Source organism: Oryza glaberrima, chromosome 9 (assembly GCF_000147395.1).
Source record: "Oryza glaberrima chromosome 9, OglaRS2, whole genome shotgun sequence".
Taxonomy (NCBI): Eukaryota; Viridiplantae; Streptophyta; class Magnoliopsida; order Poales; family Poaceae; genus Oryza; species Oryza glaberrima.
The window spans coordinates 3,102,808-3,173,592 of NC_068334.1; the positions used below are offsets into that span (position 1 = coordinate 3,102,808).

Sequence of the window (70,785 nt, forward strand, 5' to 3'; positions counted from 1 at the left end):
AAGTCTAAATTTGAAAATTTTAAGTTACGGATTAAAAATTTCAAGTCATGATTTGATTTAAAAACTTTTAACACAAAATATTTGAAAACACGTGTGCTGAAAATTTTTAAAAAAGTAATCAGAAAAAAAGAGCAAAAAGAAAATAACAAAATTGCGAAAAAAAAGGGAAAACACACGGAAAAATCGCTAAAAAAAAAGACGCATGGCGCGGTGGAGGGTGCGCGCCAGATAGCAATCTCTCTATATCTCTATAGGTGTTAGTTGGATGTTATAACCAGCACCTACAAATTAAATTAGAATAGGCGTCGGTTTCTGTTTAACCGACATCTATGAGCCGATACCTATAAGAAGTTCTGTAATAGTGAATGTATCAGCAGTCATGATGGCGAGCACTTTGTATATTTTTCTGAAATATTTTATCTTAAATCACTCGTGTGTGAAACAAAACAATCGAACCGTTACTTGTACGCAGATCTTTAATGGGTGATCGGACCAACTGTTAGAGATGTTGTTCATCGACCAAATGGCACTATCCATTCACTAAGCCGTTGGCGACAGCATTTTTCAACCGTTGCGGATGGCATGCCCTAAGCTAGTCCAAAAGTACATAGTATATATAGCTGAAGATGAAAGTCCCTGGCTAGTTGCTTGTATATATGCTGAAGTAAGAAGTGAACTGTCGGTTTGCCCTCCACATAAATCTAGCTAGCACACCTCGAGATTCCCAATTAAGTCAATCAGTAATAATAAATAATTATGAACCCCTAATTAAGACCAATAAGAAAAACCAAACACAGGAGGAAGGAACGGAGCAATTAAATATAAGAGTGAAAGCGACAGGGCACCGGAGCGTGGCAGTTGCGTAAATTACTCCAACCCTTTCTCTCCATGCATCTCACCTCCACAGCGACCCACCACCCTTCTTCCCGCCATGCCTTACATTTACATACATACCCCTCCTCTCAGGCTCTCACTCACTCGCGCTGCATGCCACACTGCTTCTTCTTCTCTCTCTCTCTAGCTAGCTAGCTAGCTTCTCTGTAGGCTGTAGCTGCGGTGGCAATGGCGGCGGCGAGGTTGTGGGTGGTTGCGGTGGCGGTGGCGGTGGCGGTGATGGCGGCGGCGGTGGAGGGGAAGAGCTACAACATCACGAAGATCCTGGCGGCGCACCCGGAGTTCTCCAAGTTCAACGAGATGCTGAGCAAGACGAGGCTGGCGTACGACATTAACCGGCGGCAGACGATCACGGTGCTGGCGGTGGACAACTCGGCGATGGCGTCGCTGGACCACTTCACCCTCCCCACCATCCGCCACATCCTCTCCCTCCACATCCTCGTCGACTACTACGGCTCCAAGAAGCTCCACGCCCTCTCCCATGGCGCCACCGCCTCCTCCTCCATGTTCCAGGTAAACTAATGGCACTTCACCTAATTAATCACATGTATTTTTACATAATTAACGAGAGTATAATTACCTAGCTATCATTATTAGTTTTTTAATTGTTTGATTAATTAATTATAGCTAGGTACGTACTAGTACTACCACAGTACCCACGTGTTATCGAACATGCAAGCTAGCTGATCACGTACATACAGCTAATTATTTATTTTCTTGGTTACTACTGTACTGTATTATAAATCCACCTTCTGATAGGGCCGGTGCTGTTATTTTCATAGACAGGGTTCTTTAATTTCTCTTGTCATTGGGGGAAAATGTTAAGCGAGATCTTATTGCCATCTTGAACAAAGTATTTCTGATTAAGATTTTATTTTTTAAAAAATATCAATTAATTTGAAATACTCCCGTTTCAACAAGTTTAGAATAAATTTAAAGAAATTCAAGTGGACCCGAAATTTTCGCCATGGTACTAAATTAATCGAGAGGTTCAACGTTTAGTTGAGAGATAACACAGTACATGGCAGAGTTAATTGTTGTGCAACTACATGCTCACTATACTTATATGGTTTTTCTCCATGCAAGTGGGCTAATTGTACATTTAAACTTAGTTAAGCCCACATGTCAATATAGCTTCGTGATTACAAAAACTGGTTAGCCAGATATTGACCTTTTAATTTGGTCACGAAATCCAAGACGAGGAGTATACGTGTGAATCAAGTCTATATTGTTATAGATTTAATTAATGTAAGTTCAGATCATATATATGTGTGGGTTTAGACACTCATCATCTAAAAAATAGGTGGATTTATGCACTAGTTAACTTAAAGTATTACTCATGGGTTATTCAAGTAACTAAGCTCAGCTTTCATTTTGTTTGGAAGTGTAATCTCGAAAGTTTACATCATTATGCAATGCAAGCATGCCGGTTCAGAATCATTTTGTAATATTTTTTGTAAAAAAAATTGTTAGCGGTTTCCATCGTATACTACCTCCCTTTTTTAATATATGATGTCGTTAACTTTTTGATAAACATTTGGCCATTCGTTTTTTTAACATTTTTGTTTAAACATAAAAAAATATAAGTCACACTTAAAGAACATTTGGAGGTAAATCAAGTCGCAGTGGTAGGAATGTTCTTGATTTCATAATTTTTTTTAAGATAAGACCAATGGTAAAACATCTCTTAAAAAAATCAACAGCCTCGTATATTAAGAAATTGGGGGAGTATATATTTCACCGTATTAATTATAGTAGGGATGTTCTTAATTCAATTAAGTGGAATTAATGGAGCTGTTTGAATGGCACCATCAAGTTGCCATAAAACTTTTTGACAAAGTTTTGTCATGCGCGCGATGCATATACAACTAGAAATTCCAAAATCCACACATGCATGCCGTTGGGTGCCAGGTCACTGAAGAACAGCTAAGCCCAGTGGTGGGCCCAAGATGACTAAGAAAACACGTGGTACCCATTCCACCGACAAGGTTGGTTGGTTAGCTAGGATTGGAATTTCATGCATCCAGTTGCTCTCAACATTATCAAGCTCACTCCCTATTTTTCCCATACCTAATTGCATGATTGATTTTGTGGGCCCTTGCATACGCACTTATCAGTCATCACTCATCATGAACACAAATCACAGAGGATCCATCATCCACGATTAGGTTCCCCATCCTTCTCTGGAAAAAAAAATATGATACTCATTAATTAATTGAGCCATCCTGGACAGATCATATTATTTGTCAATGGAGACTCAACGTCTATTTTGTCATATGGACAGATCATATTTCACAATTACAAGAATACCACCTTAGTCTGAACACAAAAATGCATGCCCTCAGTATTATTTGCTTTCGGATTTCGGTGTTGATGAAGTTCAAAGATAATTAATCCAATTTTCTACTACTCTTTAATTTGTGCTTTTGAACCAATTAATGAAGTTTACAGCCAGTGTTTACAAATTTTGTTATTTTCATGCTCCACGTGATCCGTCCATTTGTAATACAATTAAATAATAATCACGATGATTAATTAAATAATAACCGCGATGATGAATTAATTGAAATGAATGAAAATAAAATTGCATGCAGGCGACGGGGTCGGCGCCGGGGACGACGGGGTACGTGAACATCACGTCGCACAAGGGCGGGAAGATCGACTTCATCTCGGAGGACGCGGACGAGAGCGCGAAGCCGTCGAGGTACGTGAAGTCGGTGAAGGAGATCCCCTACGACATCTCCGTGCTCCAGGTGAGCTCCGTGCTGTCCTCCTCCGAGGCCGAGGCGCCCGTCCCGCCGCCGGCGCCGGTGAACCTCACCGAGCTCCTCTCCAAGAAGTACTGCAAGTCCTTCGCCGGCCTCCTCGCCGCCAACGCCGACGTCTTCCGCGCCGTCAACGAGACCAAGGACAACGGCCTCACCCTCTTCTGCCCCATCGACGCCGCCGTCGCCGCCTTCATGCCCTCCTACAAGAACCTCACCGCCAAGGCCAAGACCGCCATCCTCCTCTACCACGCCGTCCCGGACTACTTCTCGCTGCAGCTCCTCAAGTCCAACAATGGCATGGTCACCACGCTCGCCACCGCCAGCGAGTCCAAGAAGGACTACAGCTACGACGTCCAGAACAAGGGCGAGACCGTCACGCTCGACACCAGGGTCGTCAACTCCGCCGTCACCGCCACCGTCGGCGACGCCGAGCCGCTCGCCGTCTACGCCGTCACCAAGTTCCTCAAGCCCAAGGAGCTCTACAAGGTCGTCGAGGCCCCCGCGCCCGCGCCCGAGCCGTCCAAGAAGCACAAGTCGGCGGCCGACGACAGCAGCGACGACTCGTCGGACGATTCCGGCGACGTCAAAGCCCACAAGGGCGCCGCCGCTCCGGCGCCGCTCGCCCGGTGGGTGACCGCCGCCGCGGCCGCCGCCGTAGCAGCATTGATGCTAATGGCTTGATGCATGAGTCAGTCAATCTACACTCTACAGAGCAGAGTGTGTCGAATTTGTTTTTTTTTTCCTTTTTGGTATGGCTGGTCAATTACAAATAAGAAACATAGATGTGTGAATGATTTGTAGTTCTTTGAGTTTTTTCTTTCTTTCTGTTGGTGGTTTGATGTAATTACTTTGTAATTAATATAGTTGTCCATAATCCACGGAAAAAGCTAAGAATGATTTCATCATAATTAAGAACAGCGTCAAATTTAGTTAAAAAAAAGATTCTTTTTTCTATTCTTTGAAGAGGAAACAGAACGGTTGGAACCACACTTTTATTATACTTATCTTAGGATTTCCCCCTCTGGATAAGCTATATAGAATTATGTATTTCTTTGTTTCTTCGTGACAACATTAGTTGCGAAAACTTTATATATATATATATAGATGTCTTAGTCAATTTTCGTTTATTTGCCTTTTCTTTAAGGGGTATAATTGGCAATTGATTTCAACATGGTATATTTGCTCAGTATCTTAATGTTCTATGTTCTTCGTGCTATATCACATCCCATCACATAGGGTGCGTTTGCTTCAAAGCCATACATGGATAATATATGGTCATCCATGCTCTGTTGGATACAATGATCCAACTTTTATTTGGTTTGTATGGATAGGATGATTCCAATTTCTTATTTGTTTAGAGAGATATAGCATGAATGGGATAAGCCACAATTTAGTATGGCACATTTGTTTTTTTTATCAAAATATAACTAGAGATTTAATTGTAATTAGTATAATAGTATAATCGGATTACAAATTAGAAAAATAGTTCAGGAGGAAAAAACATTTGAAGCTTGTTAACAGAAAATTAAACCAACCACATCTAATTGGAATAGGCCACGTCACCCAAACTAAAACATGGATGGCTTTATTCAGCCAAATTAGCCGGATCTACTCATCCAACATATTAAGAGAATATTTTCTTTTTTGGGTTGCCCCATCCACCCTGCTCTTTATCCAAACATAACAAAAAAAAATCAGACGGTCTATCTCCCATCCAACATCATTCACCAAACCAAACACACTCTAACATGCGACACCCTCTGTGGTAAATGTACTCCTTCTGTCCAGGACTTGTGCACTTCCCTTTTTTTATGTACTCCCTCTGTCCTATACTGTAGAGACTTATGCACTTTCTTTTTAAGAAATTAAAGAATGGGTGATTTTAAATTAGAGGATTGTGATTAGCTTAGAATGTGAAGTAATATTGGACATGCTTCTGCACTTCTTTTTCAAGAAATTAAGGAATGAGGGTGATTTTAAATTAGAGAGTTGCGAATTTGTGATTGGTTAAGATGAAAAAGTAGATGTGGAAGTAGTTATTATATTATAGGACAAAATTTAAATGCTAGCAGTATCTATATGATACTGGACGAAGGTAGTACTACCATGTATCATCCATTGGAGCCTAATCTATCAGGCTTATATAGGCTAAAATTTTGGCATTATGGCCCTTTCAAGAACCTTATTTCTGGGAAAAAAAAACTAATTGTAGAAATGAGGGTGGGGTTCAAATCTATAGTTGGGAGCCAAAACCATCTAACGCTAAGCTATACTTTGCTTAATGCAAGTAAACCCTGGTTTTAGAAAGAACGAAGATCAGCACCAATCTAAATGATACTGAGCTCCAATGACAAAGCAAATAAGCAAATTCGTGCCACCCCAAATAAGAATTCAACGGCTCAACGCCAATGTTTGGCAGAGTTGTACAGAACAAAAAAAATAAAGGAATTAAATGACATGATTGGTGAGATAGTACTATACTATCCAGGGGTCATCTGATATTCTACCATGATTAATTTTCTGTATTTGATTAGTAACCTCAATATGAACTAACAGTTACTTATTTGAGTCGATTGGACTCCAGGCACACTCATTGAAATAGTAGATCCAATGCTTTGCAGTTGAACTCGTAAAATACAAAAATCTACCATCATCAAATAAAAAGATTTGGGACAACAATTTTGTTTCAAGTGCAACAGAAAGGAATTAGTGGATAATTCCACCAAGCAGAGCACATAATTCCAGCATTCTGCAGTACTGGGACTATCTCAACTCCAACATATATATGCCATAGGCTATATATTAAACAAAAGCAAATTATTTTAACTAGACATTAGAAGTAAATTATGTCATAAGTCGTGAGGGAAATTAACAGATTTTCACACTGGCCACTCAGCACACACAAGAGTGGTCGAACTAATTTAAGCTAGGCAGTCTAGCTAGTGGATTGATACAACTACAGCACATAGTAGCAGCAGGTTAAAAGCTAGTACATAGTTAGGAAAGAGCACATTACGCTCTCTCCATCAGTGGATATATGGTACCTGGTACTGAACCTGATAGCCATTACCATAATATGTTGTGTGGGCAGGTGAGATGCCATAGGGAGCTGAGCTTATCATTGTGGGATGGTGATGGGCCTCAGCACCATACACATACTGCCTCTCATAAGGGTAGGAATGCCTCTGCGGCGGAGCAGCCTGGTAGAAGCTTTTGTCAGGAAAGCTAGTATGTGGCGCATATACGGATCCATTGGCACGAGGCCTCTTAGACTGTGGCTTTGCAGCTTCAACAGCCCTCCTCTTGTCTGCCTTAGCTTTCTCTAGCTGGATAACTCTTTTCTGAAGCAGGTCAATCGGATATTTCTCATCAAGTTTGTGCTCCTCGATACACTTAATAGCAGCTTTCAAGGCAGACAGCTCTCGTTCATTCATTTCATTCTGAATAATATGGTAATTCATCAGATATACTACAATCACAATTAATTAGGAATGCACGCAGATATGCTAAAAAAATGTACAGACCAGCAAGAAGAGAAAATATTTGTTACCCACACAAGAAAGAAAAGGTAGCAAGCAACTATAGCTGAATAGTATCTTGCAAGCTAAAGTAGCTCTTTATTATTCAAGTTCTTCAGAACAGCACTGCAGCTTCTACATTGAAGCTGATTGGTGGCTAAATGATTTGCTAACTTTATGATATGATCAAACCCCGTACTTTAACTATTCCAGGATAAATAAATCAAATAAGTATACTGAGTGAACAATTACAGTATATGACTTGACAGCCATAGAACCTAATGAATCAAAGTAGCTGAATTCAATTGCTGAAAGGGCCAAATGTCTCATTACCATTTATATCAGGAAATTTTCAAACACGATCAGCTGGAGTGCTGGATCACACAACATAATTAGAAAGTTCAAACAGTTGCACAGGTGAAACTAGCTTAGAGTTAAAAACAGAGCAAGTACTAAATAATCTCCTAAAAGACTGTTAAGCTATCCTGTTGTTAGAAAAAAGAACTGGAACTTTGTTTATGGTGGCAAAGGGCCACGAGCTGAAAAAAATAAACTTTCATGTGGTTCAGAGCTTCTTAACAGAGTTGGTGTAACTAGTAGTTCTACACGGGATTCACTTTCATGGATCTAAGAAAAATCCCATCCAAACTAGTCAATCCAAGGAAATTCTGGAACAATCTCTATACTAGGTATGAAGCATGAGGAGCCCTTTGTGGATTGTAGTGACAGGATGTCATGGTGCCACATGAAAGAATACTAGAGAACAAGTTGCTTTCAGTCCAAATACTCCAGCACAATATTGTCGCAATTTTCACGAAAAAAGAACTTTTATCGTATTCAATTAGAGAATGAATGCATGTGTCACCAACTGGCAACCGATCCATCGAACAGAATTGCTACAATCTACAAGCAATCCTGTTCATTTCGACTCCATTTTCACTCAGCCTTTACAGGCGTATATTGATTTTTTTTAAGGGAAGACTTGCAATGATTTAGTGTTTGGTTTTGAAATTCTTAGTGATAATTTTCGCAACTAAATTCCCTCCTGCGTGTTCGAGGGAAAAAATGGAACTAAATTAAACCATGCCTTTTTTAAAAAAAAGAAAATCAGAGCAGACCAGGATTACTATGTTTCCCACTTCAATCTTGAACCCTGGTTCTGTGAAAGAAAATTTACAGGGTATCATACAGTTTAAAATTGAAATGAAAAAAGTGCACCTGTACTTGCAGAGATATCTTTCCAGTCTTGAAATGTGGCACACTCTTGACCTCCTGTAGATAGGCTTTCAGTAATTCCACCGGTTCAAACTGATTAGTCAGCTCAAATGCATAAGCCAAATTAATTGCATCAATAGTTCTCCCATTTTCAACCAGAACTCCAATGACACCTAACATCAAGAAAATATCTCATGAGAAAATGTGCTGACCTGTAAAAACGAAAAGAACATGCAGCAGCAGAAAGGCAGAAAAGAAGAAAGGCAAAATTAAAAGTATGGAGCAAAGGGACCTCGGTGACTAGTCACTAGTCAGCAACAATCCACCTAGGTCAGGGGGTAAAAGGTGAATGAGTTGGTTAAAATCGGTCTAGTACGTTCAAGTTGATCAATATTAGTCAAGTGACTAGTCGGTTAAACAGGTCAACTAGGAAACAGAAAAGTGGCATGGACTGAAAATTTGGGCTAAACGGGTGGGATAAGAGGGGTGGGAAAGGTCCTATGGTTATTCCCTCCCATGACAGGTCTGGAGCAGTCAAGAGCCGCCACGTGCTCTCTCGCCTTCACCTCATGCAGCTTATCAAATTGTCAGTCTTATACTTCTCAATAATCAATAGTCAGTACTTGATCTGAAAATATGCTATAAAACATGTTAAATGGCTAGCTACTTTTGAGCAATATTTTATTTTTGGACATATTGGAACCACCGACTAGTTACTAACTAGTCAACAGCCGCTAGTCATTGACCGACCACTGACTAGCGTCTAGGTTAATACTGTTTCAAAACCATGCGGGTGGCAAATCTTTCAATGGTTATCTTTTTTTGTTTAATGCATATTTGCCTCCTAATAATATTAACCATATTTCTTAGATATTCGTATTATTCTTTTTCTAAAATAGATGCACAAAAGCACATCCCAGTATGTAATCAAGCTCAAGGGCAAGGTCGGCGAATTGAATGACGTCCTCTTAGCTTGTTATGCTCCAGAATATATGATCACATATGTTATTTATAAGTTAGTAAATACATTCAGTTAAATTAAGACCTCAACTGAGTATATAACATAGCTTAGAAGCTGTGGAAACTTTGCTGCCACTAAGTACAATACAGATACTAGATAGTGAGGTTCGGTGTGCGGCTGCCAAATTATAAGTAGCAGCCTGCAGATTTTCCATACAAATTATCTAAACAGCAATGCTACAATTCTGATTACTTGTAGGCATCTCTTGCTGCAGCCACTAACTAGAAAATAAATCCCATGGTATAGATATATAGATATATGAACAATTATTGAAGTGGTCAGAATGTTCTCTAAACATCTGAGTGACAAAGAGAAATAGAAAATTCCATTTATTATTGATGCTCAATGGAACAAGCTGCATTATTAATCGATGATAGCACTGACCTGGCATGTTCTGGGACAATCCCAGTATTCTACAAAGCTCAGGTGTCTGACGACGACGACTGACTGAGGGAAGTAGCTTACACAGCTCATCTTGTGCAAATTCAGCAAATATACCAAAGGTAGCCAGGAGTTGAAGAAACGCATGTGCTTCCAGGCAGTTCCCATTGCTAGCATCAAAGTCAAGGCTATCCAACTTGGATTTCCACTCAAGAGCAATCTTTTTTGCACGCTCCTTGATACTTGCAGTAAGCACTTGACCTTCCGATATGAAACCAGTAGTAGCATCAGTTTGCAGCTGAGCAAGTGATTCCATCAACATGAGGCATGTCCTCCGTACACCCAGAAGGTTTCCATCCTTTTTGCCATCCAATATAAGATTGTCTCCAAAATAGAAGTCTTCTAGAGAAGCTAACACCAAGCCATATGGATCAGTTGCTCCCCTAAGTGCAACGGGGATTTCCTCACGGATGGATGTTAAGTCTTTGCGATTGTCTGATATGAACTTATGAAGCCCGTTAACATTCATCTCTTCACAGAGGACAACAAGTTGAGAACGAGGCTTCACAGCAGTGTTTTCATCTTGCAGGTATGCACCATGCGCAGTTGCAGGTTTGGGCCACTTAACAGAAAGACTACCAACGATGTTTCCATTTAACACAGCATTGTTATTCACGGATTTGCTGATTGGGTTGATAAGAGGCGTAGACAAGTTCAGCTTGGACTTGCCAAAGATCACAGCCAACGCGGCATCCCTTTTCTGCTGCAGTTTTTCAAGAGAAGTCAGTTCCTTTGCCACGACAACAGCCTCTTGTTGCTCCAGCATCTGCTCTGACTTTGCAACCGTCTCCTCGAACTCCTCTTCCTGCCTTTTCAGATCATCAAACTTTTTCTTGAGCGACTGCTCAAGCCCATGGAAATGGTCCTCCAGTTGCTTCCACTTTAAGTTCAAGGAAACAGCGCTCTGGCTCTCGAGCTCTGCAAATGCACGCTGAAGCTGCTGCAGCTTGGAGCCTGTGGACTCCATAAGTGTAGCCATGGACTCCATGTCGGACATGGTGGCAGATTTCTGCAAAAGGTGAAAACAACGAAAGCTGTTGGTACCCATACCACAAACAACAATACCGCACATAAAACCAGGGGCGGATCTAACGTGGGACATGGGGATTCATCCCAAACTTTTTTTGGGGAACAAACGAAACTGTTATTCGTATTAAGAATAGAAAATTGAAAGAAAAGCAGCAGCTTTCAGATCTAGAAGAGAAGCTAGGGTTGACGCGAATTCGAGGGGAAAAAGTGGGTGGGTAGAGAGGGATGAGAAAGAGGATATGCGAAACGGATGGATGCTCACCAGGAAGCAGCAGTGACGATGTGCGTTGACGGACGGATGCTCGCTCCCCGGCCCCCGCCACCACTTATGGCGGCTCGGTGAGGAGATCGAGGGGGGTCGGCGGCGGCGGCCGGAGGAGCGGCGGAACCCTAGACGTGGTGGTGGGTTGTGGGCGTCTGTCTGCTTTTCGCGGGAGGGATGGGGAAAGTGACGGATTGGAGAAGCTGCGGTGCAGAGGGGAGAGAGTGAGAGACAATGGTTGGTGGGTCCCATCTGTCAGTGATAGTCTTTTTACTCCTCGGTCTGCAGAAAAGCGGTTTGCCATGTGCTCTAAAAACAGTGTTTTTACATCTTAGTAATTTTTTATTTAAACATTAGAAGGAAAATGTGCACAAGAGATACACAATTGTCTTTCCAAGGAGCAGCTTGCATAAGTTGCTTTGTAGGACAAGTATTATTATTACAAGCATGACTAATATTTTAGCAATTTAGAGCTGCTAACTCATATTTGGATTCTTTGGCTTTTTTAGACTAGTAGTCAACCATTTGATACCCTTTTATTTATATCTCTGGGGATCCATTTGACGTTGAAAGAAGCTCCACCTGAAAAGTTATGTAATTGTGCAAGCAAAGGCAAAAGGCTCTAGTGATGGTTATGATTGATATTATTAGAGTTTTGAAGTAAGAGCACCAGTTCTTGATTGTCTTGAAAAAATAGGGAGGATTTGTAATTTGAAGGAAATCACAAATGAAGGTATCAAGCTTAAAAGCTGCAAGTTCCGCCTGAATTGGCGACACAAAGAGTTGATTTGGCATGCACAAAGATGAAATGATGATTTATAGAGTCATGTAGAAAAAAGACCAAACCTTGTTATATTATCCTTCCCATAAGCGTCAAGGAAATATCCAGTTACTGGCAACAAATTAACAGAAACAGTAGAATTCATCTATGATTGGAATAGTTTCATTATCATTCTCATTAGACAAGGCTGAAATATAATTCTTTGACATAGCGCTTGCTACATTACAAACTTGCAAAGGCTCCCATTCTTTTTTCTTGAAATAATGATCATTTCTAGCTTTCCAAATAAACCAAAGAAGGATTGGAACTTTTTGAAGGCTGTTTTCAGAATTATTAGTTGCAAGCAAATATGCTATAATATTAGAAACATTTTGCATTGAGTCAATAATGAGATTGTGAAAAGAGAGTTCTTAAAGTTTCCAAGTAAGTCTTGCAAAAGCACAGCGGAAGAAAAGATGAACTTCATTTTCAGCATCATTGCAACGGGAGCAAAAATCAGGAATATCCAAAATTTTTGAGTGAAGATTTGCAGCCGTTGGAAGAGCTTGTCTAATTAGTCTCCAAATGAAAGTTTTAACTTTAGAAGGAATGTATTTAGTGGACCAAGTTTTCAAAAGGAGATTACGCTGTAAAGAGGTGATGTTAGAGGAGACAAGATAAAGATTAAGTGCTTCACACAAAACAAGGTGGTAATAACGTGTGATTAATTGAGTTTTAATTATTACAAACTTGAAAATAGATTAATCTGATATTTTAGAACAACTTTCATATAGAAAATTTTCGCATGAAACGCACTGTTTAGTAGTTTGAAAAGCGTGCCGAGAATATCCAAAATTTTATCCGCTCCTTGTAGTGGAAACGAACTGGAAGTGAGAAATATTAGAAACCTGCTTATAATTGCTTTTTGAAGTAATGCTCTTGAAGAAGTAGGAATCCAATAGAGTTTGTCCTCATTATCCTGAGGAACAATCTGAACCTTTGATATGATTTGCACCATTTCCTAGTCAAAAATTTGATTGAGCTTGTTTTTAGACCAAGATCTAAAACAGTTTGTAACACATGATTTCCGGACAAAAAACCCATCATTCTACTCACGGATAACACATCAGCTTCTTTACCAGCTAATCATGACACTTACGGGCTTAGAGCATTCCCAGCAGCTTGCTTATCTATTTCGTCCCTCATCAATAGCAATAACATCAGCAGCTAATCTAGTAGATGCACCAACCCTATCTTTAAATTTAGCATGTGTGCTATCTTGGAAAGAGAAACGACAACTTTGGTGTTGCTCTCTTCTTACCGAGCTCCCGCCCCATCCAGATCGACCGAGCAATGCCTCGTCCATCATTGTCATCATTACTAGCCGGCGTAGGTGAGTCCCTATATTCCCTTTACTTTTTTTTCAGCGATGGTGGTAGTGGCAGGGCTTCAAAGGGTAGAGCCATGGCAGAATGAGGGTGGAGCCATGGCGGAATGGTGGTAGTGGAGAGGAAGGGTGCACCGATCTAGAGGTGGCGATGGATTCTAGGGTGGTGAATGTGGTCATCGACCTGCTACGTATGCAAAAGCACTGCTCGCATTGATGGCTCTCTTAATTAATATTTGATAGATTCACAATGTAATATATTTGTATCCTTCAACATGTTTTACCACTTGTATGCTGCTATGATTTTTCTTGCTAGATGAATTGATGGACACCTACGTTGGTTTGTTGGGTTCAGACATTGATGTAGCAAATTAGAATCTAAATCAAAAAAATTCCCCAAAATGGAGCCGCCACAACCACCGTTTTTTTTAACAAATTGGTCCTTTTCAAAAACTTATTTCGAAACTAGTCCCTGCAAAAAACTTCAACCAAAAATAGGCCGTGAACTCAGCGCCATGGACCTTGGCGCTCTCAGCGCCAACAACGTTGGCGCTAAGCTCAAATCTGAGGTGGCATGAATTTGCTGAGTCATCATATTTGGCGCTGAGGTCCTGATGATTTAAATTGCTGTGGAGGCATTCAGCTTCATCAACTCAACAAGCATAGTGGTAGCAGGATTCTACTCTAACCCTATGGTGCACGGTTTGATCCTCCATCTCCCCCATTTTTTTTTCTTTTCTTCTTCTTTTCTTCGTTTTTTCTTCTTTCGACCCCCCATCTCTCCCTTTTTTTTTTCTGTTTCTTCTTCTTTTTTTCTTCTTTTTCTTCTCTCTCTCACTCTTTAAATTTATAAACGAAACTGTCATTTTGTAAAGAATAAGAGTGAGTAGTCGAGAGAAAAAAAACCCATTTTTTTCTTTTTCTTCTTCTTTTTCTTCTCTCTCTCACTCTTTATTTTTTCTCTTCTGTTTGTCTCGTGATACTATCTTCAAAAGATATGTTTAAATTGCAATTTTTTTGAATTTGGAAAAAATATTCAAGTGGTATATTATATGGCAATTGAGAACTTAAACTGAAATTTGAAATCAAATTCAAAATAAAACAAATTTACAAACGAAACTGTCATTTTGTAAAGAATAAGAGTGAGTAGTCGAGAGAACAAAAAAGAGAAAAGGAAAAAACCCAAAATAAAAAAAAAATGTTAAGGTGGGATACCAGGATTCGAACCTGGAGCCCTATGCCTCACAGCTTGAGACATCAACCACTAGGCTATAACTGTTTTGCTACACTATGATGCTTGCGCTTCTATTTAAATCGTCAGGACCTCTGACTCAGCAAATTCATGCCACCTTGCATTAGAGCGGCGCTGAGACGTTATAACTCAGCGCCAAGGTCTATGGCGCTGAGACTACGGCCTATTTTTTGTTGAAGTTTTTTATAGGGACTAGTTTCGAAATAAGTTTTTGAAAATGACCAATTTGTTAAAAAAAAAAAGGGCCACAACCAAGTCCTCAGGCTAGAGAGCAGCAAAACACAACAGAAATTGGGGTGTCCTCTAGACCAAACAACAAGAGATCAAAGAATTTCACCATTACAGAAGACATAATGTTGGTGTCGGCATGGCTCAATACCACTCTGAATGCTGCGATCGCAGGTGCTAAGCAACATTGTGACTCATATTAAGCAACGATTCACCATTACTTGCATAAAAACAAGAAATCCCCCACAAATCGTAACCAAAATTCTTTTATCAAACATTGTGGGTGCCACTCAATACTAAGTTAACAAATACAATTTGAAATGTTGCTATATTTTCTAAAAAGTTTGACTAGAAAAAGTTAAAACTACTTATTATAATATGAAATAGAGAGCATAGGTGATATGGTGTAGTTCGGACATAGTCGCTAATAGCAAGCTCGTATCCATGTCAGCTAGGCAAAAATTAATATACAAAAATATTTAGTTGATGGTGATTTTTATCCAATTAAGAGTGAAACACAAACTTCGGTGATAGTTCAAGGCCATGTTGATCTGGACTGTATTCTTTGGGACACTTTCCTAGCTTCTACTCTCTCGCTTTCCTTTCCAAACTAATAAATAATATATTTTTTTAAATAGAGAAAATTTATTTTAAAAAAAATCATATTAATCTATTTCAATTTTTTAAGCTAATACTTAATTAATTATGTGTTAATCCGCCGCTTCATTTTGTGTGCTAGGAGAGTGTCACAGTCTGAATTTCGTTTCAGGATTTATAAATTATTTAATAAATTATTAATAGAATTTATATTAAATGTTCATTAATTTACAAGTGAAGTTAAATGTGGGAAATAAAATTTCCTAAATATAAAGTATGGTTGGATTTAATTTTTATTAAATTCTCCATGATTAATTATACTCTCTGAAATTTTCTCGGAATTTTCGGAGCTCAATTCCTAATGTTAATAATACAAAGAATAGTTTAGCAATTATTTAAATAATAAATTAATCATTAAATGATATGGATATTATTATATTAAATACTTTGAGTGTCCAAGTATGTTCAAGATTTTTCTTGGAATTATTTGAGCATTGGAAGTATTTTTAACAATTGAAAGATCATCTCATTGGTTAATTTATTTGGAAAAGTAAATAAAAGTCCTCCTCATCAGCTTGGGCCGAATCCAGCCCATTCCCTCCTTTCCCCTCTCCCTTCCTCTCAGCCCAGACAAAGTCTGTTGGACCTCCCTGGCGCTACAGTACTCCATCGTCATCCTCCAGCCAGAGCCGAGCCAGCCGTGCCGTCTCCTGTTGCCGCCGCCTCCTCCCACCAATCCGACCTCCCCGTTGCTCCTATTTCCAAATTGGTTGCGGGAATGGAATCCTCTCAATCTCCTCTTCCTTTTCCCCAAGAAATCCCCAAAAGTTTATATGGAAATCCTTTCCGATTTCGCGGTTCAACCTTTCCTTTTTCCGGCGAAGATCTAAACTTTCCCGAGTTTTTCCCGTCGTTGTGGGCTCGATCCCGGCCTCCCATGGCTATATAAAGGACCCCCTAGTCGTCCTCTACTCATCCCCTCAAGTCCCGTCTTCCGCCGTCGCCGGAAACGCTCTCCCCACGCTCTCCCTCTCTCTCCACCTCCGGCCGCTGCTCCAGCCGCCATTCGCCGTCGCCCCGGCCGTCGCCGGTCAGCGCCGCCACCTCCCTCGGCTTCGCAGTGAAGAGCTCTACCCCGGCCACCCGTTCTTTTGCGCCGAACCCCGCCGGAAGTCGCCGTCACCGTGAAGGCCGAACCGTTGCCATGTTTTGATCTCCGGCGAAGTTTTGCCGTCGACTCCGTGGTCGCCGGACCTCGCCGTATCCACTGTCGGCATCGCAGCAGTGAGGAGAAACCCGGCAGCCACCTCCGCAAAGACGTAAGCCATCGGAGCACCGTCGTCACCGTGAAGCCGATCTGTTCCATCTTCAGTCACGCCGTTTGTCGTCGTCCGTCGTCACCCTCGGTCGCCGTCGACTCCATTGGGTTCGCAGGAGCAAGGTGAAGCCCGGCCATCGGTTTTTCTTCGCCGAAGATCGCTGAAACGTCGCCGCCATCGCTGACCCGACCCCGTCGCCGCCTCTATCTGGCTGCCGGCCGTCTGCCGTCATCTTCCATCGTCGCGCCACCCCTCAGTGAGCTTTCCTCTCTCCGATGTCGTTCACCGGTGTAGTTTATCCATAGGGTCTTGATCCAATCTAATCTAATTTGGCCCTAGTGTCGTCGTCATCTTCATGTGTTGTCGCCGGAAAATCGTCGCCGCCATGGACAGTACCTCGCCGCCCTTCGAAGCTTGTTGCCGGCCATCTTCCGTCGCCGTCCGTCATCGCGTAAGTGTTGGTAAGGACTGTCGTCTCGCGCTCTTCCTCCCGGTGCCCTCCGTTTGCATTATTGTGCCGTTGTTCGCCGGCAACCGCCGCTCCCATGCCGTTCGCCGGTGTAGGTTTTTCCCTAGGGTCTTAATCCAATATAATCTAATCCGTGGTTTGTCTAGCGTTGTCGTCTCCATGTGTTGCTATCGGAACGTTGTCATCATCCCTCCCTCTCCGATCGTTTTGGATCGGTGAGACGTTTATCCTTGTCTCCTTGGTTTAGATTTCAACCCATCGGCCGCGCTTGCCAAGCCGCTTCGTCGCAGCCGCAGCCGTGCCCGTTGCGTTGTTGTTCGCCGCGCTGCTGCCCTAGCCTGTGCACCGTCGCTACCGGTTGTGCCGTTGTTGCTTGCCGTCGCCGCTGCGCTAGTCGCCTAGCCGCCGTTGTGCCCTCCCTGCCACAGTCGTGTTGCTCCTGCTGTGCGTTACCGCTTGACCGCTAGCTGCTGTTTGGCCACTGCTCGTGTGTGCCAAGTTGCTGCCGTCCCACTACTGCAACCACCGAGCCACTGGTCGCCGTGCTGTGTTGTGTCGTGCCGTGCCGTTGCTACTATAGTGTGTCGCGGCCGTGCGTCACTTAAACCTAGCCGCCGCTATCCCGCGTTGTCGTTGTTGTGGTTTGTTCGATCCGTTGCCCGGTAGCCGAGTTGCAAAGCCTAAGGTGCATCCCTAAATTCCTATCGGCCTATCGTTTGTCGTACCGGGGCTTTACTGTGAATCGTGTCTAGCCCACCGGTTTAGCCGCAGCCGTTGTTGAGTCGTTCGCTCGTTCGTTCGAACGAGGTGTTCCCCGTGCTTCATTCGTTCGTCTGTGTGGAGTCGTCCTTTAGTTTAGAGCCGTTCAGAGCCGCCAGTTTCGTTCGCCGGTTTTGGTTGATCATTTGGGAGATCCCGTGTCACGTAGAATTGACTTGTTGAGTCGGTATCTCGTGAGGCTCGCTTGCCAGATCAATCCAAGCCATCCGATCTTGGTCAACTCTCGGTCAAGATTAATCTCAGCCGTCCAAAATCGATATAAATCCGTTCTCTCTTTTCAGTGGCATATTATTTCTTTTTAATATATGTCATCTACCAAATATAATCTAATCTATTTCCGGAGGTTGCTTTAATCTTTTGTCTCAGTTATAAATCTTTTGTAAATTGTTTAATTAATTTGGAATAGTCTTTTCTTTAATAGGCATTAATTGGAATTAATCTTGTAAAATTCATAATTAATTCATATGAAGTCAGAATGAGGCCCATAATTCATCTAAAATTATGACCTACATATTTGTTTACTTTATATGTATTGTTTATTTGGTTTTTATTAGTCTTTTTCCTCGTTTTGCGTGTTAGCTTGTCGTTTCCGTCGTTTCGAAGGATCGTAAGTGCATCGGAAGTATTCAAGAAGATTAATTGAAGACCTGTTATTGCAAGGCAAGTCACACAGATCCCAAACACAATTCCTTTGAGCATGTTGATCCTATATTTAAATTCTCTATTTATTTCAACTGTGCATTTATTTTCGAATGTCACCGGGTGGTGTGAACTTATTCCTTTGTTATGGCCTGTTTGCATTGATTACTCTATTCCTTGATACCTTGGGTTATTATAATTTGACTAGTTGAGCTTTATATATTGGTTCAGCTAGATGTTAGACATAATTGCTTAGCCATGCTTAGAGACATTAGCTCATATAAATGGGATAACGTATGATTCACTATTATTTAATGATGGCTTAATGATAGCTCACGATGGTCAATCGTGATTGGTTAATTAATTAATGTGCCAACTAAAACTTGATAATGGTGGGTTGTGAGCACATGGTTTTGATGGTCGTGCTCATGACAATTAAGGACCGGTTCACGAGTTTCGGTTGTGAAACATTAACCGTGCCAACCACAAGCCAGAATGGGCAACGGCTGGACACTTTGTATAGCAAGGCTCATTGTGGAGCACCAGACTGAGAAGTGGTGGAGATAAGCCCACGGGGGTCGCTGGGGAGTCCATGCCTCTGGTTTTGAGGGGGTGACTACGATCTAGGAACGGTGCACTGCTTTGGGTTGAGTTATGCGAGGGGTCTTGTCACAACTACACAAATGGTGACATGTTCAGCATGGGCACATGATGATATGGTGACATATTGTGGAGTTGTGTCTTGTGGGTACAGTGGTACATCTCTGGCCAGAGTAAAACTATTCGAATAGCCGTGCCCGCGGTTATGGACGGGTCTAACAATGTCTTTCGTGATTAGTCTCACACTTCTCACCATAATAAATGATGCTATAACTGGTAATAATTTGATTAGCTCCTGGTTTGGAATGGTACATTCCTGGTTTGGAGATAGATCTGTACAGCCGGGTATGGTTGTTCAGGATGGTTGGGCCTATGCAGCATGGATGTGCTGTTTAGTGATTGATTAATATTGATGATTAATTACTCTACTGTTTTACTACTCTTAAATGTTTGCTAAATGCTGCTTTTGCAAATGAGCCCTATATTATGCCATCCTTTGGTATCCTGTGTACTTGCATATTTGTTGTGTGGCTTGCTGAGTATGTCATATGCTCACCTTGCAATAATCAATCAAACATCAGTTGAAGACAAGTTGCGAAGGAGAAGATGTTTGGCTTATACCCCAGTTGAGCTGCCTGTGGGAGTGGAGCCGGAGCTTCGCTAGACCGTAATTCCACTGCAGTTTTCTTTTCTTTTGCAAGTATGTAACGTTATTATATTGATGAATCTGTATATTAAATTGTCAGTTTGTATACCTCGGCTGATTCCTGAACGAGGATTTAATGCACAAATTAGTTCGGAAATTACTAGTGAATTTCCGAGCGTGACAGAGAGAAGGGTTCCCAACACCCTCGAAAGAACACAGCCATCTACTAGTCACAACTCACAATCTAACATCAAAGTGAATTTTACGACTACAAAGTACAACGTTTATGCTATGGGAAATTTGGAACCAAACATTAGTTGCATCACCATAGTGTCTGGATGTCAAAATAATGTCGACAAATTTAAATATATAAACTTTTTGTATTTGTAATTTTTAAAATGGATGAGGGTAAAGACGGGGAAACCAACTGGAAAGCAGAAAACAAATACAAAATAGTTTAGACCAATTTTTACTGAAAACAAATCACATGTTAGAAAACCACAGGATACATGTTCCCATCCAAAGCTTTGCAGTGGAATTTGTAAACCTTGCATCTGAGAAAAAAGGGTAACTCCATTTTGCTTCCAATGCAACAGAAAGCATTGTAATGGACATTTCCACCATGCAACACACAAAATCTTCGGTACTGGGACTATCTCAACTCCTTATATTAAACAAAAGCAAATTATTTAACTAAACATTAGGAGTAAATTATGTCATAAGTCGTCAGGGAAATTAACAGATTTTCACACTGGCCACTCAGCACACACAGGAGTGGTCGAACTAATTTCAGCTAGGCAGTCTAACTAGTGGATTGATACAACTACAACACATAGTAGCAGGTTAAAAGCTACATAGTTAGGAAAGAGGACACGGCGCTCTCTCCATCAGTGGATATATGGTACCTGGTACTGAACCTGATAGCCATTACCATAGTATGTTGTGTGGGCAGGTGACATGCCATAGGGAGCTGAGCTTATCATTGTTGGGTGATGATGGGCCTCAGCACCATATACATACTGCCTCTCGTAAGGGTAGGAATGCCTCTGTGGCGCAGCGGCCTGGTAGAAGCTTTTGTCAGAAAAGCTAGTAATATGTGGCGCATATACTGATCCGTTGGCACGAGGCCTCTTAGACTGTGGCTTTCCAGCTTCAACAGCCCTCCTCTTGTCTGCCTTGGCTTTCTCTAGCTGGATGACTCTTCTCTGAAGTGGGTCGATAGGATATTTCTCATCAAGTTTGTGCTCCTCAATACATTTGATAACAGCTTTCAAGGCAGACAACTCGCGTTCATTAATTTCATTCTGCATTATATGATAATTCATCAGATGTAATACAAAACATAACAATTAGGAATGCATGCAGATATGCTCAAGAATGCACAGACCAGCAAGAAGAGAAAGAATATTAATTACGCCACTCGAGAAAGTAAAATTAGCAGGCAACTAGCTTAATATCTTGCAAGATAAGATAGCTCTTTATTGTTCAAGTTCTTGAAAACATGGTAAGTCCTCCAGTTGTGAGGCTACCAACCAGGGCTCGAACCCTGGTTCTCAGGAAAAAAAAAGGCCCTCTGCATGTTCCCCTAAAGCACGGGTCAAGACAACAAAAAGTCCCCGTATGGGTTAGCCAGCTTTCAGGGCCTTTTCTCGACCTCAAATGAGATGCCTTCAGGATGTCTCTCCCCTAAGGGTCGAGATATTATTATTATTCAAGTTCTTCAGAATGACATTCAAGCTTCTATACTGAAGCTGATTGGCGTCTAAATAATTTGCTAACTTTACTCCCTCCGTCCCAAAAAATAACAACTTATCTACCAATATTTTTTTCCCAACAAATCACAACCATCCACCATTCAACTTCCCCACCAACCTCCACTTCTCATCCAATCACAACCTTCTCCCATTTAATTCTACCTACTTTCTTAATAACCGTGTTCAACCCTAAAAATTCTTATATTCTAGGACGGAGGTAGTATTCCAGAATAAGGAAATTAAGAAGTACACCGAGCAAACTATTAAAACATAATCTAACGATTAGGTTCCCTGTTAAAAAAAATCTGGATAAACCTTGGTTATGGTGGGAAAGGAATGCAGAGCTGAAGAAAATGAACTTTCATGTAGTTCAGATCTCCTTAAGAGAATTGGTACAAATTTAATTAGTAATATGCAAGATTCCTTTCCCTGGATCTAGGCAAAATCCCATCCAAACTAGTCAATCCCAGGAACAGGAAGTTATGGCACAATCTCCTTATCCTAATTTTGGCTGCCATTTTGAGGTATGCAGCATAAGGAGCATTTCATGGATCATCATGGCAGGATGTCATGGTGCTACAGGAAAAATGAGCATGAAAACACTAGAATATAGTGAACGAATTTATTGCTCCAGTGCAATATTATAATGATTTGCACAAAAATCTTCTTTTATTGTATTAATGGATATTATATGCTTGGCAACGAATACTAAATAAGTGCATGCCAACTGATCTATCGAACAGAATTGCTACAAGCTACAAGTAATCTTGTCTTTAAGACGCTTCAACTTCAATTTTCAAGGAGAGACTTACAATGATTTAATACTAAGTTTTTACAGAATTTCAAGTTTCGAAATTCTGAATGATAATTTTTGGATCCAAATTAAATAATGCACTTTTTGTTGAACCAAAGTAGACCAGGGTTACTCAGCTCCCGACTTGGATCTTGAACTCTGAAAATTGAAATGAAAAAAGTGTACCTGTACTCCCGGAGACATCTTTCCGGTCTTGACATGTGACATACTCTTGACCTCCTTCAGATAAGCTTTCAGTAATTCGACTGGTTCAAACTGATCAGTCAGCTCAAATGCATAAGCCAAATTAATTGCATCAATAGTTCTCCCATTTTCAATCAAAACTCCAATGACACCTGATGTCCAGAAACATGAACATGAGGACTTAATTGTCATGAACAAATGTTGCTGACTTGTAAAAACGAAAAGAGCATGCAAGAGGGGAAAAGGCACAAAAGACGAAAGACAAAATTAAAAGAATGGAGCAAAGGGTGAGGCAAACAAATATTGCACAAAAAATAATGTTCAGTTGCAATGACTGTTGAAACTGTCAAAACAAAAGCAGATACAGCAGCAGCTAAACAATAAGCAATATGCTTGTTCAAACCATACAAAAATCATCATTCATGTATGTGATTATAATAATTTTAGATTGCTTAATTGCTGGAGCTATACAAGCTGTAACAACATATCACGAACTAGGGCCTTGCTTCTGTACAACTCTTTGAGAAAGTTTAAAATCTTAGGCAAATTGATAGATGTGTAAATCAGCGCCAGCATAAAAGTTGAATCGTTCAATTCCACGGTTATATATTTCAAAACCATGTCGGTGCCAACTCTTGATTGATTCATCTTTTAAGGTCTAATGCATTTTGCCACTACATAACATTAACCACAATACTCATATATGTGTTTTTTTTTTCTAAAAGAGATGCACAACAGCACATCCCAGTAAATAATCAAACGGGAGGACAAATTCAACCAAAAAGGGATTGAATAAAGTCGTATTAGCTTGCTATAATCCAATATATCCAATATATACTATATGCAATTACATATATTATTCGGAAGTTAGTAACTAACATCCTGTGACATTAAGATCTCCTGAGTCCTGAATTGAGCTGGTTAGACCATGCACTAGCATGCTTAGGCTGCGTTCTTTCCACAAGTTTCCCAACCCCTTTCCCTCGTTTTCCGCGCGCACGCTTTTCAAACTGCTAAATGGTGTGTTTTTTTGCAAAAAGTTTCTATACGAAAGTTTCTTTAAAAAAACAAATTAATCCATTTTTGAAAAAAAAATTAACTAATACTTAATTAATCACACGCTAATGGACCGCTCCGTTTTCTGTGCGGTGGAGTTGGGTTCCCAACCCCAAGTATCAAACACAGCCTTAGGGTGTTCTTTCTTCCCCCTTCCCAACTTCTACTACCTCGTTTCCGCACGCATGCTTTTCGAACTGCTAAACTTTATTTTTTTTTCAAAAAAAATATATAGGAAGATTGCTTTAAAAATCATATTAATCTAATTTTCATTTTTAGCTAATACTTAATTAATCATGCGCTAATAAACCACCCTCGTTTTTCGTGCATGAGAGGAAAGTCCATAATTCGAACGCAGCGTTAGAAGCTGCTCGAATTTTGTTGCCAGTAAGAACAATACAGATACTAGATAGTGGGTTTAAGATGTGCAGCCACTAAAACATAAGTAGCAGCCTTCAGATTTTCCATATAAATCATCTAAACAGCAATGTCGCAATATTGATTACTTCTAGGTATATTCTCGCTGCCGCCACTAACTAGAAAATAAATCCAATGATATAGTCTATTCATATATGAACAAATGTTGAAGTGGTAAGAATAAGCTCTCTAGCAATCTGAGTGACAATGACAAATAGAAAACCCCTATGGTCAATACATAACGGAACTAGGTGCATGATTAATCCATGATAGCACTGACCTGGCATGTTCTGTGACAACCCAAGTATTCTACAAAGCTCAGGTGTCTGGCGACGACGACTGACTGATGGGAGAAGCTTACACAGCTCGTCTTCCGCAAATTCAGAAAATATAGCAAAGGTAGCCAGGAGTTGAAGAAACGCATGTGCTTCCAGGCAGTTCCCATTGCTAGCATCAAAGTCAAGGCTATCCAACTTGGATTTCCACTCAAGCGCTATCTTTTTCGCTCTCTCCTTAATACTAGCAGTAAGCATTTGGCCTTTTGATATGAAACCAGTAGTAGCATCAGTTTGCAGCTGAGCAAGTGATTCCATCAACATGAGGCACGTCCTCCGTACACCCAGAAGGTTTCCATCCTTTTTACCATCCAATATAAGATTGTCTCCAAAATAGAAGTCTTCTAGAGAAGCTAACACCAAGCCATATGGATCAGTTGCTCCCCTAAGTGCAACGGGAATTTCCTCACGGATGGATGTTAAGTCTTTGCGATTGTCTGATATGAACTTATGAAGCCCGTTAACATTCATTTCTTCACAGAGGATAACAAGTTGAGAACGAGGCTTCACAGCAGTGTTTCCATCTTGCAGGTATGCACCATGCGCAGTTGCAGGTTTGGGCCACAGGCTAGCGATGTTGCCATTTAACACAGCATTGTTACTCACAGATTTGCTGATTGGGTTGATTACAGGCATAGACAAGTTCAGCTTTGACTTGCCGAAGATCATAGCCAACGCAGCATCCCTTTTCTGCTGCAGTCTTTCAAGAGAAGTCAGTTCCTTTGCCATGACAGCAGCCTCTTGTTGCTCAAGCATCTGCTCCGATTTCGTGACTGTCTCCTCGAACTCCTTTTCCTGCTCTTTCAGCTCATCAAACTTTTTCTTAAGCGACTGCTCAAGGCCATGGAAATGGTCCTCAAGTTGCTTCCACTTTAAGTTCAATGAAACAGCACTCTGGCTCTCAAGCTCGGCAAATGCACGCTGAAGCAGCTGCAGCTTGGAGCCTGTAGACTCCATAAGGGCTGTCATGGACTCCATGTCGGACATGGCGGCAGCTCCTGCAAATGAGTAAACAACGGAAGCTGTTGGTTCGCGCAACCCAAATAGCACTGCAAACAAATCCCCGCACAGTACAGCAAAAACTTCATCGAAACTACGCAATATCTCACTAAAATGGTTCGGTTAATTTCTTCCTGCGCATGGATGAAGGAACATTGAAGGGAATTTTATACGCTATTGCACACAAATCGGAGAACATGGCAACATCATCTACCCATGGACGGATCTAACGTGGGACATGGTATACTGTGATGTAAATTTTTTTGGGGGAACAAACAAACTGTTATTTGTAAGGTGAGCAAAATTGAGAGAAAAGAAGCTTCCAGATCTGGAAGAGAAGCTAGAATTAACGCAGGGAAATTCAAGGAAAAAAGTGGGTGGGTAGAGATGAACGAGAAAGAGGATGGATACTCACCAGGATGCGGCGGAAGCAGCAGGACAACCGACGGGGATGGAGATCGGCGCAGGGCAGCGGCGGCCGAACTCGCGACACGGGACTCCACCTCCACGCCCAGCCGACGGGATGGGATGGGGACACCCTCAGGCGAGGACACAATGATTTTGGCCAGCAGATATTTCCTCTTTTCTTTTTTTTTTCACTACTATTCAATCACCTAATCCCTACTACGTCTCTGTTTCTTTCCTTATCCCTAAGTTATAAAAAAATAAAAACATTTCCGTCCGAAATTTTCATACATTTTTCGTATTTGAGTTGATTATTGGTTGACATTTCTGATTCGAGATGAGTCTAGAATAAATATTATACCAGCCCAACCTAACTAGTCCACACAATCTCGTCACCTCATCCTCACCCCCACTTGGTGCCGCACTAGCCCACCCCTCGATCGGCATCTTTTTCTCTTTCCCTTTTTCTTTTTTCTCCCGATCATCCTAATTCTCTTCTGATCCTTTCAATCTCGTCTATTTTCTCCTTTTTCTTTTCTCTTCCGAATTTCTCTTCTCATAAATATTTTTCTTTTGAAATTATAATTGTTTAAGGTGTGTATGCGGCAAGTTTATTACTTTGCAAATACTTTCCATTTACAGTAAAATAATTTCACTAATTGAATAATCAAAATTACAATCTTCGGTCAATGAGGTATAGCAAAATACACGTGTCAAATAATAGAATAGCCACCCGATCAATTTGCGAGGCTATGGGAAAGTGTACATGAAGGATCCTTCATATGATGATGCATGAAGCTAGTGTGCTCAATACTTATATATGATTTCTGACTTTGTTTTGCCATGGTTTTGTTTGTCTTGTTTCGGTTTGTCGTTTAAATTGGCAGAGTTTTTATCAATCGTGAAATTGTCTTTACCTGTTGTAACGCACATGCATCTTTGCTGCTCCCTCCGTATAAGATGTTTTGACTTTGGTCAAAGTCAAACTACTTCAAGTTTGACCAAGTTTATAGAAAAAAATAGTAATATTTTTGACCCAACGTAAATTTACTATAAAAATATATTTAATTATTAATTTAATAAAACTAATTTGGTAATATAAATATTACTATATTTATCTATAAAGTTAGTCAAACTTGAAGCAGTTTGACTTTGACCAAAGTCAAAACATCTTGTAACCTAAAACAGAGGGAGTAGTAATGACTAAAAAAAGAGAAAATTTTAGTCAAATTTTGGGAAAAAAAGTACACTGAAGGTCCCTTAACTTGTCAGCGAGATAAAAAACGTCCTCAAACTACAAAACTAGATATGCGGGGTCCTTAACTATACAAAACCGGTCACCCGAGGTCCCTCGGTGGTTTTGACGTCGGATTTGTCCTACGTGGCGGCTGAGTCAGCGTGGGACCCACGTGGGTCCCACATGTCAGGATGCCACATCATCTCTCTTTCCCCTCTTCTCTCCTTTCCTCTCTTTCTTTCACTTTGCTCCTTGTCTGGTGGAGCGATGACGGGCGATGAGGCGACGACTTGGTGCGGCGCCGACGAGGATGGAGAGGTAGGAGAGGAGAAGAGGTCCGGCGGCCGGCGACCGGCGACCGGCAGGGGAGAAGAACAGCGGCGAGGCGGGTGCAGGCTGGGGAGAAGAACGACGACGGCTGGGGGAGAGTGGGAGGCGCGCGACCGGCAGGGGAGAGTGCATGGGAAGTGGCAGCGCTCGGCCGGCAGGGGAGATGCCGCCTCCTGCTCCCGTATCGCCGCGCCGCCATGTCCTCCTCCCACGGGCCGCCGCCGCGGATGGAGAGTGACGGCGCTCGGCCTCGTCGGCAGCGGCGCACCCCTCCCTCAATGAGGCAGCGGCGGCGACGGACATGGCGGAGAGGTGGCTTGGGTGAGGGTGGAAGGCAGCGCGGCGGCGCTGCTGGTGGGAGGACGGTCGCATGAGCGCCGCCACGGCGCGACAGATGTGGTCGCCGCCCTCCACCGCCGCGATGCGCCTAGGGAGTTCGGCATCGCCGACCTCCTCGCATCCTCGTGCAGCTCGTTGCACGCCGACGCGGAGGGACGCGAGGGCGAAGCAGTGCTTCGGCGAGCAGGCCACGTCGACACTGCTGTCGCCAACTCCCCGCCGCTCGGCCTCGCCCCGTCGGCCGGCGGCGCTGGCCTGCCCAAAGCCAGTCACCACCACGCCCCGCCATCGCCATGGCTCACCTCCGCCTCCTCCTCTCCCACTCTAGCCGCCACCACCCCCAGCCGCATCGTCTCCTCTCGCTCCTCCGCTTCTCCCCTAACACCGGCTTCGGCTCCCGCCCAACGCCACCGCCTATCAAGCCCGTGTCCTATGCGGGGAGAGGGGGAGTGGATCGAGATGGACGCCACGCGGGCTAGGAGGAGCTTCTTCGGGATGCAGGTGAAAGTGCATTAATCCCCCTAGTGGGTTTTGGTGATTAATGACAAATGTGGTTAAGGGACTAGTGAGTTCATTGAGTGACTTTCAGGTGCATTAGTCCAAGGTGTGGAAGATGGATGCTTGGAGACCCCCAAAAAAGTACAAAATCAAAGCGGACCGGAACTCGAGAAGGGCACAGGATAGTTTATCTTTTGAAATCGAGTTTTTAGTAAAAACCGTACTATTAAGAGGGGTTCCAGGTGATGCTCTGAGATATATCAAGTGCTCTTAGTGTGAACCAAGTGTCAAGTTTCCCTAGGAGTCATTTTTGCAAATACTCCATCTGTCCAAAAATGCAAGTCCGGAACTTCCTGTCTTCCAGGTCCGGAAGTTCCGGTCTTGTGAAAAAGATTTTCCTAAGTGTAATCCGGAAGTTCCGGTCTTCCAGGTCCAGAAATTCCTGTCTAGTTTCCAATTCAAATTTGTGAGTAACGGCTAGATGACGTCACCTAGCCGTTATACATATACAGCTCGTTTCCAGCTCGTTCCTTGGCCATTCCACTTTCATTTTTCAAACCTAGAGCTATTGCTAGCCTCTCCCAAGTGTTTCTTGTCTTCTCCACTCAATCTAGAGCCTAATTCTTGTGAGAAAGAGAGAATGAGAGGGAGAGAAGAAGATTTGGAGATGTGTGAAGACTAGGATCTTGGGTGAGCACTTGGAATATCTCGTGGGCTGTCATCTCGGTGCTTATTACTCTTGGAGATGATCTCCTAGACGGTTAGGTGTCGCCCGCGAGAATCCGTTGCATATTGTGGATGTCCCGGGTAAGTTTGTGAAGGATTTCCTCTCCTCCGAAAGGGAACGAGGTAAGTTAGTGAAGTTCTTGTGCTGAGATTCTAGAGGCTTTCCAAGTAGAGCAACCCACACTTGTGGTGGATTTCTAAAAGTAGGTTGAGTTGGATCTTAGTGGTCACTCAATTCTAGAAATTTGCCTAGGGGTGTTTGGGGTTAAGGCTATGGATTTCCTTAGGGGTTTTTGCACAAGTGAGGCAAGGGGTTAATCGAGACTCAGCTCTTTGGAGCTCCTCAACGGAGAGTAGGATCGCAAGATTCGAACTTGGGGGAAAAATCGCTCTTGTCTCTTTCTATGATGTTTATGTGAATGTTTCTGTGATATATCCTCTGCTTAGAATACCTGTGCACCACCTTGTGAAGATTGGCTTAGTCTCCTATTTCAAAATTTGAATTTCATCTCTGTTTTGTTACCCGGAAGTTCTTGTCTTAGAACACCGGAAGTTCCGGGCCTGGCAGGCCGGAAGTTCCGGAGTTCCTTACCAGGAAGTTCTGGGTCTGTTTGAATTTTACCGCTGCGATTTGTTTTTAAGATTTCAGGGACAACCTATTCACCCCCTCTCTTGGCTTCATCAGCGCGTTCAATTGGTATCAGAGCAAGGTGCTCTTGATTCAAGCTTCACTGCTTTGAGTGATCCACGATGTCGGACTTAGGGGGAAAGAATGGGGAAAATGGAAATGAAGATGGAGCGAGCAGCAAGGAAACTCCATCACCCAAGGGAGCTACTATACCTTTTGATTACAGCAAACTTACCATCCCCCCTCACAACTTTGTCTCCATGCCTTCCGGGCGTGCTCCTCAATTTGATGGGACACATTACGCCGCTTGGAAGCACAAGATGAAGTTGCATCTAATCTCTTTGCATCCAAGTATTTGGAAAGTTGTTTGTACAGGTATTGATGTACCCCATGATGACATAGAGTTCACTTTGGAGCAAGAGCAACTCATCCACCGCAATGCTCAAGCTTCCAATGCAATTCTCTCCGCCTTGAGTCCGGAGGAGTTCAACAAGGTTGATGGGCTTGAGGAGGCCAAGGAGATATGGGATACTTTGCAATTGGCTCATGAGGGATCACCCGCCGTTCATGAGGCCAAGATTGAATTATTGGAAGAAAGGCTTGGAAGATTTGTGATTTATGACAAGGAGACACCACAAGAGATGTATGATAGGATGATGATCCTTGTCAAGTGAGGACATGACAAATCACTTTGTGGTCAAAAGACTTCTCCGTGCTTTTGGTCCAAGAAATCCCACTCTTGTATCAATGATACGGGAAAGGAAAGATTTCAAGAGGCTCACCCCAAGTGACATTCTTGGAAGAATTGTGTCTCATGAGATGCAAGAAGAGGAAGCTCGTGAAGTGAGGCAAATGGTGAAGAATGCCGCCATGATCAAAAATCAAGAAGTAGCTTTGAAGGCAAAACAAGAAGAAGAGTCAAGTTGTGAAGAAAGTGAAGATGAAGAAATGGCTTTTATTGTCAAGAGATTCAAGCACTTTCTTCGCAAGAGTGGCTATGGCAAAGGGAGGAAGGATGATGACAAGGGAAAGAGGCAATCATAGAGAGCTTGCTTCAATTGTGGCGAATATGGCCACTTCATTGCCGATTGTCCCAAGTCAAATGAAGCTAAGGCTAAGAGAGGCAAGAAGAAGCTGGAGCGTGCTCATGTGGCGGAGGCACACATGGCGGAGGTGTGGTACTCCAGAGATGAAGAAGATCTCGAGGTCAAGCCCAAGCCCAAGCCAAAAGACAAGGTTGAAGGAGAAGGTGGTGTTGCTACCGTCGCCTTCAAGTCATCCTCTTCAAGCAAGGAGCGTCTCTTCAACAACTTGAGTGATGACGACGACGACTCCTATCACTACTCTTATTTCATGGCCCAAGGCCGCAAGGTGATGACTCAAAAGCCCTCTCATACCTCTCTTGATGTTGATTCTAGTGATGAGGAAAGTGATAATGAATTAGATGATGTGCTTAAGAGCTTTAGCAAACCCGCTATGCAACATTTGGCTAAGTTAATGAGAGCTTTGGATAGTAAAGAACAATCTCTCGAAAGGCAAGAAGAATTACTTATTCTTGAGAAGAAAAGAAACCTTGCCTTAGTGGAGAGCCTAGCTAAAGAATGTGCTAAAAATGAACAACTAGCTAATGAGCTTAATTTGGCTAATGGTTCTTTAGCTAGCCTTAGGGATGTCAATGAAACTCTTCAAGAGAAGTTTGCTAGTTTAGACAAAAGTCATAAAGATTTTTAAGTTCAATTTGACACTCTTTGGAATAGCACTTCTCAACCAAATGTGGTTTCTAATTCTTCCAACCCATCTACTAGCAATGGTTGTGCTAGGTGTTACAATATTGATTTGAACTCTCATGCTACTAATGTTGATGCTATGCAAGCTCTTAAGAAAGAGAATGAAAGATTGGGCACATTGGTGAAATATGGATGCATGAAGACATACCATTCAAAAGATGCCCTTTTACAAGACCATCACCGCTCATCCTAACAAGGATGGACACGGGCTCAGGTTTTCTAGTGGAAGTCCTGTGTCTAAGCGTGTGATGGTAAATGGGAAAGAATGCTTGATGTTTGTAAGAGAAGGAAAAGCTCCACAAGCAAGTGAGGTGACTTGTCCCCTCATTGGTCAGACACCGGAAGTTCCGGGCAAAATGACCGGAAGTTCCTGCCCTGTAAGACAGGAAGTTCCGGACATTTTGTCAGGAAGTTCCGGGCTTCTGATAGGCCGAAGGGGCTGGCCAGAAGTTCTGGTTATAATGCCAGGAAGTTCCGGCCAGAGGGTCTTTACTATGATTCATATGTAATTTCCAAAAATTTAGAGGGCAAAGTGGTTGCTTATTTTAATGGGAATTACAATGATGAGTACCGCACTTGTGTGTGGGTGCCAAAGGCTTTGGTGACTAACATTAAGGGACCCAAACTTAAGACAAGTTTGGGTTCCTAAATCCCAAGCTTGATCTCTTTTGTAGGCATACTCCTCCGATGGCTCAAGTTGGGTTGTGGACATAGGCTGCACCAATCATATGACGGGAGAGAGGAGTATGTTTACAAGTCTTGATGAGGAGGGTGGAAGTCGTGAAAATATTGTGTTTGGAGATGATGGTAAAGGAAAGGTAATGGGTCTCGGTAAGATTGCCATTTCCAAGAATCAATCTCTATCTAATGTCCTCCTTGTCAATTCATTAAGCTACAATTTATTATCTGTGTCTCAATTGTGTAAGTTAGGATTTAATTGCTTGTTTACCGATGTGGATGTGACCATTTTTAGGCGAGATGACTCTTCCATAGCATTCAAGGGTGTGTTAAAGGGTGATCTCTATCTCGTTGATTTCGACGTAGATAGAGTGAATCCGGAGGCATGCTTGATTGCTAAATCCTCTATGGGTTGGCTATGGCACCGTAGGCTAGCCCATGTTGGAATGAGGAATTTGGCATTTCTTGTAAAAGGGGAACACATTCTTGGTCTATCTAATGTTTCTTTTGAGAAAGATCGTGTGTGTAGTGCTTGCCAAGCCGGGAAGCAAGTTGGGAGTCCACATCCTATAAAAAACATCATGACTACAATAAGACCGCTTGAGCTTCTTCATATGGATTTATTTGGGCCCGTGGCCTACATAAGCATTGGAGGTAACAAGTATGGTTTCGTCATTGTTGATGATTTTTCACGCTTCACTTGGGTGTACTTTCTCCATGACAAAAGCGAAGCTCAAGATGTCTTCAAGTGCTTCGCAAAGCAAGCCCAAAACCTCTATGATCTCACTATCAAGAGGGTGCGAAGCGACAATGGAAGAGAATTCAAGAACACTCAAGTGGAGGAATTTCTTGATGAAGAAGGAATCAAGCACGAGTTCTCCGCCCCCTATGATCCTCCCCAAAACGGCATTGTTGAGAGGAAGAACCGAACCCTCATTGAAGCCGCAAGGGCAATGCTTGATGAGTACAAGACTTCGGATGTATTTTGGGCAGAGGCCGTGAGTACCGCATGTCATGCCATCAATAGCTTGTACCTCCACAAGATCCTAAAGAAAACCTCATATGAGCTATTGAGTGGTAAGAAGCCTAATGTTTCAAATTTTCGTGTCTTTGGGAGCAAATGTTTTATTTTAAGTAAGAGGCCTCGCTCATCTAAGTTCTCACCTAAGGTGGATGAGGGATTCTTACTTGGCTATGAATCAAATGCACATGCCTATCGTGTCTTCAACAAAACCTCCGGTATTGTTGAAGTCACTAGGGATGTGACATTCGATGAATCTAATGGCTCCCAAGGAGAGCAAGTTGTTGTACATGTTGTAGGGGATATGGATCCAAATCAAGCTATAGGTACTAAGGCTATTGGAGACATACGACCAGTCGAGACGCAGGATGACCAAGAAGATAGGGATCAATCTCCGTCATCGACATCCAATAGCCCTACAAGTGCTGTGTCTGCTGAGCCGAATGTTCCGGGTCCCATTGACCGGAACCTCCGGACATCTCCAGGCCCGGAAGTTCCGGGTTCTACAGTCCGGAACCTCCGGATCAATGGCAGTGAAGACGTGCCAACGGCACAAGTGGATGGGATCGATGCTGAGGGCACTTTAGAGCATTCTGATCAGGCTCAGGTCCCCCCAGTGCACCATCCAAGGATACATCACACTGTCCAAAGAGATCATCCCGTTGACAACATACTTGGTGACATAAGAAAAGGGGTAACTACTCGCTCTCATATCGCAAGTTTTTGTCAACACTTCTCGTTTGTCTCTTCTTTGGAACCAACCAGGGTGGAAGATGCGCTTGGTGATCCGGATTGGGTGATGGCTATGCAAGAGGAGTTGAATAACTTCACTCGCAATCAAGTATGGACTTTAGTGGAGAGACCCAAGCAAAATGTCATCGGCACCAAGTGGATCTTTCGCAACAAGCAAGATGAACATGGGGTGGTTGTAAGGAACAAAGCCCGGTTAGTTGCGCAAGGGTTCACCCAAGTCGAGGGTCTCGATTTTGGTGAAACCTTCGCACCTGTCGCTCGCCTTGAGTCAATTAGAATTCTTTTAGCCTATGCCGCTCACCATGATTCAGGTTATTCCAAATGGATGTCAAGAGTGCCTTTCTCAATGGACCTATCTCGGAGTTAGTCTATGCGGAGCAACCATCGGGGTTCGAGGATCCAAATTTGCCAAACCATGTGTACAAGGTCCACAAGGCACTCTACGGGCTCAAACAAGCCCCTAGAGCTTGGTAGAATGTCTCCGAGATTTTCTTTTGAAAATTGGTTTTGAAATTGGAAAGGCGGATACTACTCTCTTCACTAAAAAATTTAAGAGTGATTTATTCATATGCCAAATTTATGTCGATGACATAATATTTGGTTCTACTAATACCTCTTTTTGTGAAGATTTTAGTAGTATCATGACTAAAAGGTTCGAGATGTCTATGATGGGCGAGTTGACCTTCTTCCTCGGGCTACAAGTGAAGCAAGCACTAGAGGGCACCTTCATTTCTCAAACCAAGTACGTAAAAGACATACTCAAGAAGTTTGGGATGGAGGATGCCAAACCTATCAAGACGCCCATGCCTACTAATGGACACTAGACCTCGACGATAATGGTAAATGTGTGGACCAAAAGGTATCTCGCTCCATGATAGGATCTTTGCTTTACTTATGTGCATCTCATCCCGATATCATGCTTAGTGTTTGCATGTGTGCTGGCTTTCAAGCGGAGCCTAAAGAGTGCCATTTGATTGCCGTCAAGAGAATTCTAAGATATTTAGTTCATACTCCTAATCTTGGCTTGTGGTATCCTAAGGGTTGTGACTTTGAGCTTTTGGGCTATTCCGATTTGGATTATGCCGGGTGTAAGGTTGATAGTAAAAGCACAACCGGGACTTGCCAATTTCTTGGACGGTCCCTTGTTTCTTGGTCCTCCAAGAAGCAAAATTCCATTGCATTATCCACCGCCGAAGCCGAATATGTCGCCGCCGGTTCTTGTTGTGCCCAACTCCTTTGGATGAAACACATCTAAAAGACTTTGGCTACAACTTCACCAAGATCCCCCTCCTATGTGACAATGAGAGTGCCATCAAAATAGCCAATAATCCTGTTCAACACTCTCGAACCAAACACATAGACATTCGCCACCACTTCTTGAGAGATCATGAGACTAAAGGAGACATATGCCTTACCCATGTGAGAACCGAAAGCCAATTAGCCGACATTTTCACCAAGCCTTTAGATGAGAAAAGATTTTGCGAGCTTAGGAGTGAGCTCAATATCTTAGACTCTCGTAACATTAGGTGATGGGTGATTGGCTAATTCATAGCCAAACATGTGTCACTAAAATGTAAATTAAGAAAAAAGAGCTTTTGCGTCTTGAGATCACTTCTTATGTAGAAGATGGTCTTGATACCAGGAATAAAGCTCAAACATTCCCTCTATTATCCCAAAACCCTTTTGTGAAATTTTGCGAAAATTTTTGTGTGTGTTTTTATTACGAAAATTTGGTTTTTATCCCTTCTTGTGATGTATATTGACCATTGTTATGTAATGTTGATTGTTGGCTGGTCATATACATCATAAGTCTCTTTATGTCCATAGGTTTTCATTTCTAAATCATTGAATTCTCATATATTCCTTTGAACTTGGGCCTGACTGCCCTCTGTTCTGTCAGGCCGGAAGTTCCGGTCATCCCAGTCCGAAACTTCCGGGGGTCGGGGGTATAACTACCCAGGGGGAGCCCAAGCTTCTTCTCTCTCTCCTCACTTCTTCTCCTCCCCGATTCCCAAACCCTAGCCGCCGCTACAGTGCTCTTCTCGGCGATTTTATATTCCAACCGTGGAAATTTGATTCCTCTTCGTGGAATCAACCACATTGGTGGCTAGGAGGTTCATCCCGCGATCGATTTGCGATTTTCCCTCTCAAGGTAGCACTTTTGATCTTCTCCTTTGGTTCATCATGTTTGTGCCCCGATCTCTAAATATGTGAACCTAGGGAGAAAACCTTTTGGATAGAATTGTTCCTGCTACCTTGTAGATTGCCGATCTATAGGACTTTGTCACATGCACTGGCCTGGTTAAATCCTCTGTTCTTCAGTTTTGCAGGCCGGAAGTTCCGGTGTTCTTGGCCCGGAACTTCCGGTCTCTGTCCAGCCAGCCAGTAACCTTGATTCTGCTACTGTTTCATTTAACCATTGCACTCCAACCTTGTTGATTCTTGTTGCAGTGGTCATTATGCCTCGTGAGAAGAGACAGAAGCTTTCTCAAGATGTTCCTGCTGACTTGAGCCCCCCGGTTCGTGGTCCTAGGGGGAGATTGGGCAAAGAAAAAGTTGGAGTTTTTTACAGTGGGAGTCAGATTCCGATCCATTCCAGGAGGGCTGGTAGCATTGTCATTCGTGATGCACCCTGCTCTCCCTCTCCAGCTGCATCTGAGTCAGATGATGGTGGCAATGAGGATGAGCCTGGTTCTGAAAGCAATCCTTTGAGGCTGTACAAGACAAGGGCTGTTGATCCTGATCCTAAACGCACAAGAGTGAACTATCTGAAGAATCTACTCCAATGTGGAAAGGACATAATGGTTAGTCCTGAGACTCTGCCAGCTGACTCTCAGGATGACAGATTCAGGACCTTGGTGCAGGTTGATTGGTATAACTCTGTGATCATGGGAAGATCTCATCCAGTGGTAGAGATGAAGTGGCTAGACTGGCAGTACATGTCCTCAAAGAACAACATAGTCTTCAATGAGGTACGCAAGGTGTGTGAGCGCAAGCACGTGGCAGATTTGTTGGCCTTGCAGTATTCCTGGAATGAGGAAGTGATTGGACAGTTCTACTCCACCGCTTTCTTTGGCACCACCAAGAAGGGGCTTGATTTTATGAAGTGGACCATTCAGGGGCAGCAGTATAGGGTTTCTATGGCACAGTTTGCTGCAGCTTTGGGGTTAGATGATGATGACCTGAGTTGTCCACATATCTTTGTAGAGGATGCTCTGTCACCGACCAGCACTACCTTTATGTATGAGAAGGATGCTCCCAAGGATTGTTTGGGGACTACTCGAGAGTTGCGTCCATATTATAGAGTGTTGTACTCTATCTTCAGGTGGTCTTTGCTCCCCAAAGTGGGAGATGCTACAGCTCTTCTAGGTAGGCATGCGCTCCTCCTCAGTCGCATGCGCTACAACAAGCCAGATTTCAGCATCATGAAGTTTATTTGGAGTGAGATCTATGAGACAGTGTGTGAGCCAAAGAGGGGCTGCATCTATGCTCCTTATATCATGAAGATGATTGAGGCCAAGACTGGGATTTGTTATTTCAAGGACAAACAAGACAAGCCTTTCCGTCCTCATGCTCCCACTACTTCAGCTACTCCTACCACCAGAGTGACTCGTGCTTCCACCTCAGCTGCTCCTTCTTCCTCTGCTGCACCTCAGTGTTCTGAGTCTTCTTCTCCCATAAAGAAGGCTCTCAGGGCTATCTTTTGCATGTGTGCCAAGACAGCTAAGAAGGTAAAGAAGATAGAGAGGCGTCAAAAGGAAGATTGGATTGTAGCAGGCAAGGATGTTTCTGACATTTCTGATGATGAGGAGTTTGTTGATCCTTTTGCTGCTTATGAGACTGCTCGAGACATTGCTAGTGGTGAGGGTCCCTCTGGCACTTCTCATTTCTTCAATGAGGAGTCCTCTCACTCCGAGGAGAGCAGTGATGATGAGGAGTTAGATGCCCCTACCGAGAATGTTCCTACAGATCCCGATGAGGCAGTGGACGCCGCCGGGCAAGACATTGACTCTCCTCACTCCAGCGACACCGAGATCATTCCTTCTGATGGCGATGATGATGAGGCTTGATCCTCTTCTTCCCTTGTGATTTTGTCTCTTTTTGGTGCAGTGATGCCAAAGGGGGAGAAAATTGTAATCGAAGGGGGTCAAAATTTTGTTTTTGATGCTTACTGCCCGCTGTCTGTTTAATCCGGAAGTTCCGGATCCTCTTATCCGGAAGTTCCGGACCTGGCAGCTCCCTCGCCTTATTGTCATGTCAGCTTGTCCGGAAGTTCCTGGTATTTTATCCGGAAGTTCCGGACCTGGCAATCCTTTGGCCCCTATTCTTAAGAACTCATGGACATGTTCTAATTCTCTATTTGTGTGAATGTAATGTCTGTTAGATGCTCTTAGCTGCCCTTTATTTATACTGCTCTTCATTTATGCTATGAGTGTCTTATTTGTTGTTTGTGTTATGATGTTGATTTTATCCTCTTGAGTGCTCACCATGTCGTATCTTTTGCATATAATATCTATTCTTACTGCTTTTTGCATCCCACGAATGAGTAGGGATGAAGGAAACTCTCCTCGGTTGCTCCCTTATGTATATGCATATGAGCTTCTCTCATATCTTCCATATGCATACATTAAGGGGGAGTTTCATTCACCTCTAACCATTCAAAACAAAATTTAATTCAATCTTTTGTAAGCTTTAACCATGTTGTCATCGATCACCAAAAAGGGGGAGATTGAAAGTGCATTAATCCCCCTAGTGGGTTTTGGTGATTAATAACAAATGTGGTTAATGGACTAATTAGTTCATTGAGTGACTTTCAGGTGCATTAGTCCAAGGTGTGGAAGATGGATGCTTGGAGACCCCCAAAAAAGTACAAAATCAAAGCGGACCGGAACTCGAGAAGAGCATAGGATAGTTTATCTTTTGAAATCGAGTTTTTAGGAAAAACCGTACTATTAAGAGGGGTTCCAGGTGATGCTCTGAGATATATCAAGTGCTCTTAGTGTGAACCAAGTGTCAAGTTTCCTTAGGAGTCATTTTTGCAAATACTCCATCTGTCCAAAAATGCAAGTCCGGAACTTCCTGTCTTCCAGGTCCGGAAGTTCCGGTCTTGTGAAAAAGATTTTCCTAAGTGTACTCCGGAAGTTCCGGTCTTCCAGGTCCGGAAATTCCTGTCTAGTTTCCAATTCAAATTTGTGAGTAACGGCTAGATGACGTCACCTAGCCGTTATACATATACAGCTCGTTTCCAGCTCGTTCCTTGGCCATTCCACTTTCATTTTTCAAACCTAGAGCTATTGCTAGCCTCTCCCAAGTGTTTCTTGTCTTCTCCACTCAATCTAGAGCCTAATTCTTGTGAGAAAGAGAGAATGAGAGGGAGAGAAGAAGATTTGGAGATGTGTGAAGACTAGGATCTTGGGTGAGCACTTGGAATATCTCGTGTGCTGTCATCTCGGTGCTTATTACTCTTGGAGATGATCTCCTAGACGGTTAGGTGTCGCCCGTGAGAATCCGTTGCATATTGTGAATGTCCCGGGTAATTTTGTGAAGGATTTCCTCTCCTCCGAAAGGGAATGAGGTAAGTTAGTGAAGTTCTTGTGCTGAGATTCTAGAGGCTTTCCATGTAGAGCAACCCACACTTGTGGTGGATTTCTAGAAGTAGGTTGAGTTGGATCTTGGTTGTCACTCAATTCTAGAAATTTGCCTAGGGGTGTTTGGGGTTGAAGGCTGTGGATTTTCTCAGGGGTTTTTGCACACGTGAGGCAAGGGGTTAATCGAGACCCAGCTCTTTGGAGCTCCTCAACGGAGAGTAGGATCGCAAGATTCGAAGTTGGGGAAAAAATCGCTCTTGTCTCTTTCTGTGATGTTTCTGTGAATGATTCTGTGATATATCCTCTGCTTAGAATACCTGTGCACCATCTTGTGAAGATTGGCTTAGTCTCTTGTTTCAAAATTTGAATTTCATCTCTGTTTTGTTACCCGGAAGTTCCTGTCTTAGAATACCGGAAGTTCCGAACCTGGCAGGCCGGAAGTTTCGGAGTTCCTTACCAGGAAGTTCTGGGTCTGTTTGAATTTTACCGTTGCGATTTGTTTTTAAGATTTCAGGGACAGCCTATTCACCCCCCTCTAGGCTTCATCAGCGCGTTCAGCAGGTGGAGGGACGCGACGGCGAAGCAGCGCTCCGGCGAGCAGGCCACCTCGACACCACCGCCGCCGACTCCCCACAGGGCAGCCTCACCCCGTCGGACGGCGGCGCCGACCTGCCAAAGCCGCAAAGAGAAGATTGAGAGAGAGAGAGAGGAGGAAGGGAGAGAAGAGGGGAAAGGGAGAGGAGGGTGAGGTGTACACGCTGACATGTGGGCCCACGTGGGTCCCACGCTGACTTAGCCGCCAATGGCCATGGTCAAAGCGCCACGTAGGACAAAACCGGGATCAAAACCGCCGAGGGACCTCGGGTGATCGGTTTTGCATAGTTAATGGACCCCATATATCTGGTTTTGCGGTTTGAGGACGTTTTTGTAACTCGATGACAAATTGTGGGACCTTCGGTGTACTTTTTCCAATTTTGGGCTAGCGAGATCGCTTATGGCTCCTTTTGTAGCCCAATCCCCGGGAGGAAGGCCAGCGGGAGAAAATTCAACGGGCCAAATCTTCTTGTCCATTTGGAAGCCTACAAGGTGGGAATTTTATGGCCCAATCCGCACAGAATCGTGAGGTCAAGAAAATTTCCTCTAGCTCGATACATTGCACCACCGCTTCTCCATCTCGCGATTGCGAGCGGACGATGCCACCGAGCCTTCTCCAGCGAGATGCTCTCACCAGTCCTCCTTATTCGGTCTACCCCTACTGCTCTATCCCTCTCTCCTTAGATCTTGGGTATGCCCTTCTTCTTTCCCCTCTTCTCCTAGAGTTTCCGGGTTTCCTATTTGATAAAGTTGGTGATGAGCCGCTCTGTCCTAAAGTGAACAAAGAGTTATGTTATGGTTGGCATGTCTCTATCTTAAGAGGATTTTTCCATTGGAATGGGTTAGTTTATCTCTTAGATTTAGGGTATTTTATATAAATAGATGGCCATATTGAAAGGGTCTTGAGAATCGTTAATTTTGCCTAGAGGAGGGGTGAACGGGTGCTTTGTGATATTTCAAAACTTGCAGCGAGATTAGAACTAACTAGACAAACCGACACAACTTCTGGTAGTCTAACTATAGATGAGTTGGATAGTTCGACTGCTGTAGGACAATCCGATTAGTGCAACGATAGGAAAAACGATAAGTGACCCGATTGTCCAATTGCTCCAGGACAATCTGGTTAACACAAGGATAGAAACTTAAGTGATATAGTAAGAAACAAACTAGAAGGTCCACTTAAGCATGCTTTCTACAAGGGCAAGTGTTGACGGTCATTATCGATCAGTTTCGACCGTTAATATTACCAAAATAGAGGAGAACTAGTTATGCTTGCAATACATATACAAGTTAGAATAATAATATTCCACTAGTATTGGGTGTACTAACCTTTTGCAGAGAATAACCATAAAGTGGAGGAGAATCGACATCAACACAGACGATAAATCAATCAGACGATGTCGAGAATCAAACTTATGCATGAATGGGCCAAGAACTCAAAATTGACACAATGAATTGGGCCAAAATTCACAAGTCTAAGAAGTAAAGCAACGGAGGAGGCCACCTGCCGAATTCGGCCGAACCCCCCTAGCACCGTTGGATGCAGGGTTTCTTCTAGACGGCGTGGATCACTCCCCAATAACGGTTGGAGGGCAATTCCGACCATTCCAACTGCCACAACCGTCATTGGCAGCCTATAAAAGGAGTTCACTCTCTTCACTTCAACACACACCTCAAGCAAGAGCTCTCTTATATTCTCTCAAGTTAGTTTAGTATTCTTAAGCTAGTGGAATAGGAATATAGTAGAAATTAGGAGTCCGGAAGTCTTCGGAAGAGTTCGGGTATAGCTCTAGTGGCTTTCCTTTCCACTTTGGTAAGCTTTGTACTTTATTTAGAATACTCTTCTATATACATTTATGGTATTGAAATACTTTCCGAGTATATGAATACCTTCTTTACATTATGTTCATGTTATATTGAATATACTGCTAGCTTATCTGGGAGATACTTTGGTGCGGGTATAATGTTTGCTTATGCAATTACACTATGTCATGACGATGATATTAGAGTAGTATCTGGTAGTTTAGATGAGGTGTCTAGATTACGGGATATCATTATTTGGGGTTATATGCTGCGGATGAGAGGTGGGCTGCTGATGGTGACAGCTCAGTACAGGTATTCATCCACGCGTGTATATAGTCCTAAGTTAATTTCATGGGTAGGGTACTCCTCCGTATTTAGCCCCGGTTGTATGGTCATAACGAGCTGTCGTAAGGAACTCGACAGTCAGGGGTGGCTTCTCGAAGTACGAGGAGGGCATCAGATAGAGGGTATTAGCTAGTATATCAGATGACTCAAATGTATTTATATTATGTATACTAGAAGTATAGGAATATATTATCTTTCTCTTTTCTTTCCACTTAGCTTAGATAATTTAGTATGAGAACGAGGAGCTTAATGCTTGTGTGTCACTCTACCCTTGAATTATTTTAACCCCTGCTTAGACTATGATTATTACAAGTAATATATAAATTATTAGTCAAGTTCTCTCTACCATGATCTTCCCACGGGATAAAATAAATACGATACCCTTGGAATACTCTCGGGTGAAATGGTACAATGGTATATCCGTGCGCTTGCGGATGAACTCTGTAACCATAATATACCATGAGTATTTATGCGCCATTGCTGGGAATTATATTTCTAGTAATGTCGTTAAGAAATACCAACAACAAGCTAATGATAAATAGAACTAAACAAGCAAGTAAAGGTCACTAATAGAACAATATAGAAAGTGGTAAATACAAGGTAAAAGAGAGGAAAGGATACACTGATTTATTTACTGATGTTTGGATCCAACCTATCCTACTCTCCGTTGAGGGGTTCCGAAAAGTCGGGTCTCGATTAACCCTTTTCCTCTCCAAGCAACCTCCGATGGTGTCTTGGTTTCTTCAAGCAACCGCCAAGGAAAAGTTCGTGCTTCAAGAGACCCACTCGGTCTCAAGCTCGAATAGCATGCAACTACCCTCCGGTGAAGCTCGTTCTGGCAAGCAACTACCTAGATGAAGCTCGGCTTCCACTCAGTGACTTCTTCCCTTTCAAAGGCGAAATAGAGCCTTCACAAGGGTTCCTAAGCAAACCACACGCGTTGGTGGCTCTGAGATTACAAATCTTTTCTTCCACACACTCTCAACTCAACCCACTATTAGCTCACAAACTCAAGATCATAGAAATGGAGAGAGTTGGGAGAGAATTTAGCGAACACTCCAAGGATAAACTCTAAGACAAATGATCTTCAATAAGCACACAATTCTCTTGAACACTTCGATGGATTCGTCATGTGAAATGGGGTTTAATGTCTTGAATTGAGTCCATAGCACCCCAATTTATAGCCCTAACTCCTCCAACTAGCTGTTTCTTCCCGGTGAAAAAGTCTGCTAGAATTTGTATAGGGCCGGATTATCTAGTCCTTTATGCTTTTCCAATAGTCACCGAACCACTTGTTGCCCCATAAAGGAACAAACTATCCGATAGCTATAGAACTATTTAGCAGCGCCTCCTAGATAGTCCGGTACCAATAGGATTGTCCAGTCCTTTTCTTCTCCAATTGTCCATCTAAGCATTGGTAGCCTCCAAAGGGTGTCGGACAGTACGGTACCGTGTCAAATTTGATCTTTTATCTTCCAAACTTTGGCTAATCATTTCCACTTCAACTCTTTTGCTTTTAGGGCTGTCTTTACTCACTTTAGGGCCTAATGCCTGATCATTACTCAATAAATGAATTAGTCATTGCTTGTCATCAATTAGCCAAAATGCACTTTCAATCTCCCCCTTTTTGGTAATTAATGACAACCTGATTAAAGTTCAACAAAGATTGAATAATATTTGGTTTTGAATGCAAATGGCTAGTTTGAGCTCCCCATAAATGTATGTATACAAATATGTGAAGTGAAACTCATATACACATATTTTTGAGAATGCTAGAGCTCCCCTATGTCTTTTGCATTTGTGGGGTGCAACGTGTGTCAAGATACCAATTGAAACCAACTTTAAAATTTGAAATAAATGACATCAATTGAAAACTTGAGATCAATACTTGAAATTTTTTCTCCTCTCTCCATATGCACATTAAATCTTTTTTAACCCTCTTCCTTTGATATTCCTCTCCCCCTTTAGCATCAAAGCACCAAAAAGAGCATAATAAGGGATATGTGAGCCATGAGTATCATTGAAAGATATATAAAAGAATGAGTAGATTGCATTTGTGATACATAAATTTGTTAGGTGGGTTTAATTTAGTACATAAACTTATAAAATGCTCATTTTGGTGCACAAACTTGTCTAATTCGTGCAAACCAGGACCACAATGGCTTGAAAAGGTTAATTTTAGCAAGCTAATGTTGATTAGAATGTGACGTCCATACGTATAGTGAGTACGCATAAGATGTGCTATATTTATAAATGAGGAATTTCATATATTTCTTACCCTTTCTAATCCTTGTATCATTGCTCGGGTTTTCATATATGTCGGCTATCACTATTTCTCATTTTATCTTTTCATTGAACAGGTGTATGTCCAAATATAAATCTTCTCAGGTATGTGTTTATCCTAACTAATACCTAAATCAACAGGATTAGCCATATAGTGTCCTTTTGGCCTTGGTCCAAACGCACTGGACAAGTTCATGCACCAAAACAAGCATTTTACAAGTTCGTGCACTAGATTACACCCACAAGTTCGTGTACTGCTGATACAATTTACTCCAAAAGAATCAATAATTCAAGTTTTTAATAAAACAAAGTTTCTCTCCCCTTTGAACTTGGATTTCTCTTCCATTGTAGGACCATTGAAATTTTAGTAAGCGAAAGCACAAGGAAGATAGGAAAGAAGATTTGAAAAACAAACTTTTAATACCATTTATGCAAAAAAGAAAGATTGTTTTAAACTTAGAGGGAGTCTATGAATTCAAAATTGTGCCAAGGCCAAGATTCATTTAGAATGAGATCTCTAGATATTAGATTTCAAATTTATATGCATTATCTTACGAGAAGGCTAACGGGCGATCGATCACTGCCAGTGATTGATTTTTTTGCTTTTCCTCTTTTAGTAAGTTTATACAACTAAAGTTTACACATCTAAAGTTTATCCACCTAATGTTTGTAAGGCGAATGTTTATAAGTTAAAAGTTTATATACCCGATTCAAATTCAAATTCAAATTCAAATTCAAATATTTTATATTTTCGTCTTTTAGTAAGTTTATACACCTAAAGTTTACATATCTAAAGTTTATCCACCTAAAGTTTGTAGAGCAAATGTTTATAAGTCAAAAGTTTATATACCCGATTCAAATTCAAATTCGGATTCAAATATTTTATATATAAAATATTTCTATACATAAAGTTTATGCGTGCAAAGTTTACAGTATAAAGTCTATGCACATGAATGAGAGTATTAGAGTATTAGAGCTAATCACGATGGCGACTCTCTTCTCTGGCGACGTCCATGGTGACTCTCTCTAGAAGATGGTCACGCCGGCGCCTGCTGGATGGGATTTCTCCCCGGGGGATTCCATCCGCGATGAAGTTTGGAGCCGTTTTGGTTCACCGGTGCACTTTTCCTCTCACTTTAGCCGTTCTCCTTTTCGATTAGTGGTTGATGTTCCTCGTTCTTCGTTTCGATTGACCTCGTCCTCGGTGGCGCTTGCTCTTAGAGCGGCGATTGGTGGTTCTCCGTCTGATCTTCAAGTTGATCCTTTGATTTATTGAAGTTTTACTTTTGTGGTGTGTTCTAAGAAAGTTGGACTCTGGATCTACTCTCTCAGATCCTTTTCTTGTAAGGATTTCTCGGTTCGGTTTTTTCTCTGGAAGAATGGAGGTCCTGATTGGAAACAGGAATGGGATCTCTAGCAGGCTGAGCAAGATAATGAATGGACCATTGTAAAGCGGCGATCTTCTTTGGGTAATCGTTCTCAGCATTTGATAAAGGCTTCTTCTGTTTTTGATCGTCTTAAGTTTGATATTCCATCATCTCCGAAGAAGATTGCTCAGAAGACTGATTCTATTGTCTCCAAGGAAATTGTTCTTGCTAATTCTGATTTGAAAGGTACGCATCTTGATCGTGATAAGCGGAATTCTTCCTTTTCAAATTTGAACTGATCTGGGCTGGTTTGTTTTCGGTATTTGGGCTTTGATCACCTTATCCGGGATTGCTGCTCGGAGGTTAGATGTTTGCATTGTAAAAGTCTGGGCCATATTAAAAAGTTTTGCCCTTCTGCTGGGCCTGTTAAGTCTCCCTGGCCCAATAAAGTGGTGTTTGCTAGGGGCTTGGGAAAAAAACTGTCTGTCCCAAAAAAGAAGGAGCAACCTTTGCGCATTAAAACTCCACCTAATCGGGTCTAGGTTAAAAAAAATAAGAAACCCCCTTCGTCTTCTCCGGAAGTTGCTCGCTCTCTAGTAGTGGCGTCAGAATCGCAACCTCAACGTAATCCTTCCCCTGCTCCAATGGCTAATACTAACCCTAATCCCCATCGCTTCCTGCATGTGGGGCAAGTGGTACATCAAGGTGGTGATCGTGTGCCAAGAATCGACCTCTCTGCTGCTACCAAGCCGCCAAGGTCTCATGAAGAGTATGCCATTGCTTTGGTTGAGCTGATCTTGCCGGAGGAACTTTGGGATGATCGTCGGATTCTAATTTCTGAATACACTGAGCAGGTGCAGCACTTTACTGTTCGCCGTAGTTTTCCTCATGCTTCAGCTGTGGGTCTGTTCAAGTTTGGTTCTGCCATGGTTAGGGACCTGCTAGTTTATGCTCCCCCTTTTATGTATTATGGTATACACCAGGTCAACTTTGTCAGACATGATCAGGGTCCTAACTGGCGTGCTGCTCCATTTACTAGAACTGGCTGGTTTTTATTGCTTGATTTCCCCCTAGATTACATCAACATGCAGTACATTTGTCTGGTTGTCTCTTCTTTCGGGCAGTTGGAGGAATGGTATGAAAATGACCCAATAGAGGGCAGAGTTCTGGTCAGAGCTATGTTTAAGGACTTTGATTCAGTCCCAAGGAAAATTGTTCTTTAAGATCCCACAAGGGGTGCTGGTGAATCTTGGACCATCTCTATTTTTACCTTGGAGGGTGATTTTGCTGATATTTTTCCCCCTGATGAAGACCTTCCCCCTGCTGGTCCAAATAATGATGAAAATCCTGATGGTAATGATGATGATGATGGTAATCAGGATAATATTTGGCAATTTGGACCACATCCTGTGGTTCTTGCTGAAGAAGACCAGGCTTGGAATCAGGCTGCTGTGGGCCATCAGGCCATGGACCTTGAACAGGCTGCTCCTGAGAACATGGGCCAGATTGATAACAACCATGGCTGGAATCTGGTTGCTAACGGAGGTTTAATTTTCACCCTTGCTGATGCTTTCAAAGATGCCTTCAATTCCTGGTCTGCCAACTCTCTGGCAAATTCAGCCCTTCATCCTGCAAGGCTTAATTTTAATTTGGGGAATGAAATTGTGCCGTATGATTCTTTTTCTTTTGAATCTTCTGCTATAATCCTGAGCCCAGAACCTCTAGGTGTCATCCCTCTGCAGGCTGTGATGCCTGTTTTGCCTGAGGATCCTTTTGGCTCAATGGTGGAACATTCTTGTCCTTTTACTCCAACAGGCATGGAAATAGAGATTAGTCTTCCACCTTCCCCTAGGAAAAGAGGGAAAAAGAGGACACCTTTTGTTGACTCTCAAGTTAGAAGGAGTGGTAGACTTCTAGCTCTTAGAGATGGTTTCAAGAATACTCTGCAAGAGGATCCAAACATGGGTGTTGGAAAGCCAAGAGGGAAGGCAGTTAAAAAGCTGAAACAGTTGGCTGAGGCAAGTGGAATTGTTTTCCCATCTGATTCTTTATCTTCTACTGATTTAAATCCTGATATATCTTGTGAATCTGAAAGTGATCTTACATCTGTTATACCTGCTGATTGTGATATATCTTTGCTCCAGAAGATTGGATTTGAGATGTGTGGGACTTCCCTTGAGGAGGTTTCAAGCTTGGTGGACTTGGGAGAAGCTCAGGTCATCAAGCCGAAAGCCATTAGACCATCCAATGATGAAGCCTAGTTCTATCAGACTTTTAGGGCTGCTGGTGGCACTCTTTAGGGGCATGTGTTTATTCCTTTATCAGCCCTTTTATTTTGTGTTTAAGTTATGTAAACTCTATGCTGGTACTATGTGTTGGTGTGCTTGGGAACTGCATGGATTATTCCTGCTTGTTATCTTTCTCTCTTTAAGACTAGTTGTCAAATGAATTCGGCTATGAGAAATTGGAATGTCCTTTGCTGGAATGTTAGGGGTCTGAATTCTGATGACAAATGGTTAGCCATTAGAAATAAAATTGAGGAAAGTGGTTGCGCTGTTTTTTGCCTTCAGGAAACAAAAAGATCTTCTTTTGATCATTCTTACATAAAGAAGTTTGCTCCCAAACGTTTTGACAAGTTTGCTTTCTCTCCATCTATTGGAGCTTCTGGTGGTATTTTAGTTGGCTGAAACAGTTCAGTTTTTGGGGGATCAGGTATTGTAATTGAAAGGTTTGCTGTTAAGATTACTTTCACCTCAAATCATTCTGGTTTGGTTTGGACTATAGTTTCAGTTTACGGTCCCTGCACTGGTCCTGAAAGAAATAACTTCCTGTCCTGGCTCCACCAGTTGAACATTCCTGATGATGACCTCTGGCTTATTCTTGGTGACTTTAACTTCTATAGATCAGTTACAAATAGAAATAGACCGGGTGTAGACATGAATGACATTTTCCTATTTAATGCAATGATTAGTGATCTGGGTCTAGGTTAGCTGCCCCTCAAGGGAAGGGCTTTCACTTGGAGTAACATGCAGCATAGTCCTCTACTAGAGCAATTGGATTGGTTTTTTACCTCTACTGTTTGGACCTTAACCTTCCCCCATACCTTAGTAAAGCCAGTTGCTCGATCTACTTCAGATCACACACCTTGTGTTGTGCAAATTGGAACTGACATCCCCAAGGCTGACATCTTCAGATTTGAAAATTTTTGGGTAGAGCATGATGGTTTCTTTGATTTAGTTCAATCCATTTGGCAAAGTCATGGGTATGAAGGTAATGCAGCCAAGAATATTTCTGTTAAATTGAAGGCATTGAGGAAGGGTTTGAAGAAGTGGAGTAAATCTCTCTCTAAACTTCAATTGTTGATTAAAAATTGTAATGCTGTCACACCCTGAAGTTTCCCCCCTTTTCTTGCTTTAAAATTTGGTTAAATAAATTGCCCGAAGAAATTATCTTAATTAACCTAGAGCTAAATCCCTAATTAATAAATGCATTTAATAATCAAATTCGGCGTGGTGGAATTTTTCTTGGGTTCCACATGTCACAATACATTAACAGGATTTTTAGTGGAATTTTCAGATCCTTGGAAATAATTTTAACCAATTAAAAATGAGCAAGCGCAATATTTTTAATCCCAGGAAAATCCTTTTTCTCTTTTTCTTTTCTTTTCCCTCCTTTTTCTTTGTTGGGCCGTCGGCCCATCCCTCTCCCGCGGCCCCTCCTCCTTGTGGGCCGGCCCGCACCCCTTCCTCCTCCCTTCGGGACGCCGACAGGTGGGCCCCACCTGTCGGGGTCGTCCCCTTCCTCCAGCCGCCCGCCCCACGTCGGCAACCGCCGCCGAAACCGCCGCGCCCACCTCCTCCGCTCCTCCCGCGCCCACGCCGCGCCGCTCCCGCGCACCTCCCCACGTCGCCGCCCACGCCTCGTCGCTCCCGCCCGCGTGCGCGCGCCCGAGAGGGCGGGATTCGATTTTGAATCCCCCCTATTCTCTCTCTCTCCACCACACGTCGCTGGCCAAATCGGCCACCTCCCCGGCCACGTCCGCCCCCTCCCGCACCTATAAATCGCTTCCCGCGTCCCCCTCTCTCGTTTTTCGCACTCGCCGCGCCCTCCCGTGCTTCCTATCGTCGCCGCGCCGCTCGCCCCTTGCGCCGCCGCCTACCGCTGTCTCCGACCACGCGCCGCCGCCACTATAGCCACCGCCGCGTCGCGCAGTCACCGCCGTCGCGCTCACCGAGCCCGCCCGCACCTCGGCCGCCGCTTGGTTGCCGCCGAACAACGCCGGAGCCCTTTTCTCCTCGCGCGCCGGTGAGACCTTCTCTCCCCTCCATCTCCGGCCGGCAATTCAAGCCACCGTGGTCACCTTCCCTTCCCCTAACCCCTCTCAGCTCTCTCTTAGGGTGCCACCGCCGCCCGTCCGCGCCTCGGCATCGCCTGTCGTCGCCGCCGTTTTCTTCCTTCACGCCGGCCGCCGTGCTCGCCGGTGAGGTATCCCCTCTCCTCCTTCTTTCCCTCTCTCCCATGAGCGCCGCTGCCCTCCGCGCATGCGCCGTCATCTTTGGCCGCCGCCGCCGCCGCCTTCGCGCTGGCCGCCGCCGCCTCCCACGCCGCCGGTTACCACCGGTGACCGCGCGTGCCGCCACCGGCCGCCATGGCCGCCGGTCGGCTTTGAAGCCGAGCCGAGCCGTGCCTAGCCGCCTCCCCCGCGCCGTCCGATCGCCTTTGAGGCCAATCCGGACCGTCGGTCCCGTGGACCGGCGGTGGACCACCCGCGTGGTCCCGGTCCACGGTAGACCGGCCACCTTGTGCCGCTGCCAGTGGGGCCCACTTGCCCGAGCCCCCTCTCCCTCTCCTTGTGCGCTGACAAGCGGGGCCCGCTTGCCGGCGCCGCCCCCCCTTTGATGACGTCAGCCCTGGGTATTATTGCGCAATAAATTGATTAAGGACTTTTCTTTATTAGTAAAAACATAGTTTATCTTCTAAAATTCATAAGTAATTCATCCGAGCTCCGTTTAAGTCCATTCAAGTCTCAGTAAATTCATAAAAATACAACAAATCCATTAAAAATGGTTTTGTTTCCTGTTTCACTAGTCTTATAGCATGTTTTGCTTGTGTGCTTTGTTTGTCGTGTAGATTTCGCCCGTTTCATCGATCCGCGGTTTCTCGAAGACGTTGCTGAGGTCTCATCAGTGCGAGAGCAAGGCAAGTCATGCATTACAATTGATCATATTGTACCCAATTTACAAATATCCCGCATTTCTATTAAATGTCGCATTCTTTTACAATGTCATGTGGGATGGGTCTTAATACTCAGCCATTTGTTGTTTACCTTATGCCATTGATAACTTGGGTATCAAAATGATTAGATGTTGGTTTAGGAAATGCTTAGCCATGCTTAGCTCAACTAGTACACAAATGGGGTCACATTATTACATAGACTTTGGCTATGAGCATAGTTTTGGATTGGTGCCACCGCAATGGTGTTAGTTAATTAAAATACACTGAATGGTAGGCTGTGGGTGCATGGTTTTGCTGGTCGCACCCATGGCAATTAAGGACCAGTTCACGGGAAACCCTGGGAGACTTACCATGCTTACCACAAGCGGGAGTGGGTAACTGCTTGATCTGAAGTATAGCTCGACACTTTCCTTGGCACCGGTGGCGAGGGTGGGCGTGATGGAGTTGGGTCGGCCGGGGTGTCCGGTTGTCCAGCTGCCGGATTCACCGCGGCGCAAGAAGGGACCGCCCACTGCCTTTTGAGGGGTGGGGGTGAAACCTTAGCATGGTGTGGATGGTTAGGGGAGGGTTATGTGGAGGGTCTTGTCACGATTTCCCCCTTTGCAGTATCATGGTGATACTTTGGGGCATGGCGACATGTGTGGAATCGTGTCTTGTGGGTACAGTTGTACACCTCTGGCCAGAGTAAAACTATTCGAATAGCCGTGCCCGCGGTTATGGGCGATCAACCAGATTCACCGTGATTAGTCTCACCCCTAGTTTAGCTTAATGAACTGGTGTAGTTCAGGTGGTTGGTTGGGCCTGTTGCAACATGGTGTAGCGTTGGACAGTGATTGGTCAATATTGATTAATTTACTACAATTGTTTTACTGCTTTCAACTACTGTTTTAAAATGCTAGCTTTGTGCATAAGAACCCCTAGCCTCCTTTGGTTATATCCTGCATCATACCTCCTCTTTCGGTATGACTTGCTGAGTACAGTGGGTAGTACTCAGTCTTGCTCTCTTTTGCCCCACACCAGAGCTGAAGATCTTTCTAGTTGGAGCTGTCTTGTTGAAGTTGGTTTTGTCGCTGCCGTCAAGGATTGCCTGTGGAGTGGAGTCGCCCCGCTGCTGAAGTCAAGCTTCCCGGTTTAGCTCGTTTTATCTTTTCCGCTGCATTTTTAATCTTTTCTATTTTTGTAAGACGTGGATCTGTATGTCAACAATTGTCGTTTGTGTACCTTGGCTGGTCCTGGACAGGGATTTAATGCACATTCAGCTTAGAAATTATGTTTCGTGAATTTCTGGGCGTGACAAGTTGGTATCAGAGCAGACCTTGACCGTAGGACAAGCCAACTGGAAACCTAAGAGCCCTCTGAACCCCTTTTTCATCTGCATATGCCTTTTTTCACTTGGATTTGTTTCGGGAAAATTTGGGGGTTCGTTCTTTGATTTTTGGGAAAAATCTTAATCGCTACTTCAATTGGATTTCTCGACTAGGGATAGTCTAGGGTTTTAGTAAAATTTTATTTAGAGTTTATTCGACGGTCAGTCGGGAATTTATCGGGTGACATGCACTAAGTCGTGTCTTGGTTCGATGGGGCAGCTTTATGTGTATCATTATGACTATGCATCTATTTGATGCATTAAGTTATTGTTTGGTTAGTTGCATTAGTGTGTTTATTTGAGTTCATGAAAAATATTCTATGCATAAAAATCATCATGCTTCGTTGTTTATTTGTGTCATTTGTTGCTTTGTTTAATTTGGAGTTGAGCATGAATTGGTTCCTATCCCTTGTCCATCTTTAGATGTCAGTCCTATCCCTCGATTGCAAGCGTCGCTCCGAGCTCCAGAGTCGCTGCCCTTAGCTTTATCGTCTTCATAGTTTTGTTTGCTTGCTAGTTTCTGTGCATAGGTTTGTTGCTGGTGGGTTAGTCGGCGGTCGATATCATGTGTCAGTGGTATGGTTGCCTCAATTAGGAGTTCCGTGCCTCTCTTTCAGTGTTTGAATCAAGATTAAGATAATTGCACTTAAACTTATAAGAAAGATTAGTTTCTGAGCCCCCTGTTTTTCTTGCTTTTCTCATATTTCTACCTATCCCCCTCCAGATGGTGAAGACAAGGAATGGGTTCCCGTGACTCCAACAACGCCAGTGGCAGCAAAGAGTAGATCAGTGGAGCATGTGCCAGCGATGCACCTAACAGCAGTTCATCCCCACTGCCCGAGAACCTAACGATTGCTCAGGTGTTGGACAATCAAACTCAGATGATGACGATGATGATGCAACAGATGCAACAACAGTACCATCAGGTGTTGCAGTAGGTGCAGCAGCAAGCACAGTAGCAGCAGCAGAACCTGCAGTTTGGTCTTCAACCACCCCAGTCCAAACTGTTAGAATTTCTGCGTATCAAGCCACCCACTTTCTCAAGCACCACCAACCCAATCGAGGCCAACGACTGGCTTCATGCCATTGAGAAGAAGCTGAACCTTTTGCAATGCAACGAACAAGAGAAGGTTGCTTTTGCTACACACCAGCTGCAAGGTCCTGCTTCTGTTTGGTGGGACAACTACATGGTGACCCGTCCAGCTGGGACAGAAGTCACTTGGTCAGAGTTTTGCCAGAGTTTTAATAAGGCACAGGTTCCCGAGGGAATCATGGCACAAAAGAAGAGAGAGTTCCGTTCTCTGCATCAAGGAACCAGAACAGTTATAGAGTATTTGCATGAGTTCAACCGCCTCACGCGCTACGCCCCTGAGGACGTGCGTACCGATGACGAGAGGCAGGAGAAGTTTCTGTCTGGTCTTGATGATGAATTGACTAATCAGTTGATCTCTAGAGATTATGAGGACTTTGAGAAGCTGGTGGATAAGGCTATCCGTCAGGAGGAGCACTGTAACAAAATAAACCGTAAGAGGAAGGCAGCACAGTTCAGGACTCCCCAGGGGAAGAGTCAGAAGCCTCGTTTCACGATGGGACGTCAGGGTGGACCTTCCACCATGATTATCCGGCAGCACCGTCCCTACCACCCGGGTAGCTTCAACAAGAACCACCATAGTGGCAGTCACAACAACAGTGAGCAGCACAGCCTCAACCCTACTCCGAGTTCACTAAAGATTCCAGCTCAATCAGTTCAGCCAGCTCTGCCAGAACAGCCCAAGAGGTTGGGAGAAAAACCCGAACTCTGCTTCAATTGTAACAAACCCGGACACACGGTTGGAAAGTGCCCGAAGCTAAGACGTGCTGGACCCAAGTTCGTTCAGGCCCGTGTCAATCATGCGTCTGCAGAGGAGGCGCAATCAGCACCAGAGGTTATATTGGGCACATTTCCTGTCAACTCGACACCGGCAGTAATATTGTTTGATTCTGGTGCAACTCATTCCTTCATTTCCAAGCGTTTTGCTGGTGCGCATGGGTTATCTTTAGTGAAGCTTAAGATACCTATGCGAGTTCATACTCCTGGAGGTGGCATGACCACAACTCACTATTGCCCATCAGTAACAGTTGAAATTCAAGGGTTGATTTTCCCAGCCAACCTCATTCTTCTTGAATCCAAGGATCTAGATGTTATTCTTGGAATGGATTGGTTGACAAGGCACAGAGGAGTGATTGATTGTGCCAGCCGCACCATCAAGTTGACCAATACGAAAGGAGAAGTGGTAACCTTCCAGTCTCCAGTGCCGCAGAAGCCAGGGATCAGTTTAAACCAGGCTGCTGGTGAAGAACAAGAGGTAGCAGTGGAGAAAACCACTAAGAAGTTGGAGGATATTCCCATAGTCAGAGAGTATCCAGAGGTTTTTCTAGACGATCTGACAATAATGCCACCAAAAAGGGATATCGAGTTCCGGATTGACTTGGCACCTGGAACTGCACCGATCCACAAGAGGCCTTACAGAATGGGAGCCAATGAGCTGGCGGAAGTCAAGAAGCAAGTTGATGAACAGCTACAGAAGGGATACATCCGCCCGAGCACGTCGCCTTGGGGTGCTTCGGTCATTTTTGTGGAGAAGAAGGACAAGACCAAGAGGATGTGTGTCGACTACCGCGCACTCAATGAGGTCACGGTTAAGAACAAGTACCCTTTGCCAAGGATTGATGATCTGTTCGATCAGCTGAAAGGAGCTACTGTGTTCTCTAAGATAGACCTGCGATCAGGCTATCACCAGTTGAGGATCCGCGAAGAGGATATTCCAAAGACAACATTCATCACTCGGTACGGGTTGTTCGAATGCACAGTTATGTCTTTCGGACTAACTAATGCACCTACCTTCTTAATGAATTTGATGAACAAGGTGTTTATGGAATTTCTGGACAAGTTTGTCGTGGTTTTCATCGATGACATACTTATCTACTCCAAGTCCGAGGAAGAACATGAGCAGTATCTCCGGCTGGTACTTGAAAAGTTAAAAGAGCACCAGCTATATGCCAAGTTCAGCAAGTGTGACTTCTGTCTTAAGGAAGTTCAGTTTCTCGGTCACATCGTGAATGCTCAAGGAGTAGCTGTGGATCCAGCAAATGTGGAGTCAGTTACCAAATGGACCCTACCAAGGACAGTCACTTAGGTTCGGAGTTTCTTAGGATGTGTGTTGATGCAAGATGGCAAAGTGGTTTCTTATGCATCACGGCAGTTGCGTCCTCATGAAGGCAATTACCCGACCCACGATCTGGAATTGGCCACAGTTGTTCATGCTTTAAAGATCTGGCGGCACTATCTCATTGGTAACCGTTGTGAGGTATATACAGATCACAAAAGTCTAAAGTACATCTTCACCCAACCTGATCTGAATCTCCGACAGCGAAGATGGTTGGAGCTAATTAAAGATTATGATATGGGAATACACTATCATCCCGGCAAGGCTAATGTGGTAGCAGATGCCTTGAGCAGGAAGAGTTACTGCAACGTCGCATGGGTAGAGGAACTATGCTGTGAGGTTCAATGTGATTTGGAACATCTGAACCTTGGTATAGTTGAGCACGGATTCGTGGCTGCCCTAGAGGCACAACCCACACTGGTGGAGCAGGTTCGCATAGCTCAAGCAAGTGATCCTGAAATAGCAGAGCTCAAAAAGAACATGAGAGTTGGAAAAGCCCGAGGTTTTGTTGAGGATGAACAAGGAACAATCTGGATGGGAGAAAGATTGTGTATACCTGAAAACAAGGAGTTAAAGGACTTGATACTGACAGAAGCTCATCAAACTCAGTATTCCATTCATCCTGGCAGTACCAAAATGTACCAAGACCTCAAAGAAAAATTCTGGTGGGTCAGCATGAGAAGGGAAATAGCTGAATTCGTTGCACTCTGTGACGTTTGCCAGCGAGTAAAGGCAGAACACCAAAGGCCAGCAGGTTTGCTACAGCCACTTCAGATTCCAGAATGGAAGTGGGAAGAAATCGGAATGGATTTCATTACGGGTTTGCCCAGGATGTCATCGGGGCATGATTCTATTTGGGTAGTCGTTGATCGACTCACTAAAGTGGCTCACTTCATTCCGGTGCATACTACCTACTCAGGGAAGAAGTTAGCAGAGCTTTATTTGGCAAGAATCATGTGTCTACATGGTGTACCTAAGAAGATCGTGTCTGATCGAGGAAGCCAATTCACCTCAAAGTTCTTGCAGAAATTGCAAGAAGAATTGGGAACCCGTCTGAACTTCAGCACAGCCTACCATCCACAAACTGATGGCTAGACCGAGCGAGTTAATCAAATATTAGAGGATATGTTAAGAGCTTGTGCGCTTGACTTTGGTGGAGCATGGGACAAAAGCTTGTCGTATGCTGAGTTCTCCTACAACAACAGTTACCAGGCTAGTCTGTAGATGGCACCATTTGAAGCAATGTATGGATGGAAGTGTCGTACTCCGCTCTTCTGGGATCAGATAGGGGGACGCCAGTTGTTTGGTATAGAAGTTTTAAATGAGGCAGAAGAGAAAGTCAGAGCTGTCAGGGAAAGATTGAGAATAGTGCAATCTCGACAGAAAAGCTACGCAGACAACCGCCGAAGGGAGCTTGCTTTCGAAGCAGGGGATTATGTGTATCTCCATGTCACTCCGCTCAGGGGAGTACATCGTTTCCAAACGAAAGGAAAGTTGGCACCACGCTTTGTGGGACCATATCGGATTTTGGAACGCAGGGGTGAAGTTGCTTACCAGCTTGAGCTTCCCTCCAACATGCTTGGCATCCACAATGTGTTCCACGTCTATCAGTTGAAGAAATGTTTGAGAGTTCCTGAGGAACAGGCAAGTCCGGATCAAATAGAAATCCAAGAAGACTTGACGTATGCGGAGAAGCCGACTCGTATCCTCGAAACCAGCGAGAGAAGGACCAGAAACAAAGTAATCAGATTCTACAAGGTTCAGTGGAGTCATCACTTAGAAGAAGAGGCCACCTGGGAAAGAGAAGATGAGTTGAAGGCCACCCATCCGCACCTCTTCGCCAGCTCTTTTGAATCTCGAGGTCGAGATTCCGTTTAAGGGAGTAGGTTTCTCACACCCTGAAGTTTCCCCCCTTTTCTTGCTTTAAAAATTGGTTAAACAAATTGCCCGAAGAAATTATCTTAATTAACCTAGAGCTAAATCCCTAATTAATAAATGCATTTAATAATCAAATTCGGCGTGGTGGAATTTTTCATGGGTTCCACATGTCACAATACATTAACAGGATTTTTAGTGGAATTTTCAGAGCCTTGGAAATAATTTTAACCAATTAAAAATGAGCAAGCGCAATATTTTTAATCCCAGGAAAATCCTTTTTCTCTTTTTCTTTTCTTTTCCCTCCTTTTTCTTTGTTGGGCCATCGGCCCATCCCTCTCCAGCGGCCCTTCCTCCTTGTGGGCCGGCCCGCGCCCCTTCCTCCTCCCTTCGGGACGCCGACAGGTGGGCCCCACCTGTCGGGGTCGTCCCCTTCCTTCAGCCACCCGCCCCACGTCGGCAACCGCCGCCGAAACCGCCGTGCCCACCTCCTCCGCTCCTCCCGCGCCCACGCCGCGCCGCTCCCGCGCACCTCCCCATGTCGCCGCCCATGCCCCGTTGCTCCCCCCCGCGTGCGCGCGCCCGAGAGGGCGGGATTCGATTTTGAATCCCCCCCATTCTCTCTCTCTCCACCCCACGTAGTCGGCCAAATCGGCCACCTCCCCGGCCACGTCCGCCCCCTCCCGCACCTATAAATCGCTTCCCGCGTCCCCCTCTCTCGTTTTTCGCACTCGCGCGCCCTCCCTTGCATCCTATCGTTGCCGCGCCGCCGAACAACGCCGGAGCCCTTTTCTCCTCGCGCGCCGGTGAGACCTTCTCTCCCCTCCATCTCCGGCCGGCAATTCAAGCTGCCGTGGTCGCCTTCCCTTCCCCTAACCCCTCTCTGCTCTCTCTTAGGGTGCCGCCGCCGCCCGTCCGCGCCTCGACATCGCCGGTCGTTGCCGCCGTTTTCTTCCTTTGCGCCGGCCGCCGTGCTCGCCGGTGAGGAATCCCCTCTCCTCCTTCCTTCCCTCTCTCCCATGAGCGCCGCCGCCCTCCGCGCGTGCGCTGTCATCTTCGGCCGCTGCAGCTGCCGCCTTCGCGCTGGCCGCTGCCGTCTCCCGCACCGCCGGTCACCGCCGGTGACCGCACGTGCCGCCACCGGCCGCCATGGCCGCCGGTCGGCTTTGAAGCCGAGCCGAGCCGTGCCTAGCCGCCTCCCCCGCGCCGTCCGATCGCCTTTGAGGCCGATTCGGACCGTCGATCCCGTGGACCGGCGGTGGACCACCCGTGTGGTCCCGTTCCACGGTAGACCCGCCACCTTGTGCTGCTGCCAGTGGGGCCCACTTGCCCGAGCCCCCTCTCCCTCCCCTTGTGCGCTGACAAGCGGGGCCCGCTTGCCAGCGCCGCCCCCCTTTTTGATGACGTTAGCCCTGGGTATTATTGCACAATAAATTGATTAAGGACTTTGCTTTATTAGTAAAAACACAGTTTATCTTCTAAAATTCATAAGTAATTCATCCGAGCTCCGTTTAAGTCCATTCAAGTCCCAGTAAATTCATAAAAATGCAAAGAATCCATTAAAAATAGTTTTGTTTCCTGTTTCAGTAGTCTTATAGCATGTTTTGCTTATGTGCTTTGTTTGTCGCGTAGATTTCGGCCGTTTCGTCGATCCGCGGTTTCTCGAAGATGGTGCTGAGGTCTCATCAGTGCGAGAGCAAGGCAAGTCATGCATTACAATTGATCATATTATACCCAATTTACAAATATCCCGCATTTCTATTAAATGCCGCATTCTTTTACAATGTCATGTGGGATGGGTCCTAATACTCAGCCATTTGTTGTTTACCTTATGCCATTGATAACTTGGGTATCAAAATGATTAGATGTTGGTTTAGGAAATGCTTAGCCATGCTTAGCTCAACTAGTACACAAATGGGGATCACATTATTACATATACTTTGGCTATGAGCATAGTTTTGGATAGGTGCCACCGCAATGGTGTTAGTTAATTAAAATACACTGAATGGTGGGCTGTGGGTGCATGGTTTTGCTGGTCGCACCCATGGCAATTAAGGACCGGTTCACGGGAAACCCTAGGAGACTTACCGTGCTTACCACAAGCGGGAGTGGGTAACTGCTTGATCTGAAGTATAGCTCGACGCTTTCCTTGGCACCGGTGGCGAGGGTGGGCGTGATGGAGTTGGCTCGGCCGGGGTATCCGGTTGTCCAGCTGCCGGATTCACCACGGCGCAAGAGGGGACCGCCCACTGCCTTTTGAGGGGTGGGGGTGAAACCTTAGCGTGGTGTGGATGGTTAGGGGAGGGTTATGTGGAGGGTCTTGTCACGATTTCCCCCTTTGCAGTATCATGGTGATACTTCGGGGCATGGCGACATGTGTGGAATCGTGTCTTGTGGGTACAGTTGTACACCTCTGGCAAGAGTAAAACTATTCGAATAGCCGTGCCCGCGGTTATGGGCGATCAACCAGATTCACCGTGATTAGTCTCACCCCTAGTTTAGCTTAATGAACTGGTGTAGTTCAGGTGGTTGGTTGGGCCTGTTACAACGTGGTGTAGCGTTGGACAGTGATTGGTCAATATTGATTAATTTACTACAATTGTTTTACTGCTTTCAACTACTGTTTTTAAATGCTAGCTTTGTGCAAAAGAACCCCTAGCCTCCTTTGGTTATATCCTGCATCATACCTCCTCTTCCGGTATGACTTGCTGAGTACAGTGGTTAGTACTCAGTCTTGCTCTCTTTTTCTCCACACCAGAGCTGAAGATCTTTCTAGTTGGAGCTGTCTTGTTGAAGTTGGTTTTGTCGCTGCCGTCAAGGATTGCCTGTGGAGTGGAGTCGCCCCGCTGCTGAAGTCAAGCTTCTCGGTTTAGCTCGTTTTATCTTTTCCGCTGCATTTGTAATCTTTTCTATTTTTGTAAGACGTGGATCTGTATGTCAACAATTGTCGTTTGTGTACCCTGGCTGGTCCTGGACAGGGATTTAATGCACATTCAGCTTAGAAATTCTGGTTCGTGAATTTCTGGGCGTGACAAGTAAATCTCTCTCTAAACTTCAATTGTTGATTAAAAATTGTAATGCTGTCATAGCTTTTTTGGACTCCATTGAAAACTTGAGAGATCTCACTGTTCTTGAATGGAACTTTAGAATTCTTATCAGAAACAAGCTACTATTATACCTAAAGTATAAACAAATTTATTGGCAAAAGAGGTGTACTATCAGATGGGCCAAGTTTGGGGGTGAGAATACAAAATTTTTCCATGCTATGGCTACTGAGTCTTATAGAAGAAATGCAATACCCTCTTTAGTAGATTCTTCTGGTTTTGTCTATACAAGACATGAGGAAAAGGCTCACATAGCGTGGAGTGCTTTCTCTTCAAGAATGGGTTGTTCTCAGTTTGAGTTTATGCCTTTTCAGCTGCAAGAACTTTTCCATGCAAATCAATCTCTTGCTACTTTGGATCAACCCTTTGGTATTTCTGAGTTGGACAAAATTATACAGAATCTGCCTATAGACAGAGCCCCTGGGCCTGATGGGTTTAATGGGATGTTTGTGAAGAAATGTTGGCCAATCATTTGTCAGGATTATTATAGACTTGCAGCTGAGTTCTACTCTGGTACACTGGACCTGGATCCTTTAAACCATTCTTTTATCATCTTGGTTCCAAAGAAATCTGTGCCCGAAGGTTTAAATGACTATAGGCCAATATCACTCTTAGGAATCTCTCTTAAGATTTTAACAAAAGTCCTGGCTGATAGACTGCAAAAGGTGATATTGGAGATAATCAGTCAGAATCAATATGGTTTCATAAAAGGGAGAACTATACAGGACTGTCTAGCATGGAACTTTGAATTCCTTCATCAGTGCCATCACTCCAGAAGGGAAATAGTTCTTGTAAAATTGGACTTTGAGAAGGCTTTTGACACTATTGAACATGAAGCTATTTTGCTTGTAATGGAAGCCATGGGTTTTAGTGCTACATGGCTTGGATGGATAAGGAAGATCTTTTCTTCTGCTTCTTCTTTAGTTCTGGTCAATGAGATACCTGGAAAAAGTTTCCACTACAAGAGGGGAGTAAGGCAAGGTGATCCTCTGTCACCTTTACCTTTTGTTTTAGGAGCTGAACTTCTCCAGGTCATTGTTAACAGAGCTTATGCAATGGGTCTTCTATCAAAGCCTTTTCCATCAGACTATGACCCAAATTTCCCTATCGTCCAATATGCTGATGACACCCTGCTTTATTTGAAAGCTAGTGGTAAAGAGCTCTTTACTCTAAAGGCTTTATTGCAAACCTCCAGCTGGGAACTGGTTTGAAGATAAATTTTAATAAATCTTGTCTCATCCCAATAAATGTTGATGAAGGGAAAGCTCAGAAATTAGCTACAGTTTTTGGCTGTCAATTGGGATCTTTGCCATTAACATATTTGGGTTTACCACTTGGTACCACTAAGCCAAAGGTAATAGATTTTGCACCTTTAGTTGACAGAATTGAAAGAAGGCTTACATCAAATGCTTCATTCCTGTCCTATGGAGATAGACTTACACTGGTTAATTCAGTTTTCTCTTCACTACCTACTTATTACATGTGTACTTTAATGTTGCCAAAGACAGTGATTAATAACATTGACAGAGCAAGAAGACATTGTCTTTGGAGAGGCTCTGAGGTCAACTCCAATAAAAGATCTTTGGCAGCTTGGGATAAAGTTTGTAAGCCTAAGAGAAAAGGTGGTTTGGGAGTGCTAAACCTTACTATCCAAAATCATGCTCTGCTCATCAAATTTTTGGACAAGTTTTACAATAAGAAGGATTTGCCCTGGGTCAATCTTGTTTGGTCTGCCTATTATGGTAACTCTGTCCCTCATCTGACAAACCTGAAGGGCTCATTCTGGTGGAGAGATATTTGCAAACTGATGGATGTCTTTAGAGGTATTGCAAAGTGTAATCTGAAAAGTGGAAATACCTGCTCCTTTTGGTATGATGTATGGGATGATCAACCCCCTCTTTTTCACACTATGCCAAGGCTTTGTTCTCTTGCTCAAAACCAGAATGCATCTGTCTCTGATTTTCTGTCCATTGAGGCTAAAGAAAATTTTACACTACCTTTATCTGCTCAAGCTTTTCAAGAGTTTCAAGAGCTCACTTCTTCCCTTCTAGATATTGAGCTGGTTAATGGAAATGATGTTTGGTCTTACATTTGGGGAAATATGAAATATTCTTCACAAAAATTCTATGCACTGAATTTCAGAGTTATTAAGCCACCAGTTCATTTTCTATGGTTATGGAAGTGCAAAGCAGTTTCAAAAGTAAAGGTTTTTGGATGGCTACTCATGATGAATAGATTAAACACCAAGTTCATGCTAGATCGTAAGAATTGTGCTCCTCCGGATTGTGATCTTTCTTGTGTTCTTTGTCAATCGGCAGCTATTGAAGACCTCATGCATTTGTTCTTTTTATGCCTGTTTGCCCAAAATTGTTGGAGTCTTCTAGGCATTACATGGGATACTACTCTATCTTTGGAAGCAATGTTTATAAGGGTCAAATTGGATTATCAGGGGAGCTGTTTCATGGAGAAATTCCTTTATGCTACTTGGCATATGTGGAAGCAAAGAAATGGGTTCATTTTTGAGCAAAAGATCCCTTCTTTCATCACTTGGAGGCAACTCTTAAAGGGTGACCTCTTCCTTCTGTTGTTTAGAATTTCTGTGAGATATCACGATGTAATCATAAGTTGGATTAATGGTTTGTAACTTTGTTCTTGTTTTCTTAATAAAGTTATTCTAACAGCGGGGGCCTCCCCTGCTGTGTTCTCTTCAAAAAAAATGAGAGACTTTTTTTTTGAATTTTATGATGAAAGGAAAGAATAGAGAGGAGTATGGGGGGAGGGGCAAGTTGATCGCTCCCAGCGATCACCCGCCCATTAGATTCCCCCATTACCTTGACTTGTGCTTTGTTATTGATTAACCAAGCATTTCATTAACTCACAAAACATTTAGCTCATTTCTTGTTAACTCACAAAACTGACGCTCATCTAAAGGCTTAGCGAATGTGTCGGTTAATTGTTTGTCGGTGCTCACAAGGGATAGGAAGATATCACCTTTGGCTTTGTGATCTCTCAAGATATCACCTCCATGCCTAACCAATTTAACCAATTTGCCTGCTTGACTCGTTGTAGTGGTCCCTGCACAAAGCAGAGACATGGAATGTCCGTAGGCACTTGCCACGTGCCCCTAGCGTTGCCCACTTGCATAGGGAGAGATCAATTGGGGCGACGTTGTGTATAGTCACTGCTCCACAACCCTACCTATCGGTGTCTAGGCAGAGTGGGTGAAAAGCGGTAGGGCTAGAAGAGACTCTTGGAGTCAACCGCACCGCCTGGCAGCTCACACCGTCTGACAGTCCTGCATATCTCACACCTTGGTGGGTGGATATATGTCACATCGCCCTTAATGGGAGTAACTTGCAATTGTTGATGCGAAACACGGCGGCCTAGGAGTTCTGCTTAACTCTAGTGCAGGTCCAAGGCTAGCCTCGAGTGTGTCAAGGGCGTGCCAGCTGATTTGATCCTGCAATCAGCAAGAAAGACAAAAGCAGAGTTAGTCAGCCGATAGCCGATCGGCCGACAAGCCGATAGTGTATCGTTGGTAGTCTCAGCCGATGTAGTTAGACCAAATCGGCTATGGACTGGATAGATGAAGGAATAAAAGACCACATGCCTCATCGGCCATAATATTGTCTATTAGGTTTGATAAAAAAAAGTTCAAGATAATATTAGGAGAATAGCCGATAGAACAGTATTTAGAGCAGAATGTATAGATAATGATAAACTACTAGCTAATACTCTAGTATAAACTTATATAAACAAATCAATCTATATAAATATATTAAATCATGATCAGTTAGTGTTTCAGATAGCCCAAGCGATACTGATCTAACTTGATATGATTATATAGGATGATTTGTCTATATAAGTGGCAAATATACATAAAAATAGTAAATAAGCATGTATATTAGGTAAGATTGGCTGGAACTCCCATAATATCTCTAATTATAATTAATTCCATGTTAGTTCTTAGGGTTCTAAACAAGACTAGGGATGATGCATCTCAAAGTAAGCTGAGAAACCTAAGGTCCAAACAATCAAGGAATTAATCACTTTTCAAGATGGTAGATGCCTTAGCTAAGCTAATCAAGTAAGGCAATTTAGACGATACCGGCAGGAACCCTAAAGCGAGAACCAGCTGATAGGCTAAATTGAGATACTAAGGCTAGATTAACTAAGACATATGATAATGGATGGTCATGATAAAAGAACTAGAACATCTAAAATGACATAATAGCCCTAATAGCACAAGCCATTGAGACGGGTTACCTCTTGTTGAGAGAACTCGCCGAAAATAAGAACAAAAAGGGTAGCGATGTGCTGAAGTTGTATTGGATTGTCTCTCGTATTATAGTTGTACGGGGTTCATATTTATACCCCAAGTACAGACTTAGTCCATTATGGACATGACTCAAACCTTTCTAAAGATAAAATACAAACAAGACCATATATGGTGGCCTCTTACCAAATCTAACGAAAACCGACTTAAATATCCTAATTAATAGATACAATTGCCTTAATCGAGCTCTATCTTTAATTGGCAATGACAATCATTCCAATCTAGGCCTATACCGAGCCCAAGTTAAACCGTACGTATCGGCTGTATCGGCCATCGACCTCATCAACTTGATCAATATGAATCTCTGTTTCTAACTGATATGGTGTCCAGCCGATGCGTAGTCTAACTTCAAATCCAACTCAATTCACCACCAAATCCGCTTCGATCTTCTTCCTTCTTTTCCAAATTTGATGCAAAATTCCGTTGTTAATAGCAATGCATGAGGTGTGATGGCACGTCTCGCTCTAGCTGAAACATCTAGGCCCCCATTGATAATTTTGTTAATTAATGACAAGCACTAATTGTGGAGTAACTATTTCATTTCAGTAAAATATTTATATTAGGACAACATGATGTGTACGCCAAGGATGATTACCACGGATTAAAATTGATGGCGCAAAAAAATGGGATAAAGGTGGCAAACCTAACTTTTCATTTTAATCGATTGAGGCGTTGGGCGATAGAATTGTGTTAGGTTTATTTCTAGCTTTGCCGTACTATCAAGAGGGGTAATAACTTTGGTAAAGAAGTGATCAAAATGACACATTATGTCATTTGCATGATGGCTTGGTTCGATTGTTTTATTTATCTATCTTTCTGTCTAGGGCTGGTCAGATCGGAGTGTCCTCGCAAGTTTGACCGAGCCAGGCTCGGTCTGACCGGGAGGCGGATGAGTCCGTTGCACGGCCTCGGCTTGGCGATTCATAGCCACCAGAGCCGACATCGGTGTTACCAGGTCGAGACGGGTCTGACTGGAGCCGCTAGCGTTCTAACTATCCGAGCCACGGTGGTCTGACCAACAAGTGTTCGGCCACGCATTAAATGCACATCAACGGCTAGTTTTTTAGCCATTGCCCATTTGCCCTAAGGCTGGTCTGACCGACCACCCCTTGGTGGTCTAACCGACAGGTATCCGAGGGTTGGGGTTTTGGGCCCAACGGCTTGTTTTGGTGGGTAGGGATATAAACACTCCCTCACCAGCAACAAGGGTTCTCTCTTGGCGCATTATTCACTCGCATACACCCCTTGCATTCACTCTCACACCAATAGAGCTCTAGTTCATTCATTGTGGTTGTTTGAAAGTAGATTGAGCCAATTCAAGTGCATTGCATCGTTGAATGCTGGCACTTGATCATCTCCCAGCCAGGTTGTTACTTGTTAGTCTTGGAGGTAACAGCTTGGAGTAGTTGCCCGGTGACCTCTCCGTGAAGATTGTGGAGGAGGCTCGGTGATGGTTGTGAGTGGTTTGGTGTTCACCATGATGAACCCTGAGCTCCACTTGAGACACTCAAGGCTGTTGTTGGCCCGATCTTTCGGTGAGTTGAAGATAACTACGATTTGAGAGAAACGTTGACGACCCGACTACAACCGTACTAGACGTTGTTGTGTTGCGCCTTAGCGATCGATACACCTCTCCGTGGGTTGTTGATCTTGCCGGTGTAGATCAACCTTATTCCTGCGAGCAAATCGAAGAAACAAGCAAGAACAAGATAAAAGCAATCTGAATTGCAGATAGGAATTGAATACAAATGATAGGTTGGGGTTCTGTAACGAGCAAACCGGCGATCTAACCGATCACGGGACTGCCCGGCAAAGTAGCAAAGCTAAACTTTTATCTAAACAAAACCCAAGAAACTCTAAAGGGGTACCTAACTATTTATAAAGGTGTGAAGACAACCAAGTGGACTCTAGGGTCGTGCTCCACCTGGTTGGGGCGCACCCCACATGGGCCCCACTTGGGCCAGGGTCCCAAACGAAGTTACAAGCCCAAAGGCCCATGACAGGTGACGCAGCAACTTGTTTTTGTGTTTGCGGCCAAACAAGATGGAGTCTGGTGATGAGGCTGGATCTGTTGGAAAGAGAACTCCGAGAGCTTTCCATCAAGTACTCATGGGCCGAAAACGGAGGTCGTATGCAGATTTGGTAGCTGTTTGAAGTCAGCAGTGTAGCAGGTGGCCGAATCGGATTCCAACACTTGGAGGACTTGAACTTGATATCTTGTTGTTCATCTATGATGTGAGCAACGGATGTATCCGTAGTAGCCATGGTCACATCACACCACCTTCAGAGTGAAGGAAGAACTAGGCACCCTAGTGATCGAGGCTTGGATAGTCCACTTCGGGGCCGGCTCCCACCTTGCTCACCACTTGACGAAGGGGTTTGGTGGCTTCGTGGTTTGAGCGGTGAAGTTGGGCTTGCCTCAACGGGGATTAGGAAACCGATGAGTTTCCGAACTTAATGCATTAAGTAAATGAAACGGTTAAAAAATTTCTTGTCTCCTGTCTCATTTACTTAATGCATTTACTTTTGTGCAGTTTATTTTCATAGACATACTTGAGCCCTTATCACCGTTGAATTGCATAACTTAATCTAGTTGCTTAGTTAGTCTTGTTGTTCATCAAGCCTAGGAACTTAGGTTAGTTTTTATCAGATGTCATTTATTTTTAATATCGCCTATTCACCCCCTCTAGTTGAAATCTCCATCCTACACTAGCACATTAAATACACTAGCAGTTGTTCGGTCCCGAGCACTCTCTCGTGGCGTCAAGAGGGCTACACTAGCAGTTGTTCAGCTCCCGAGCATTCTCTTGTGGCGCCAGGAGGGCCACTGATGCTCGGAGGCACCTATACTCAAGACCGCTCACCCCAAGGATCTGGGTTACAGTCTTGATGGGTGCTTGGGAGGTTGTCTGCTCAGGGCTCCAAGTACCTTGCCTCAAAACATGCTCCTCCCTGAGCCCTGGGGGAGGATTGCGGCCTTCAAGGAGAACTGGTGCAACCTCGTTGCTTGGGGAATGGATGACATGGTGCCAAGCTGCCCATGTTTACGGTGCAGGTGATAAACCCTAAGTTCCACTCGAGACACTCACTGCTATGATCAGCCCGATCTTTCGGTGTGTTGAAGATAACTACGATTTAGGAGAAACGTTGACGACCCGACTACAACGTACGAGACGTTGTGTTACGCCTTAGCGATCGATACACCTATCCATGGGTTGTTGATCTTGCCAGTGCAGATGAACCTTATTCCTCCAAGCAAATAGAAGAAACAAGCAATAACAATATAAAAGCAATCCGAATTGCAAATAGGAATTAAATACAAATGATATGTTGGGATTCGGTAACGAGCATACTGACGATCTAACCGATCATGGGATTACACAACAAAGTAGCAAAGCTAAACTTTAATCTAAACAAAACCCGAGAAACCATGAAGGGATACCTAGCTATTTAAGGAGGTAGGAGAATGACCTAGGGGTCCCTACGTTTGTGCTCCACCTAGTTGGGGCGTACCTCACATGGGCCCTACTTGGGCTGGGGTCCCAAACAAAATTTCAAGCCCATTGGCCCAATATAGGTGACACTACATCTTGTTTCTGTGATTACAACTATCAGAGAAGGAATATGGAGATGATGCTAGATCGGTTGGAAAGAGGGCTCCAAGAGCATTCCACCAAGTACACATGGGCTAAAAACGGAGCTCGTATGTAGATTTGGCGGCCGTTTGAAGTCAACAATGTAGATGGTGGCTGAATCAGATTCCAGCACTTGAAGGACTTGATCTTGATGTATTATTGTTGATTCATGATGTGAGCAACGGCTGTATCCATATTAGTGTTAACGACCAAATTTGGTAAGATATGAACTAGGTTCAGCATTGGACTCAGAGTGGATTCGGCAAAGAGTTAGATTCAAAGAACAGAGTATGCATCAGCTGCGATGGCATCGGCTGAGATGGATCGGACAGAGGACAGCCGACACAGCTTATTAGCCGATTCTGATGAAGACAGTTGTAAAACTGCTTGTAGAATCGATCAACGTGCTTCGCAAGGATTGCCACGATGGAGAAAAGCTCTCAGAAAGGCAATTGTATCTATTAATTAGGATATTTTGAATAGTTTCCTTAGAGATATGTTTGGGCAAAAGTCTACCATAAAGACTTATGTGTATCTTAGAGTTTGTTAGAGTTAAGAGTCATGTCCGGCAAGGACATATCATGTATCTCGGGTATAAATATGACCCGAACCCAATGTAAACAAAAACACACAATTCAATAACACTTTCGGTGCATCGCCACCCTTTTACTTTCGTTCTATTTCCACGAGTTCTTGCTTTAGGGTTGAGCTGCATCGGTTTCGATCTTCAACTAGAGGTAAACTTGTCATAATGGTTTGCGTTCTCGGGATTAGTGCTTCCATCTTTATGACACTCTAATCTTGTTTATGTAATTCGTCGAGTTATCATATACACTTCATAATCCTTATTAGTTACGCTATACAACTTGCAATCGGCTGGTTCTCACTGTTAGAAAGTAGCCGATAGAGTTTCAGCCGATCTTACCTGATTTAGCTATTTTTATCTCATATGTTTGATTGTTATGCTAGATCTGCCCTTTATATTAAGATCTTATTGCATTAAAAGTATATTAAGCTTTCTGTTTAATATATTTTGCTTGTTTTGATATCTTAATATAAAGTGGTATCGAAGTATTAGCCGATACATGCTAGATCTATCTGATCAGCTATGCTATAAACGTTCATATAATCATGATCTTAGTGTATCTTTAGACTTAAAGTGATTTATACTGTCTCGACATGGTTTTCGATCTACCCCAATCACTTAGTTTAAGTATACATCGAGAGAAAGATTATATATCGTTAATATCTACAGCCGATCGAGTAGATTTAGTTTTATATTGCTTTATTTCTCGTTGCTGATCTAATGCCGATAACATCGGCTCAGCGATTGACAATATGTCATCGGCTCATAGCCGATCGGCTATCGTTTATGGATTTAACCTCATTTTCTTGTCTTTTATTCTTGTTGATTGCAGGATCAAATCAACTGGCACGCTCACGAACCTAAAAGCAAGATTTTGGATCTACATAGGAGTTAAGCAGATCTTCCAGGCCAGTGTGTGTTTTTCGCATCAACAAGTAGCCATGGTCACATCAGCAGGGAACCTTTGTTTCTATATTACCAATAGTTTACCCTATAGAGTTTCCCTAGTGCGATGAACCGGAGTGCTGAGCTACTCTTGCAAATTTGTCTGAACCCACACGGAATCGACAGCAACTACACCCCAAGGGTGGTCAGTTACCTGAGCATGGGAATTTCACCGGAATCAAGAGAGTTTGAACAATTCTATCCCAAACTTGTTGCTAGCATCGATATCAATGTTGCACCCTAGCAATTTATGACCCGAGATGGAATAAGAACTAATATTCAGGGGTAACAAAGAAGAAGAACAACAAAGGAAGCTTAGGGAAGAAGAATATCGGAATTTCTTAGGTTTGCTTTTATCTCATTTCTTAACATAGTGACAGATTTCTCAGGTTCTCCCTTGTATAATCCACACCAATGGCCTGCAGGATACATAACCCATTACCTGATACTCAACAGTCCAACCCATTTCACCCTTTTGTCATTTCCCCTTGCCAAGTCCATCGCCGCCACTGCTGTTGGTCATGACATTCTCCTCCCACCATTGGCTGTTGCTGGCAGCTATTAAATGCCGATTCTATACCGCCAACATCTGCATAAAAGTCCAGATAATAAAACATCCAACATAGTGATAGATGCTTAATCTCACAAATTCCACAAGCGTTGGTGTATATTTGTATGCAGGTGATAAACCCTGGGGTTGGGAGCAAATCTAGACTAAAGGGAGGAGAATTA

The 70,785-nt window shown here is 43.6% G+C and overlaps 4 protein-coding genes and 1 long non-coding RNA gene across 5 annotated transcripts; 3 read left to right on the forward strand and 2 right to left on the reverse strand.

Annotated features, from left to right (window-relative positions):
* Positions 1–933: 933 nt before the first annotated feature.
* Positions 934–4,480, forward strand: LOC127784584 (fasciclin-like arabinogalactan protein 2). Its single transcript, XM_052311917.1, has 2 exons — positions 934–1,407; positions 3,489–4,480. Exons 1-2 carry the CDS (start codon positions 1,063–1,065, stop codon positions 4,341–4,343), a joined length of 1,200 nt encoding a protein of 399 aa, XP_052167877.1. The 5' UTR covers positions 934–1,062; the 3' UTR covers positions 4,344–4,480.
* Positions 4,481–6,444: 1,964 nt separating this feature from the next.
* On the reverse strand, positions 6,445–11,338 carry LOC127784582 (FRIGIDA-like protein 3). Its single transcript, XM_052311915.1, has 4 exons — positions 11,149–11,338; positions 9,801–10,866; positions 8,399–8,568; positions 6,445–7,102 (listed from the first exon to the last, which is right to left on the reverse strand). Exons 2-4 carry the CDS (start codon positions 10,852–10,854, stop codon positions 6,689–6,691), a joined length of 1,638 nt encoding a protein of 545 aa, XP_052167875.1. The 5' UTR covers positions 10,855–10,866; positions 11,149–11,338; the 3' UTR covers positions 6,445–6,688.
* Positions 11,339–16,097: 4,759 nt separating this feature from the next.
* Positions 16,098–18,601, forward strand: LOC127784585 (uncharacterized). Its single transcript, XR_008019555.1, has 3 exons — positions 16,098–16,947; positions 17,031–17,152; positions 18,520–18,601. It is a non-coding gene; the product is annotated as an uncharacterized LOC127784585 (long non-coding RNA).
* Positions 18,602–20,478: 1,877 nt separating this feature from the next.
* Positions 20,479–25,954, reverse strand: LOC127784583 (FRIGIDA-like protein 3). Its single transcript, XM_052311916.1, has 4 exons — positions 25,799–25,954; positions 24,330–25,382; positions 22,559–22,728; positions 20,479–21,129 (listed from the first exon to the last, which is right to left on the reverse strand). Exons 2-4 carry the CDS (start codon positions 25,369–25,371, stop codon positions 20,713–20,715), a joined length of 1,629 nt encoding a protein of 542 aa, XP_052167876.1. The 5' UTR covers positions 25,372–25,382; positions 25,799–25,954; the 3' UTR covers positions 20,479–20,712.
* A 27,296-nt stretch (positions 25,955–53,250) lies between these two features.
* On the forward strand, positions 53,251–55,542 carry LOC127784651 (uncharacterized). Its single transcript, XM_052311997.1, has 3 exons — positions 53,251–53,300; positions 53,412–54,972; positions 55,297–55,542. Exons 1-3 carry the CDS (start codon positions 53,251–53,253, stop codon positions 55,540–55,542), a joined length of 1,857 nt encoding a protein of 618 aa, XP_052167957.1.
* Positions 55,543–70,785: the final 15,243 nt, after the last annotated feature.

Bases quoted from the DNA above. Each gene is read 5' to 3' on its own strand.
- LOC127784651 (XM_052311997.1), top strand. From the start codon at position 53,251: ATGACGATGATGATGCAACAGATGCAACAACAGTACCATCAGGTGTTG. The intron at 53,301-53,411 runs GTAGGTGCAGCA...CACTTTCTCAAG, and splicing joins CAGTACCATCAGGTGTTGCA to CACCACCAACCCAATCGAGG. The intron at 54,973-55,296 runs GTCATTTTTGTG...TTTCTGGACAAG, and splicing joins CGTCGCCTTGGGGTGCTTCG to TTTGTCGTGGTTTTCATCGA.
- LOC127784583 (XM_052311916.1), bottom strand. From the start codon at position 25,371: ATGTCCGACATGGAGTCCATGACAGCCCTTATGGAGTCTACAGGCTCC. The intron at 22,729-24,329 runs GTCAGTGCTATC...TCTGGACATCAG, and splicing joins GTTGTCACAGAACATGCCAG to GTGTCATTGGAGTTTTGATT. The intron at 21,130-22,558 runs GTACACTTTTTT...CATATAATGCAG, and splicing joins AGATGTCTCCGGGAGTACAG to AATGAAATTAATGAACGCGA.
- LOC127784584 (XM_052311917.1), top strand. From the start codon at position 1,063: ATGGCGGCGGCGAGGTTGTGGGTGGTTGCGGTGGCGGTGGCGGTGGCG. The intron at 1,408-3,488 runs GTAAACTAATGG...AATTGCATGCAG, and splicing joins CCTCCTCCTCCATGTTCCAG to GCGACGGGGTCGGCGCCGGG.
- LOC127784582 (XM_052311915.1), bottom strand. From the start codon at position 10,854: ATGTCCGACATGGAGTCCATGGCTACACTTATGGAGTCCACAGGCTCC. The intron at 8,569-9,800 runs GTCAGTGCTATC...TCTTGATGTTAG, and splicing joins ATTGTCCCAGAACATGCCAG to GTGTCATTGGAGTTCTGGTT. The intron at 7,103-8,398 runs GTGCACTTTTTT...CATATTATTCAG, and splicing joins AGATATCTCTGCAAGTACAG to AATGAAATGAATGAACGAGA.